Here is a 70,633-nt window from a genome sequence, read left to right on the forward strand (position 1 = left end):
GTTATTTTTGAAAACATAAATAATGTTGTCTTGAAAAAATGAAAAATCGTGAATTTTTGAGAGCTTTTGCCCTCGTTTCACGCGGGCCTTATTCCTATTTTTTAAAATATTATCATTTCCTGAAAACTAAAAATTTGAAGCCATAAAAATCAACATTTGCATCCAATGATGTTGTTTTGTACTTCGAATACCTAATCAATTTTTCACAGTTTTTACCCGAGAGAAGCGACAACTAATATTTATTCTACGGTGCAAATTTTCAAAAATTTTCAAGAATATTGGTATAAAAATTAACTTTCAACTTTCCTTACAAAGTTTATCAAAACCACACCTGACCAATTAGCTGGGAAAATCTGAGGGGGGAGAGGGTGGTCGTCGATATTAGAAAATTGGCAACATTTCAGACACCCCCCCCCCCATTTATCATTTCGTCGGATCCTCGACTTCACTTTACATACCTATCACATTCAGTACCTACATATTTCAGGAGAAAAAGATGAATAAACAGGTTTTTGTGAACTGAATAGCGCATACCAACGTTCGCAATGTACACTTTAGTGTACACAACTCTTCAATAGTAAGTTTCAGCATCGTGCGCAGTGTACACTATAGTGTACATTCCATAAAATCTGTCCTATGGGCCCGAAATTTTTTTTTTGGTTTTTTGTTATTTCTTAGACTCTTGGAACACAGTTAATCACAAAAAAAAAACAATTTTCACAACTTTTTCCTAGGAGCGTGCTTTTAAGGGTTAAGCCCATTTTCAACCCGAACACAAATATGCAGTTGCCTAGTGTTATTGAATCACAATTAATTCAGTTCAATTCCATTAAAATTTATTTCTCTTCATTTTACTACTTATGGTATAACATGAACAATCAGGCTCGAAAATCAGCCTTGATATCCATCTATTGCTCTTCTAATAACTAGGCATATCCTCTGCTCTATTAAATATGCTCCAAAGCGTGTTAAAGATGAATAGAAGGAACTTTCCTAAAATGTAATATCTTAATACGAGCACGATTTTGTCCAGAGCGTACATTCTGAAAAAGGAATGAACAGAAGACATCAGTAATATCAGTATGAAAAGTGCTATTTATTTTTTAAATTTCAGTTAATGTTGTGGACCTTTATGACCTCAAAAATTACCCTTAGTAAGCACAGCTTTTTATGCTGAATTGCTGATCAACATACAAACAAAACAAAAAATGGATTTGCGATTTTACGATTCCTAATTTTAAAAATTCCAAAAACTTGGTGATGAAAATAATTTTTGTAAAAAGTGAAAAATAATGTTTTTTTTTCTTCTCAAAAGCAACTTTTCCATTGAGGAGTGAAATAGAGTAAACATATACCTACTTGTTTTTTGTCTTATTAAACCGAGAGATTGAACATCATTTATGATAGGCCCTTCTTTCAAAACGATTTTTGCAAAATTGCAAAGATATCTAATCTTATTGGCGTAAAAAATATGTATTCAAGGTCGAACTTACATATTCATTATTATTTTTGATCGTTTTCGATGTTTCAAATCTTCTCTAAAAATATGAAATTTAGCTGATAGCATGCAATCGTCAGTATAACTTTGAACATCTTGCATTTCTTTTGTGTTTACAGGAAATATCTGTCTATCAATCGGATTCATAAGTTGCTCCAGTTGAAGTATTTTATCGTGCTTGAAAAGCCATTCTTTCTGAGTAAATAATCGCAACATTTTTTCACCTTGTCTGAGTTTATCGTGAGCACGAACCAGGCTGAAATAAATTACCAAGGTGTATGATTCGAAAATTAAAGGTCAAACTGCAATCCATTCATCAACTTACAACTGCTTCTGACCAGCCAAGAGCAAAATGAAATCGATCACGTATGCTGGTAAGTAATGCAGAAAAATGCATTTAATCGTATAAACGAACATACTTTTGGTGGCCGGATCGGTATTCGGATACCATAACATTATATCGAGCGGATATTTTGCTAAAGCGCGCATACAAGTATGTAATAATTCTCGCCAGGTTACATTTTCGAAAGAATTTTGTGAGATATTGTACACACCAACTTCTTTCAGTCTATAAAAAAAAAAAAAACACGTTTTGGTTGGATCGTGATAAATAGATACATATGTCTATATAGAATGTGACGTTTTTAAAAATTTACAATTGTTCTCGTGAATTTGCCCATGGTAAAATTATAATACTATTGATGGAAATATCAGCGGGTATCATGTTGGCTTTACTATCTAGATTCATTGTAGTTGTACGCATTACTCCTCTTCCTCCAGCAACATAAAATCCCATCGGTCCATTTATGGAATCACTCCATCCTGGGAATGGTTCTTTGAAACATGGTCCAACTGTAAATAGAATTTTTATTTTACACGATAGAATGTACGCGGTTCGGCACGTTTTTCCATTTCAATCTTCGAAAATTGCATTTGATTTTTGTTTGATGACTTCACAACTTACCTATACTTGGTCGAGCCACAATAATCGGAACTTTGGATACATAATCATGCAGCATAGATTCTGTTAGTCGTTTACTATATGTATACGTATTTGGCAGAGGGTGAATTAGTCTGTAAAAACATACCTATATTATAAATGTTAATGGTTCATAATATGTAACTAAGGAATTTTAAACAGGAAGAAAAATTTCTATTTACAATCGAGCCATATTCTTGAGCTTCCAGCGCGATTTTAGATTTCTCCAGAAGATGTGAAAATTAATTTAGACAGCTAAAAGTCGAGCTGTGGCTCATGCTCTATTCGCTAAATTAGATGCAGAATAACCCACGACGTGATTTTTCCCTACCCAAATTAATATCCGCACGTCTTCTGGTGAAATTTCAAAGCTGCGGAGAAATCGAAAATCGCACTAGTGGCTTCAGAATCAGCAGGAATGGTGAAATTCGATTGGAGGCAGTTTATATTACTCACAAGGGAGCTATCCATGGTCTGACACGCCAATCGAAAAATTTTTTTCACAGGCGGATAGAGCATCAAAAAATATGTTATGAGCCAAAATTTTAGCTGCTGAAGTTGACAGGGGAAGAAGTCACGGGGGTTTGAATATCGAAAAATCACAAAAATACACAAAAATAATATGCTGAAAAAAGTATAAAAATTGAAATCATTCGGCACCCTGTTCGCTTCAGCAGCTAATTTTTTGGCCACGATCTACCATCGATGTATGACGACTTATGGTGGACAAGTCGCCGCGATCTGCGTGTCAGACCTTGGGTAGCTCCCTTGTCAGTTTCAGGACCAATTTCCATCATTTTTACTGAATAAGTTATATTTTTCTGGAAAAAACATAGCTAAATCGCTGAAAATAGTCAATTTTGAATTATTTTTCAAAAATGTTGTGGTGGTTTCAGACCATGCTCTTTCTAATCGCGGCCCCGTTCAAAACGGGAACGAACTCCTCGAGAGGTTCTCTGGTAAGTTGAAAAGCTGGAATTTTCGTTAGTATGAAGTATGAACCTTCTGAAACCCTTTCTAGAGTTTCCAGCGCAAAATTAGTTTTCTCCAAAAATTTGAATTGATCTTCAAAATGGCTGGCTGTCAATTTGAGAACCTAAAATTTTGGCTCGCTTCTACTTTCGACCAGTTTGGTTGAAAAATGCGCACTTCCGACGAATTCCAAGTAGGGGGCTCGTGTGTTTTTCGGCCAATTTCATTATTTATGTTCTGATAGAAACATTTTGAACATTAGATAATGTACTTGCATAAAGCAAGTTGTAAGTTGTAGGTATTCTTCCAAAGAAACTGAAACTTCGCTTTCTATACCTACATAATTGACTGGCTGATCTCATTTCCAACAATTTCCGGATGTTTAGTCTTTTTAAAAAAAGATAGGTAGTAGGTACTCGTACATTGAAAATTATTAAAATTTGCAGCTCGAAAAACACTCACAAATGGGCCTGATATTTGATAAAAGTGTGTTTCTTGCGGTTGGCTTAGTTGAAAGTACATACCGTTTTGAAGATGTTTCCGCAGAAATTTCAAATCCCTCTGAAGGGTCCAAAAATGGGCTTTAGTACGTAGGCCTATAACTTTGGTCGATGCTTATTAGACATCTTCCCGACGTTTTAGGCGAGTAGGTAAGTACCGCGAAATTTCAGGAGTGCGAGTTCAACAGTGAATTTTTGATCAATTTGAAAATTCGAAATTTCTGGAGAAATTTTTAAACTCGCTAGAGGCTTTAAAAAAGTCAATTTGCGATCATTTCGGAGTCCTATGATCTTGTTGAGACGCCAGACGAAATATTGCTGAAAAAGTCGCTCTTGATATACTTTCTTTGAAAATTTGATTTTTTCGCACCTTTTTTGGGATTTTTAAATAGGTGAAAAATTCACTTTTGAACTCGCACTCCTAGAATTTCGTGATTACCACCTAAAACGGTCGAGAGAGTGTCCACTGTCCAATCAAACGCCTCATCCAATGAGCACCGAACAAAGTTATACGCTCCAAAGTTCTTTTCTGAACCTTTCAGAGATATTTGAAATTTCTGCAGAAACGTCAAAACTCGCTACAAGCTCAAAAAGGATGGTTTATTCATGTTAGTTCATTTTTCTCAAAAAAAAAAAAAAAAACTTGCTTACATTTTACGAGAAAGTTAAAAAATCGCCTTTAAAACAGCTTTTTTGAGTTTTTTTTTTCAATTTTCAAAAATTCGCCAGAGGTCTAAAAATAAACTTTGGAACCTTAAATTTTGATGACGGGGGTTTTAAAACACACTCTTTCGATTTATCTTAGTTTCGTTCAAATCGAAGAGTGCCAGTTCGAGAGGTTGCCTCGTTAAAATTAGTCGAATCCGAAGCAAAAGAATGGAGTAGTTCTCTCCCATTTTTAACTGAAAGAGGAGGATCCGAATTCTTGCCAGGAATATCTTTCCGACATAAAAATTGCAGATTTGGCTATAGATTCTACCATCGAAAAAATTTAATTGGTTTAAACAATATTAAAAATTCAGTTGCACTTACCCGGGTGTAATTTTTTCCAACAGTTTGGGTTCTATCCATTTAATCAAATCAATTATATTGTTCGGATTATGATTCGAAGGATACATTCTCTCTTCTACCGTCGGATTCTCGCAACAACAATACGCAGTGGATAAGTAAACAAATGACTGTAAATTTCAAGAAAATTGATTTTCGGCGGCAGTGTCATCTAGCTAAGATTTTCTCAAAACGGCAAAACTGGGCAAAATGAAAAAAAAAAACGGGAAAAACATGTTTTCCCTTCAAGTTTTCACGGTAGCTTAGCTGTATCTCTATGAACACGAATAGGTAATTCTATTTTACTAATCTGATCTCTACCAACTCCCCTCTTCATTTCTTCATTTCAGTGACTTGAAAAAGTGAAATTTGCTTACCTACTGGCTACGTTTATAATTTCCTCACCTCGAGTTTCTTCATCTGCTGTGCCAATTCGAGCATTCTCGCGGTTCCGACGGTGTTCACATTCAAAACTGTGCGTAAATCCATGTTCATTTTTATTATGGCAGCACTATGGAACACAACGGATACTTCGTCGATCAATATACCTCGGTCTAAGTCCGATAATCCTATTCCATCTTCCCCTACATCTCCAGAAATAAGTACTACTTTTTCGAATACTTTTGGATTATCTTTTTTCAAATTCTCAAATGCCTGTACATCATTCCGAGATTAGATATACGTTGAATGGAAAAAATTGAACGAATAATCTTGTAGAGGGCTAGTAGTTTTTGCTTACCGGTGAGTTAAAAAATTCTGTATTTCGAGACATCGAGCTTTTGCCATGTTTTGATCTCATCAACACAAAAATCGTGTCCAGTTGAGAGCAGCTGTGTAGTAACTTCCATAGTAACACCTTACCCATAAACCCGGTTGCTCCTGTGATTAAGATTTTTTTCTGGGCGTAAAACTGAGATATTTGCGATTCTTCAGTCATGTTTTCAAAAAATGAAAACGCCACGATTAAAAAGAAAGCTAAACAATGGTAACAAACACAATAGAAACACCTTTCAGTTAAGAAAAAAACAGTGCGCTTTAGTTTTATGGAACTTTGTAATTTGTGTTATTGCATAGGTGTATGAGAATTCGAGCGATGGTGAATTATTATGCTTATAGGATGAATAAATTTCGCGGAAGGAAGGTTAAAAATGTTCTTGTATGCGATTTTTTAAAATAAAATTTGAATTAATTATCCTTTATTTGTATGTACATACGATATGGCGAAAGTATAACCTGGGAAAACATTAATTTCCTCATGCTGTGGACTTGAAATTTGTGTATAATTGTAAGGACATAATTCGCACTCTCGTACACATTACTCATACATAGCTCATCTACCTACTTAATTCAAAGTAGTGAGATGTACCTAGCTTTCTACTAGCTTCATAAGTACTCAACGACTTACCTCCTCAGTACCCATTTTTTGGATACTAAAACACAATTACGTAACACATAACATGTAGGACAAATGCCTTAATAATAAAAGCGCCTTCGATTATTCTGTTATGTACTGTTTATTTGTAAATATCACATGTACATATAGAATAATTTACTTTAGTTACATGAACCAGTATAGTATTACAAAAAGAATGACTCTGAGAGTTGTTGTAAAAGGAGTGTAAGATGCACATCACCTCAGGGAGGGACCATCAAATTGATGAGGGAAGGTCCATCTGCGATACTCCTGGGCCTGAGTATACCATAACGACACATCTGACATCAGGAACTGTAGTATTACGAAATAGATCACACGATCATTGAATCCTTGACAGGAACACTGGAATTAGTTCATATTTACAGAATACTGGAACAGATTTACTCCAACAGATCTCCTGATCATGTCTTACGTAAATAATAGAATAGGTATAACCTATCTATTCTCCGGAACACAGATACCTATGCAATGCATAGGGAGTCGTATAAGGACTGGTTTCTCATTCGTTTCCTTCTTAACTCGTTGGTTGATATGAACTAAAGCTGCAGAGAAGGTTGTTACGTAACTATTTAGTACATTGACTAAACACATAACGAATTTCTTTCACCTAAGTCATAAGTGATAAAAATTGCTGCATAGTCTGTTGTTACATAATTTATCTCAAAAAGTTTCAACAAAAGAAAATATGCAAAAGCCAAAAAAAAAAAAAAAAATTCCAAAAAATACCGAAATGAAAAAAGTGGAAGGTAATGATATGATGATTTTGTAAATTACCTACTTATGTGCAGAAATCACTTTTGCCAGAAAAAAATCACCCCCAAAATCGTTACTTGCTGACCATTCTTGATTCAACTTGAGCATTTCTTTGGGAGAGAATTTTTTTTAAGTAACCATGTTATATGTTGCACGGTTTTCGAATAACTAAAGTGCAGCGAATTATTTTTTCTTTCGATATTTTGAGATGGAAACTTTTTTGAAGATTCCCCTTACCCAATTTTCCAAAAGAGATTTCGAATAAATTTCGGTAATAATAATTACTTACTTGGGTGCGCAATTCCTGTCATTAATATGAAAATAGTGAACTTCTTGCGTTAGACTATTCTGGAGGTCCCACAGGGTTAAAAACCAGTAATTAGAAATTGTAATTTCTTGTTCAGACTTTTGACCAAAATGTTTAAAATGAAGAAATATGCGAAAATATGCATTTTAGACTGAAGTTTGAAAAATATAGTCGATGGTCTGATAAGGGCGGGGCGGTAAAAGGTGTTATGCGCAAATCACAACTTGCGGAATGGCAGATTTTCTTGCAGTACGTTGGACTTTTTGCGACAGGCCAGTTTCTCTTCAGAATTCACATCTGTGTAGATACATTCATGAGATGGTGTAACAGAGCTCGTACTCAGTTACTTTTCAAATTTCAATACCTACTTGTTCAAAATTTCAGTCACTACAGTTATTTACCTATTTTTAAAAAAAAATACTCAACAATTTTTTTTAAAAACTGTCGTTTTGGCAAAAAAATTCCTAAAATTCTCATTGTTTTGTCAAAAACTGCTACAAAAAAAGTTGTGAAAAAGTGGTACTTCGACAATAATTGCGAAAAATATCATTTTTTGTCAATAGGTAATTGCCAAAAAATCCAGCTTTTTACGGAAAATTGGGAGAATTCTTGCTTATTTTTACCAAAATTGCTAAAAAGTCTCGTTCTTAACCGGAAGTTACGAAAAAATTGTATTTTCATTCATAAATCGACAAAGTTTCACCAATTGCTAAAAATGGCTGAATGTTTCGCTATTTTGTCAAAAATGTCTAAAAAGCCTTGCCTTTTGCTGAAATCGTCATAGTCTCGCATTTAGTTAAAAAACAGCAAAAGGTCTCGCCATTCGTCAAAAGTGCCTTAAAGTCTCGTTTTTTGCTTTAAAAAATTGCTTAGAATTGTTTCTTTTTGCAAAAAGTACAAAAAAGTTTGACTTCGTTTCCCTCAACACTAAAAAGTTTCGCCTGTCGAAAGGTAGCGAAATAATCGCATTAGGATTTTGACCAAATTCGATGGAGACTTTCATTTTGAGAAGGAAAGTCACTAAGAAAAAATTCTAGCTCCAAAGGTGCTTCTAAAAGGAAGATATGGTCCTCAAAAAAAAAAAACATCTTCGAAGAAATCGTGGCTATTTCGCTTTGGCACCTACTCAACCCGTTTTGGTGGAAATACATAGCCCAGTTAAAAAGGTTGGTATTTCAGATTCTGCGTCGAGCTTTGCCATTGCCACAATAATCCAATACCACTTTTATAAGGTTCTTTTGAGCAGTTCAAAATTTTCATATCGCTCATTGTGGGTTTTTTCACTTTCCAGTTTTTTTTAAAAAAATTGGCAGCAATGATAAAAAAAATTAGCACCACTGTATTCCAAAATATTTCCTCGGTTTCAGACATGTTGCAATTGGTCCACACTGACAATTAGTATTCGTTCAAAGTCTTTTTATTTATCAGCATTTTAACAAAAAATGAATTCTGCCTCATTAATTTCATTTGAATCGAAATTAATTCGCTCTGTAGCAGAAAAAGTATTGAAAAGCTTTTGAAACAATGCTAACAAAAGATTTATTTCAAACAGTGCAAAAAATGTATCAATTATCAACTTGAAGTAAAAATCATGTGTAATGTGTAGGTATAGTAATGTAATGGTTCAGTCCTTTTTCCATGCAGAAGATTTCATTATAATTTCAGTTGTCTTCGGATGCAGCAGAATCGAAAAATGATCCACCTCGTCGATTTTATGAACTTCTATTGGGTTTTCAAAGTTCTGTAAAATAAGATTTAAATGATTAGAATGTCTTCAAATTAATATTATTTATGTACATGTTTTAAATCGTAAAAAGCACTTATTCAATCTGTCAATCATTATGTATACGTCTAGGGTTCGGAGATAGGTAGAGTTACCTGCGTTAAACCATATGCATCATCTAAAGGCAAATCTAATTCATTTTTGACACATCTTATCAAAACGCCTGGTGATTGCAACCGATAATGAGATTTTTCATAGCCGGGTATTGATTTAAGAATGCTGTACGATTTATCTAATAAGTAATGCATGGATTTTTCGTTTTTCTCTCCACCAGGCAACATTGAAAAACATGTTTTTTTCTTGGATTCCCAGTTGGGCGAAGCTTCTAAATACTTCAGGTACTAAAAAAATCATATCATGGAGTTCGTGATTATTTTTTGTATCTGAATTCTGAAATCATGATGTGACATCATTATAGTCACCTTTTCTTTTGGCAATCCCGGCATAAATGTCTGTATAACTCTTATGCAAACTTGATTTTGTATCATTTCATCGTTTAAAAGAGCATGTTCTTCGATTTTTTGCGTGATACCCATTTTCACTACTGTAGGTGAACTATCCAGTAGCCAGATGTGACCTGTTCTTCCGTTTTTTTCCAATATTTCGGCTACCTCCATGGCAATTGCTGTTCCAAAACTATGCCCAATAATGTTGAATTTCTGTTCGGAGGGAAGTTTCTCCAAAATGTACTGAAAATAGTGGAACATAGTGGAATTGAGACATAAAATTTTACGACTCGGAATTGTGTAAAATGAAAAATTTAATGGCTCCAGTCAGAACACACGTTGTCTCACAAGGGTAGTACCCCTCACTAGCAAAACACCTTGGAACCAAATTATCGAAAGATCAGAAGTGCATTCAAAAATACACCACCAGATTATAGGAAATGGGTACCTATTTTGAAAAATAGTTTTTTCTTACTTCATGTGATCAAATTTTTAAATTATTAGGTGCGTACGAATTTTGAATTGACAAAATTGAAAAAATTGAATTCCGTACTGGAAATTTAGTCCAGTGGTTTATTTTTAATGCTTTTTTAAATTTATTCGTCTGTTTCAAAAAATCTTCTGCTGGTAAACTTCCTTTGCCAGATTTGTTCTCGTTGTTGTAACAAATTCTTGTCACTTACAGATGAAAAATGATTGCTTAATTCGCGAATAAAATCTTTCGCTTCAACGAAGTGGTACTGAAAGCATAACACCTGCACAGGTAAATTTTTAGCCAATGGTTCCATTGTCAATGCTAAACCTGCGAAAGAAATTGGTAGAAATAATTGTAAACCATGATTTAGGAGTTGCTTGTAAGCCGTGTAGAACAAACCCTCGATTCCTGGGAATACAAAAACAGTTGGATTTTCATCTATGGAAATGGGCTGTTGCATTTTTCCATCAAGGAATGGTATTCTAAGAACAAGTTGATCACTGATTTCTTTATTGAGGAAGAATTGTAGTTGTGTAGAAGTCCTATTTGCTGTACCTACGAGTATAAGTGTATACTTTGTCAAATCAAAATATTCATCAGTCATTATCTATAGTACCTAGGTAAGTACTTACAATCTAACACCAAATTTTCAGCTGCTGAAGTCGTCATTTTGATTTTTTATGGTGATTTTTCGATTTTCACTGGGGTAATAATTTTTAAAAATACACATTTTGGCGAAACAAATTTTTGTCGTCCTTTTCAGTCGAAGATTAGGTGGTTCGAAGTTTTCTTCTGTAAATTTTACCCTCACTATTGCGATAACAAATTCTGAAAAAAATCGTGTTTGAAAGGCCCACCCTTCCTCTACACATTTCGTATGATACATAAATTTTATCTCCAATAGATACTCATTGATGTGGATTTTTTTCTCGCAGAAATTGTTTTAGAGGTATCCAATAATTTCTCAAATGTTGGAACGGCGACATTTCACCTATCTTACCAAGAAATTCCCAATCTACGTGAAAACCGAAAAATCACAATAAATAATCAAAATATCGACTTGAGCTGCAGCCGAAAATATCATCCAATTTGCTCTATCCAATGATGTAAAAGTTGACAAAATCGATGAATGTCAACTGGGGCATCTTCCTTGCCGTAAGTACTACTGCTTTTTGTGATTTACTTATATGAAGTAATACATACCAGAGTCCAATACGTTTTTATCTCCCTCTTTTAACTTGTATAATTTTGCAAAGGTCATGGTTCTCAAGTCTTCAGGTGTGAGAAAAATGTTGAATTCTGCTTCTAGTATCTGTTTCAATTCCATTCCCAGAATCGAATCCATTCCAAGTTCGGGCAAAGTCCACGATAGGCTTATAGTTTTTAAATCTTTAATTCCTATATTTAGAAGAAAAAAGATGATAAAATTCATTTGCAGATTGTCTACTTAATTAGCCTGTATAGATGCCTAGTTTGTGATTTATACCTAGTGCGTTTGCTACTGTGGTTATAATATCAGAATCAGTTTTACGTTTTTCAGCTATAATCCTACTACAAACGACAGGATTTTTTTGTTTCATGAAATAATTAATGGTTTCCAAGCAAGATTTCACTTTTTGTTGAGCATATCCTCCTGAAATATGTTGAAGAAGTTTATGTAAGAAATACCCAACTATTTAAACTTTAGGTACTCCTGAAGTAATTTTTAAACTACCCATCGGCAATTTTTCAAAAGTGGAGAAATTAATATAAAATGTGCGAGATTACCTATAGTGACAGATGTATTATGCTTAAGGAATTCAGAAACTATTCCAACTTCTCCTATTGCTCCCCATTGAATAGCTAAAGCTGGTAAATTATCAGCTTGTCTAGCTTCACATATTCTTTCAGTAATAGAGTTTGCAAAACCATAGTTTGTTTGCTCTACATTTCCATAATTGGCTATTACACTAGAAAATACCACAAAGTATTCTAAATGTGGGCACATTTTTCTGCTCAACTGATCAAGATGATCAGTCGCAATTGCTTTTGGATCCAGCACAGTACTAAATGTCTCGACAGTTTGCTTGTAAAATATGTGATCTTCGAGAACCTGAAAATTATTAGAATAGTTATGAGATAATGTGCAATGGTCTGTTGAATTGATTTACCTAATTGTAGATTAATTTACCACTGCAAGGTTGAATATTCCAGCTACAGAACCTAAGGCGTTGCCCATCTCTAGTAAATTCTTTACTTCTGATTTTTTAGTAATATCTGCTGTTGAAATAACTATTTTGGCTCCGTATGATCGCCAAATTTTTATTCTGTATGATTGGTAACCATTTTGTATACCAGTTCGAGAAGTTATTACAACATTTCTCGCTCCACGGGTAATCAGCCAGTCAATCAACTCTAGTCCAAATCCGCCCAATCCTCCTGAAATTTTATATTTAGTCAGTGTGAAAATTAGGTACTTGGTGATTGTAGAATGATAGGTACCTAACTAACAAAGCTCATTCTACATACCTACAACTACGTATGATTTATTTTCTTGGCAAAGTACTCGGGGTTTTGCTTTCAGACGAATTAATGTTGGTTTGGCTTTCGAATTGCTCTCCTCGTCTCGAATTTTGATCACTATCTTCCCTACATGTTTTCCAGATGCCATGAATCTAAAATAATTTCACAAGGTAGGAAATGTTTCAAATTTTCATTTTTTTTTTTTACTGTGCAACAAAATTTTTTATCATAAACCTGAAAGCAGATTCTACTTCATTGGTTTGAAACACTGTTCTTTGAATTGGTTTTATGATTCCTTGATCAAGCATTTCTTTTAGTTTGTTGAAAATCCCAACAGTGATCTCAGATTGGCTATTCAGTGCCGCAACATCCAATTGTACACTATAGAATACGATGTCGTTTAAGAAATGCCCTAGTTCTGGAAAAAAGAATTATGAATTTGAGTTAGGGAAAGCCATCAGTGTTACTCATTTTACGAGTACCTACATTTTATGCGATGTTTATGAAAATACATAAATGCTTTGGTGTGTTGATTTAATACCTAATAAATTATTCTTGACCATGTCAAATTTTCCTATTTCCAGGAAATGTCCACCTTTTGCCACACATCGCACTGATGCTCGGAGTTTATCTTCTGCTAAACTGTTTAATACGACGTCGACTCCTCTACCTTGTGTTTCCTCCATTATCATGGTTCTGAATGAAGTATCTCTAGAATTGCCGATATGACTTTCTGGAATCTGAACATTATGTTTCGTGGTGTGTTGTGCTAGCATAATCTATTTATAGTTGGGGGGGGGGAGTTCCAAGATCGGCAGGGTGTTCAACAACTTCGCTTCTACTGTTTTTCCTACTTTTTGTCTACATACATTGTCAAAACATTTTTTTTTTTTAGTTTTCAATCAAAATTTGAAGTGTCCATCTTTTCTCCCTTTAATGTTTTGAAATTTAAAGCATTGACATGAAATAAGTTTGACCCCCTTCACTACATTCGACATTTCCCTGTTTAAAAATGGTTGAGATTCTTGATAAAGATATGTTCTGCAACAATCCAACAAATCTCATGTTGTCAAACTTGTTAAACACCTTGTCAAAAAATCAATTTCAGTTGTAGAAAATGTACACATTCGGGAAGTTTTCAAGTTCTCTTGATCCGAGTTCACTTTCAGTGATCAACAACTTACTTGAGGAAATGTTTTTCTAATGAATTCCACTTTTTCTCGAGTACCAACAGTTGTAAATATATTGCATTTGTAATGAAGGCAAATGTTAATGGCCGCTTGCCCTATTCCTCCACTACCAGCGTGTATAAGAATTGAAGATCCTTCTTTCAAGTTCATTTTGAAGAAGAAGGCATAAATGACCTGCAAATGAAATGAAATTGTAATTTTGTTTGATGGCAATTTCAAGAAGCGAGTCCAGGTCTGTGAAATAATGATTTTAATAATTACTGTGGCGTATACAACTGGAATACTGGCTGCTTCTTCTAAGGTTATACTATCTGGTACTGGCCAAGTCAAATATGGTAATGATTCGACCACTGTTGTAATTCCTTTACCACGCACTATCCCCATTAAACGATCTCCGTTTTCATTTTTACCAGAAAATTCACATCCTAAGTAACTCTAGAATAAACAAAAAAAATCAGCGGTAAATTCATTTGAAAAGGCCAAATTTACTTGGAAAATTTGAAGTTCACCTCTACTAAGCGACTGAATGAAAATGAATCATTTAAAGAAATTCGAGCAACTGACAACATTACATCTTTGAAATTTAGACTGCTATAATACACGTTGACCATCGATTCTGTGTGTGTGTTGGTATTCCTATGTCCGAAATCAGATAATGTCATAGTAATTTCGGAGAAATGTCATCTACCTACATACATCTACACATCATACATGAAGGAAATTATGAATTACATTGAAGGATCCAATGAGTCTTGAACCCATTTAAAGGATGAAAGATTTCCACGTTCTTCCAATGTGCAAAATGCATGAGCACATTTCACATCACTTATTGGGTCCATTTCCAAATTCCAATAACCACCCCATTTTCCCTCTTTATAAATATTATAGTTGAGATTCTTATCGAACTGAGATTTGTAGAATTCATCATCGAATGAAAAAGTAGGAGCATCTGGATCCAGAATGAAGAAACACCTTGGATGCAATATCAAAGCATGAAATTTCCTAAACAAATACATTGTTCAATCTACGGCTGTGAAAGCAATACCATACCTCACATTTGTCCCATTTTCTTCTTTCTTTAAGCAATTGAAAAATCCTAATATTCCACTGGTTGGTTCTTTTTCAGCATACACAATTAGTTTTTCTTGTTTCTCAGGGTCAAGATTGCGTAACACATTTTGGATTTCGGATATCCAGGAATATGACGAATTTTTTACTCGAATGGCTTGTTTGATTGGTCCAGATTTTGTTTTCTACATATTATGCAAAATAGAACATTATAATTGTACTCGTAATAAGAGATGAAAATGATCATTTGATCATCTTTATCGCACCTTTGGCTCTTTCAAAAAATGAGGATCAAGTGTAGAGGGGCCTATATTGCTTACTTACTTTGTTAAGAAGGATGATTTTTTCCAAGTCGTTTATTTTTCGGCTGAAACAAACATTGAATCCCAAATGTTCAAATGATACATTTTCAGTTGTCGATTCTCTTGTGATAATGAAACCGTCATCTCTGAGTGTATCTAAAATTGATTTCATGATCTGGAATCGATTACTCATATGTTAGGGAAAATATTCGAGTATCCTTACACAGAATCTGATTATAAATACCGACATTAGTTTGATTACGGATGTTCGATAACGTGATCAATATTGCACTTTTATCTTGTGGTAATTTTTCATTTGATACCGTAATTCCATCCTGTGCATTGCTTTCTTCTACTGTTTCTGAATTGATTATCAAGTTGACATTTGGCTGAATAAATCAGAGAATTTTTATTATTATCGTGGGATTTTGTGAAGGCAAAATTTATAAAGGGGGTCTGGTTTCTTATGTGTAGGTCATGACTCTATGTTGAAATGTTGAAGTTTGATTTGGATCGCAAGAAAAAATAATTAATTCTGGGGAATTTAACAAAATTCTAAGAAGACCTTAATTTTAAGTTGAAACGCACAGAGAAAAAACTCCAGCTTCGGAGATTGCCGTCGACGATGGCAGATAAGGGTCCTCATATGTAGATGGGACACTTTTGATAAAATTGTGGTTTTTTAGTTTTATCCCCTACTCAACCTGTTTTGGGAAAACCCGCCCAGTCTCAAAAGATCGCATTTGATCGCCATCAAAATCCAAAGACCACTTTTATTCGCAAGTTTTCATAAAATTTGTAAATTGCTTGTTTTTGATAAATTCGTTGTTTGAAAATTTCTTCTTTTGAAATATTTTCCGCTGTTTCAGCCAAAACATCTAAAAATATAATTTTTGAACCAGGGAAGCGTTTCGAAATGCAGTGGTGTCAATTTTTTGGTCATTATTGCGGATTTCATAAAACCAAATACCTATGTCGGATTTTCAAGTCAAAATAAAGGTTTCACTGAATTTGGTCAGAATCCTCCAATTTTTCTTTTTCACTATCCACCGTAATGTTGATAGATTGTTAAATTTGTTGTCAATGCATTCATTTGTCAACTTACTTATCTAGAAATAGGTTATAATAATACATATAGGTAGATACCTCGATTAATGGCGAATCACTCAGGGCATCTGCAATTTCTGCAGAGATATACTTCACCTCTGGATCGTAGTCTTGATGTAGTAATTCGTAGGTAATTGCTTTCATTACGTTTGCATTTTTCAATGCTATTTGAACGCAAATTCTGATCGTTTCACGTAAATTCATTTGCTAAAAAATATTAAAAGCTGATTTATTCATTATTTCATACAGAAATGTTGAGTATGTATCGATTTACTTCTTCGGTTATGTAAGGTACAAACTGATTTTTTTCTAGAACAGGACTAGCTCGATTTTTTTGACGAGCAATTTCACTGCCTTTCCAGCCACTCATTTGAATGCCTCCAGAAGATAGCAAGTTGTGATAAGGATGAAAATGAACAGGAAATTCTGTGAAATATTGATATGTAGGTACAATTGAAAAAGATCAGATATTTAGGTATGACTACCTCAGAATTAATCAAATAATGAATTTACGAACATCACAAAAATACACCTACTTTGATTTTCTTTATCTAATGACTCCAGTGCATTGTAATGTTTTGCAAAATCAATAACTACTTTGCTTATGAATGTAGGAATCAGGAGATCTCGTGTGTCTACTTGTAAAAGAGTAATCTGTGCCATTCCGTCCATAAAACAAACAAAATTATTGTTCCAGGAAACTTCTCCATACTTTCCTGTGGAAAAACGATTTGTCTAATTTGGGGCAAATTTAGCATTTTTGCGCCACTAAGCAGAAAAAATGCTGCCCTTTCCCTTTGCTAAAAAAACATGCATAAAGTTTTTTCAGTTCAGAATGGACTTTAAGAACTTTCGAAAAATACTTCGTATGTATGTACCTACCTATACCTACTGATGCGAAAATATTTGAATTTTTTATTTTTTAAATATTTTTTTGTCATTTCAACTTGACAAGATCATATAAACAGCGATTTTTCACTGTTGCTTTCTTATTTTTGAATTTTGATGGATAAGAAAATAAATAGGTACCTAGCTACCTACTTTCGAATCAAATATAGACACTGGACCTGCGTATAAGACAACCAACTGGCAGCCATCTTGGCAAAATATCCTGTGTAACGCCAATTTATCCCGCTGGGTGCTCTTTGCAGCGCTGTACTCGATTTTGCAGGCAACAGGGAAAAGGGAGGGTTGTGTAGTCGGCGAGGAACTCTTGGCTGCGCGCGCAGTCAGGAGTTCCTCGCGGACTACACAACCCTCCCTTTTCCCTGTTGCCTGCAAAATCGAGTACAGCGCTACAAAGAGCACCCAGCGGGATAAATTTGCGTTACACAAGTTTTCATTACCGTTCCCATTCCCCTCGGCCTGCAGTTGGTTGTCTTATACGCAGGTCCAGTGTCTATATATAGAATCAAACATGAAAGAGACGAAATCGACCTCCCTTGAGAACTACATACCGATTTATTGTATGTAAGTCATTGACTTTTTAGATATGGACTGCTAGCGGCCCATAAGCGTAACATACGGCTATTGTCTTGAACATAGTAAGTCGCGGTTTTGCTTCTGCGCATGCGCCAGCTGTGTTATGACGTTATGCTACCCACGTACGGCTACACGGAGGTGCGGGAGGTAAAACAGTCTCCTCGTCGTCGCTTGGTATGCGACGTTATTTATTTTCAGATTCCGGCATGCGCAGAAGCCAAACCGCGACTTACTGATAAACTATGTTCAAGACCATTGGCTTATGTACCGCTAGCAGTCCATATCTAAAAAGTCAATGATGTAAGTACCTTCTACCTACTACCTACCTATGTAAGTGCGCCTCTGCGTTTGATAAATTGAAAAGCTAAAAGTAGAAGAAACTTATTCATAGCAGAATGAATTGTAGGTACTACGAATTTGTGATGTACTTGGATAGGTATTATTTTGATAAAACAGTGCAGGTACAATTACCATCATAATCCACGTATTCGACGTTCTTGAATAATCCTTTATAATTATATCCTCTTAATCGAAGTTCTTTATAGAAATCATCTTTATTCATTGGTAAGGAATTAGAATCTGAGGTGCATGTTTTGCATGGTGTTACATCAATCATTTCCTTGTTAGCGTTTTCGTACGTACGCACTTTTCCTGTTGCTACAATGGCGCTATTGCCTCTCACTTCAAAATATTGGGTGCGTTCATGAATAGAAATGAGGAAGCGGATGGCACCTGAACCATTTTAAAACATAATTCAGTACAGTATGTTAACTTTTAGACTTGAAATCAGCGAAATACTGAGTGAAGCTGTTTTTACTTTTGGTGGGAACAGTCAATGCATGTTCAAAATACACATTTTCAAAAACAACAGAAAGTTCCGATATGCTCTTGTTTTTCATCATGGAAAGAGTTTCCACAACTAACCACTAGAATTAAAAACCATTATTATTCGTTTATTCTTGAATTTCGTAGTGATTTGCTGTTTACTTTGGTGATAGGTAGAGATACTAACCAAGTATCCAAAAGCTGGGTATAAATTCCGACCATCGACTATGTGACCCTGTATGTATGCGGTATCTTCATTTTTTGGCGCGTACACAAATTTCCTTTCTGTAGATTGCGAAGTGTCTGTATGCATTTCACCTCTGGTCCATTGCTCTGTATGTTGCCATTTAATTAAAGGAGAAATCATTGGAGTAGATCTTCTGACTGGGAACTCAACTCGAGGATATAGTGTGCTAAGTTTCATTGCGCATCCACTTTCGTACAACCTAAACATAACGATTCATGAAATCAATTACATATAGGCGTTCATTTATAGGAGCTTTGATCTACTGATAACTACCTTTAAGATACACTTATATGCAGAGATTTTTTGTGGGGGGGATGCCGGGGGACGCATCCCCCAAAAAAGTTTTAAAATATCAAACAAATTGCTTAAACTAGTAGTGCATTCAGCCAAAGTAAGTGTATACGTTCGTGTACGGTTGTACGCTTACGACACATTAATATTTTATCAGTATCCTAGGCTGACTTGGAATCTCAAATATTGTATTTTCAGACTAAACTATTTTTTCAAAAAATTAAAAAAAATCAAAAAAAAAGTTGGGTGAGGGCTAGAGCGAAGAAATCATTTTTTTTTTCGAAAACGCCCTCCCTCCCGATTCGTAATGTCAAAAAAACTATTTTTTTGCCATTTGTTCACTTTTTGTCAATCTCGTCAGGTTTCGTCGCTCATTGGCTGAAATTTTTGCCATTGTGGCAATTTAACAGGCAAAATTCAAGTGCTCGTCGCTCATTGGCTGGAACTTTGCCATTTCACTATGTAGTAGTTTTTTTGCCATTTGTTCACCTTTTGCCATGGCAAAATAAATTGACACTTGCGCGAATCGGGTATCTCTCCTCTAGTGCAACCCCAGAGTTAAAATTTCTTCTATCATGACTTTGAACACAAAGTGAAGGTCTTTACTGAATTTGGTCGAAATCCTTTGATATTTTTTTTCACAATCGACCAATGTTGCGGTTTCATTGATTGGTTGGGTATTATTGTTGTTGTTTACCTACATTTATCTAATGCCTAGCTGACTTGTACTGAATATAATACTTACTCGTATTTTGAAAGTCAATTTTCATTTATATGTACTAGAGTATAAAATATCTTTAATTTTAGGTCCTGGTAAGTACAAATAGTGAATCTTTGGATTATTCCAGGATATTACATGCGGTTGATTACTTACCTTCCGAGAGCGTTCAATAAACACAGGACGCTATTTTCATGATTTCTCATCGTTAATGGAATATTATCGACGGTTGCTGGTAATGAGCGTTTCAATATCGCGTTTAGTAGGCTGTGAGGTGCTATTTCAATGGTTACAGCATTGTTGGGAACATGATGGTAACTTTCTTCGAAATATACAGTATTGAGCAGATTATTCGTGTAATACACAGCGGAAGCGTATTTCACTTTATCGCTATCCCATTCATGTTCGGGGGCAGATGTGCATATCCACTTTTTTGAACGAATTTTTTTATCTGGAATAATCTGAAGAAGAAAGCGTTATAAGTAATCTTAATATCAGCTGTAGTAGATGTGGCGTTTGTGTTTATGCTGCAATGGTGAAATACTGAAATACATAGTAGCTAATATTATTAATATTGAAGTTTTAACCGTTTTCAAGTAGGACATAAGCTTATGTTCTGCTGGAGCAATATAACGACTATGATATGCAATATTTGAAGTGTTGACTGCCTGAACGAATATTTTCTTTTCTTGTAGAGTCTTTATGAAATCCTGCATAATTTCTGTAGGCCCGGATATAGTGCAGCTGGTGGGGCCATTGTGGCATGCAATGTCAATCTCAGGAGGTAAAATATCTTTCACGTGATTGTAACTTTCACCTGTTACAAATGTGTGAACTTTGCAGTAAATACCTATGCGATGCGACGAATATTGTAGGGTGTTTTTGTGCGTCATGCTTATTACTCACCAACGGCTGCCATAGTACCATGAATGAATACAGTTTCTAATGAAACCAGACCACGATAATAGGCTGCCAAAAGCATTTGTTCGGCAGTTAAGCATCCATCCGCGTATGCACATCCCAGTTCCCCAACAGAATGACCTACAATTCCATCTGGTTGTACGTTCAATTTTCTTAATACATCTACCAAAGCTATCTGTTAAATAATAATTCGTGTATTAGAAATCAATCTGTGATAAATCGCTTTATATGTATGTACTTATCTGAATTCAATCTAAATATAGTGCAAGGTGCTTACTTGAATGGCTGCTATTCCTACGAACGAGTTTAAAATATTATCAAACATTTTTGGGTCATCATCTGTAATAATTTTTATCAAATCGATCTTTTTAGATAGCAGAACATCGTGACTTCTTTGAATAGATTCAGCGAAGATGGGTATTTCCATCAAGGATTTTCCCATAGTAGGCCATTGTGATCCCATTCCGCTGAAAACAAACCAAATTGGTCGTTTTTCGCCGCTGAAGAACTGAAAATATTTTTTATTGGCCATCGTTTCCACAATTATTTACTATAGATTGGTACATATTAAAAATTTTGTATTAGATATACGTACTTTTTTAGAAGATATATTATTTTCTTTATTCTTTTGTAAAAGTACGTATCCTCGATAAAGGTGACCATTTATATCATTTTTAAAAATTTCGTGGAACAGTGCCATGTATTCTGCATTATCATGATTCTTATCCACCTGCAAAACGAAGAATTCATTCTTAAACCATGATTTTTGAATCACTCACTTTGTTAGTTTTTGAGCTTTTAGGTATAGTTTTACATTATCCAAGATGCAATCAACAGCTTCCTCAGTTCTTCCAGATGCTGTAATTAACAGCGGTATTGTTTTACTCGGCAAATCACCTTCTTTTTTCACCTTAGTGTGCGGTGACAACACAATGTGACCATTCGATCCTCCAATTCCAAAAGAGTTCAACGCAAAATACTCTCCTTCTAATGGCGTTGGTTTTGATACAATCTTTGATATAAATTTATCAAAAGTATTATATGTATAAATTCTCGCAATGAATATTTAATAAGTACGTATAGGCACTTGCTGTGAATGAATAATTCGAGTACCTACAAATTTTGAGAATGCTACGTTACCTGGAGATTTCCATTTAATAATCCCTTAATGTTCGGATTCGGTGTATTAAATCTGAGATTTGGAGGAATAATTCCCGATTCAAAAGCTACGATCATTTTAGTTATACCACACAGTGCTGCAGATGCTTCACCATGACCCATATTGGACTTGATTGCTCCCACTTTCAAGGGTGTATTGCGATCAGCGCAGAAAAATTGTTCTATTGATGTTCCTTCTACAACATCTCCTACCTATAATACGTAGGTATCATTGATAATTAAAATTGATTTTTCACATGTCTCATAATACAAGTAATGTAGGTATACATAATTACATACAGATATATTTTTTTAAACCGAACTATAAGGTCATCTCAGCTGGATACATTTCAACAAAATTCATTCAAATCTGGTATTTGGGCTTGCTTTAGTGTTGGGTTAAAGAGTGTTGTGTGAGAATGACTTTGACTCAAAATTTGGGAATCTTCAAATTTTCAGGAAGGGGTGTGCTGTAAGTTTTTTCTTCACAAATATTTCACTGGAGGAGAAAAAGGTTTGCTCGGCGGTGTTTTTGGATGTTGCAAATGCATTTGATACAGTCTGGCACAAAGGACTGATTTACAAGTTATCAAAAACTCTTCCAGGCAACCTTTGTTGACTGATTGAGTCATACTTGAAGGAGAAGCGATTTAGAGTCAGTCATGAAGAGGCCTTGTCACAATTTGAATTTGGCAAGATCCAGAAGGGAGTACCACAAGGTAGTGCATAGCCCCCTCTCATACCTGCTATATACTCAAGATCTCCCTACTGATGATACTACATATGTACTACCACAGCAATGTTTGCAGACAATACTGCAGTCTTGGCTGTGAGCAGAGACCAGAGCAGTGCCAACAGCTTACTGCAAAAGTCACTGGAAAAAATTTACAATTGGACAAGAAAGTGGAGGATTGCCCTGAATCATCAAAAGTTGAGGCACGTGCTCTTCACACTTTGTCATGCCAACAGCTTTATGAGGGCTGATCTTGCAGGCAAGCCAATACCACAGACTGACTCAGCTAAACACCTGGGAATGCACTTGGACTCCAGATTATCATGGTAGGTCCATGTGAAAATGAAGTCCAACCAGATGAAGAAAAAGATGTGGCAACTATATTGGCTAATTGGAAGGCACTCAAAACTGGACCTGAGCTGCAAAATCCTGGTCTATAAACAGATTATCCGACCTACCTAGACATATGGTCTGGTGCTATGGGGCTGAGCAAAAAGGTCTAATCGCCAGGTCATACAGAGAAGGCAAAATTTCATACTAAGAATGATTGTGAATGCACACAGATTCTCACGTAATGACGATACCCATGCAGATTTGAGTATTCCCTATGTGGATGAAGTTCGTGAATGTTATGCGGATGCCCATGAGAAGCGCCTACACAGCCACATCAACAATGAAGCAATCCAGCTGATGCACCCTCATGGGCATCGAAGGCTTTGGAGAAGCAAGCCTTTGGATTATAGTTAGAACTACTTATATTAAGGATCCAAACTAGTACAGTCGGCCCCGCTTATTATGGATCCGCTTAATAAAATCACCCGTTTAATGTAATCAAATGGCTTGGTCCCAATTTTTTGTACCTAATTACACAGGAAATCACTCCTTTAATGTAATCAAGTTCCCCGCTTAGTAAAATCAATTTGTGAGACATTTCTCCTTTCATGACTCGTTATCTTCGCTATTTTCATCAAAATGTGTCATAATTCATCAAAAAATCTCCATTTTTTGTAAAAATTGCCAAAAAGCACCTGTTTTTTTGCCAAAATGTTCAAAAAATCTTATTGCTAAAACAATGAAAAATTATCAAAAAAGTCAAATTTTTGCCAAAATTGTAGGTACAGAAGTTTCTTTTTTGAAAAAATTATTTAAAAATCCCAACTTTTGTTGAAATTGTCAAAAAAAGTCATGTTTTTAGCCAAAATTATCAAAAAATACATTTTATGTGAAGATTGTGTTTTTTTCAAAAGTTCGCTTTATAAAATCACCCGCTTAATAAAATCAAATTGCCTCGGACAAACGCGACCATAATAAGCGGGGCCGACTGTACTAATTTATGATTAATCATGTAAGATTGTACTCTTTTTGTTGTTGAAAAAAAATGCATTAATTTAGCAAAAATATTGAAAGATATCATTCCAGCCTGAATTCTACAATGAAAACTGGGGAAATATTTTTGAACGCGGTGGTGCCGATTTTTCAGCCACTGGGTACTGCCAATTTCAAAACTTTGAAAAAAAATAGCCAAAAATTTATGAATTTTTTTTTATTTTTTGATATTGGCAATAATGACTAATAAATTGGCACCATTGCGTTCCATAATATTTCCTTAGTATGTATCAGAAATTATATTTTTCAAGATTTTAGCATGATTAATGTGAAAAAAAATTTCAAAACACGAACTTAGGTATTCAAAAATAATTGATTTGCAAATTTTCAAACGCTCTGTAGAACCCCAAAAGTGGTCTTGGATTTTTACAGCAATAGCCATAGATCAACGCAGAATCTCAAATACTTTGATTCAAGTAGGACTGGACTGTTGTTCCCCCCAAAAAATATTGAACGGCGACAAGAGCGAAAAAACCACAATTTTTCTTTCACCTCTATCTTCCCAAATTGCGTCCCTAGCCCAAAAAGAGGGTTCATGAAAATTGTTCTACGTCAAATTTCCGATCAGATGACCTATGAACCAACTTCATAATACTTAAGGTGTGGAGCTACAGTCAATCAATCGCACATTTGGAGGACCAAAGCCCACGATTGGGGGAAAGCTTACTAGGGACAGGTGGGGACACCAAGGATTCGTGTTCACTGTTCAGGGTATAAAAATTGGCCAGTATACCAATTCAGCTTGCCCTCAAGCTTTTCCCTATGATCTCCCTTTTTTTTTGTGCTAATTTTCTTAGGCTATTCCTCCTCTCCTGTTGATCCTATGAAAAAAATCTTCTGGCAAAAGTTGTAGATAATTTAATGTAGAACTTAAGTACATTTAACTATTTTTTCGATAAAATCAGACCCTGGAAAGATAACGAGCAAAAACCCATTTTGGGGGGTTCAGCCCCCCCATAAAAAATTTAGCTAGGGATCTGTGGGGTGGTAGTTCTCAGGGACCACTCTTGACAATTTTTAATCATAAAAGCTTGGGTGGCCAAAAATGTTTTTATTTTCGAAATATGATGCTAATGTGCCCCCACTATAATTTCTCATCATTTATTTTTTTCAAATAAGTATGTACCTATGATTTTTTGAAAAAAAATTATTTATTTTGTAAGAATGTTGAAAAATAACCTTGAAACTAATATTAACTCTTCCGAACCGACTCGAGATGTCCACCCGAACATTTCGAGTGATTCTTTTGTATGACACAATTTTAAAAAAATCATTTTTTTTCATTAAAAAAGATAATTGTCAATGCGTTTAATGGGGGATCATTAGGACGCTTCTGTATCTACCTTTGTTCCTGTCCCATGAGCTTCGATGTACGCGATTTTTCGCGGATCCATGTTTATTTCTTCGTAAAATTGTTTGTATAATTTCACTTGCGACTCAACTGAAGGAAATGCGAATCCTTCTTCTTTGAAACCATCGCTATTTGTTGTCGAGTGAATCACATTAGCATAAATTCTTCGTGCATCTTTTCTTCTTTGGAGAAAAAATGCAACCACTGCTTCGGCTCTCACGTAACCGCCAGCTGAAAAATTCAGCGTGAAATTAACAGATTGGGTTAGCGATTAAAAATAAATAACCAAATCAGGGCCCCTGAGCGTTAAAATTGAGTAGTGAGTGGCATACCATCAGCATCGAACGGCGCACTGTTTCCTTTACTGGTAAGAAGGGGATTATGTTTAAAAAGCTCGACCATTGATAAACATAAATTAGTTGAACACACAATTGCTCCTTCGCATTGTCCTCTTTGAATGGCTTTAATGGCATGGTCAATGGCATACAGAGACGATGAACAAGCTGTGTTCACAGGATAACTGGGGCCTATCAAGTGTTATAGGTAGGTACGTAGAACACATTAAGTGATTGAGGTGAAGATTTAAGCGAATGTTGAAAAATAGGTATGTAATCCATGAAAAATACGTCATTACCATGCACATCCAACCAATTGGAAATCCTATTGGATAGCATGAACCTCATCCTGCCAAAGATGTCGATATAATTATCCGGCTTCTGGTCCCATGCTGGGTCTCCTTCATCGTTGGTATCCCATACTCCGCAGATGACCGCGATATTTTTCCCTTTTATTTCTTCAGGATTATAACCTTAGTGTTGTAATATGTACAAATAAGTAAAGTAAACACATTCTGTTGGGGGAAAAAAAACTAATAAGTGCAAACCTGCATCCAGAATGGCTTCGAAGGTTTTCTCCAATAACATCCTCGCACCAATGGTCATACATTTAGCTTGATTGTGAGTGATCCGAAAAAAAGAGTAATCAAAACGATCGATGGTTTTCACCAAGCCAACTTTTATACCTGTATAACGTGTAAATAAAACTTGGATATTTGGTAGATGTGTGTACTTTTTAGCTTCAACAATCATACTTATTTTGAATTATGAGTATACATATGTAGGCAAGGCATAAGGCATTAGTGTGCTGGAACAGAATAGCCGAATAGGAAATAATATTATCTATAAGTAATTGATCTCAGTTTTCTTTGTATTGAGAATGCCCTCTTCATTTTTTCTTGTTTTCCTTTTGTAAAATTTTCAAAAGATTTCGAGGACCAACCTCAACAAATTCAAGGATTCTCGAAGTTAAACGGTTTTGATATCATTCTTTTCTTCTTTTAAACCGAAGTGAGTACGATGAATGATGAATACAAACTTGCAAATCGACGCGATTAAACATTTTTTTTAAAATATGAAATGACGCTACCTTTAAATTTCAAAAAAAAATTTCTGCCCAATGATGGCAAAACTTCTGGTCCTCACAGACCTCAAACAAACTTTTTCAGCACAAAAAAAAACGATCTACCCCTGGAAGAACAGAATAGAAGAAATAATTATAACTCGGGTCTACGAATAGGTCACTCTAAAACCACACATGCACAACCATCTCTATCAAAAAACTCTTAAAACCCCCTGTCAATGTCAATTCTGCGAAAATGAGCCTACATCCACCCAAAATTTACTATTCACCTGCCCTAAATTACAGCCAACAAGACTACCTATCTCTTCAAATAGACCCAAATTCAATAACCATCCCAGACAACCCTTCTGAAATCCGAAAATTCATAACCCTACTAAAAAACATCAATCTAAGAAACCAAATCTAACCCCCTTTTTTCGCGGGTGTAGGTAATAATCTTGCAATTAATATAAACACCCTAAAAAAAATTGAAAAAAAATTAGTATCTTTATACAGATATCGTAAGTGATATGCCTTGACTAAAAAATTTTCATGCTGTTTTGAACTGATGAACCCCATTCACATAATTTCTTTGTTGGGTTCTTTCAAACATTTACCAATTAAGTCAGCGGACAAATATGAATTTTCAAAATTATATTTTATCGGAGTAGCTATTTTGAATTCCTGTGCATCAATCAGACTTTTTGAATATTAGAATATATTTCTGAAAACCTGTCAGTGGCGGACTGGCTTATGATGTTGACTGGTGATCTCCAGGGGCCCCGAAATACCAATACTATTTTCACTTGCTTTACCTAAACATGAGTTTTCGCAAACTCTTGCCCTCGCTTCGCTCGGACTGTTTGCTTTTCTTTAATTTCATAAATAAAATTTTTAATTACCCAATAGGTATTCAAATTTTAAAATTGTGGAGCCACAAAATAGGTGGACTCATCATAAAAAATATCATTTTTTATCTCTCAAAATGGGTATAATAATTATGAATTTTTGAAAGCTTTTGTATTGTTTTTCAACTGGCCACATCGCCACGACAATGCAAAATAGTCAAAATCTTCCTTTCCGCGAAAAATAGCTAAGAGTCTCACTTTTTGTCAAAATTTCAAAATAGCCTCGTTTCTTGCCAAAAATTGTAACTTTTTCATAAAAAAATTCAAGAAGTATCCATTCCCTTCCTAAAAATCACCTAAAAATCCCATTTTTTTGCCTGAAAAAAAATGTCAATGACCAAAACATTTCTCCCATTTTGAACAAATGCGTAGGTAGGTATGTACTTTGTTGCCAAAACATTGTCAAAAAGCCTCGATTTTTCATCAGAAAGTTTCGAAATACATCAATAACTTTACAAAATGAAATTTGAAATATATTTCAATTCGTAATACATAGGTACTACTTATTCTTTTTTTTGCAATTTTTCGGAGATTGGACCGAAATAACTGAAAGCTGGGGATGGTCTTAAAAGTTAGTATACATACCCCTATTTTGAAAACACTCAGTCTGCTGATCCGCAGCTGCTGCTCTAAAGCTCAATGAAAGCTCGAAAGTTCACAATTTTTTTGAACTTTCAGCTGAGAAAACTGATGGCTAAAATTGGTGCCTAATTATAGCATTTTTTGCGCTGAATCCGAATATATGTATAGGTGAGGAAGGGCGTAAAAGTTTGAGGGCCCCATTCGGTGCCTCTGCCAAGGGCCTCCAACCGACCCAGTTCGCGCCTTAAACCAGTTCATAGCCATATCTTTTTCAATTTACGAGTTGGATAAAGAGATTTTGTTAGTTTTTTGATGTTTTATTAGGTCAACCCCCGTGTAGTCAAAAATATACTGAATTTTCCCCTTCAATTTCGAAAATGAGCTACCATTTTTACCTTTTATACTAAAATAGAGATATCGGTACTTCTTTAATTACGTACCTTCTGCTTTGCTTCTCGTCAACGAAGAAATCATGTCATTTCCAGCTAATAAATTTTCTTTGAATTCCTCTACATTTTCACTATTTGGAAACGCGCCGGATATTCCAGAAATTACGACTCCGTTTGGATCTTCTTCTTGGTTGTTCATTTTTACAGACGTTTTTTCGCGAATTAAGTAAAAAATTGCAGTTGATTTTTGTGTGGTTTACTCGTCACCTCGAATGAATGAATTAATGATCATAGGTTTGTGTGTGAACATCTAACGACACCTAGTTATCTTGTAATTATGTACTCCTAAATTGAACTTTTCAAAATTCATACGTATAAATAATTAAAAACATGTAAATTGAATGCATTACTACGATGTAGGTAATGATGATTTTCCTCCGAAAATCGCCCGCTATCGATTCACGAATTTTTCAGTACATATTTTTGCATATTTCAACATAAATGCATACGAATATGTATGCGTCGAGAAAATTAGTAAAACGCATAGTTCTGAAAGATCTAGATAGTCACAGGGTATCCTACTTGAATTTAGAGAAAATTATTTTTAGGATGGTAAAATTGAATGAATTGTAGGAAAAAATTACTTAAAATATCATGTGCCTTTTGAAAACAGTCCTCGAATCGATGGCGACCACTTTTGATTCGATCTGGAGTCTTTAGCAAATGCCAAGTTGATTATTATGCCTTCTGAAGAGATTTCAATGTACGAATAGGTAGAGGTACGAGTATACATGTTTTGCTGGTTGTAAAAGCCTCAGATTAACTCGAAAGTATGCGGAATTTAGATTTGTTTTACTATGCAGTGCAAAAATAAGCAAATTCTGCTGTGCCTAGTGCCTATGCAAATTAACTTTTGAGTTTGAATCGGTGAGGTATGGCAATTGAGTTCCGGGAATGCATTTGGTGAGGGTGATGTGGTAACACTGGAGTGTTCGCAAACACGTTGTTGTGTAGGGTAGACCTAAAGCTCTTTAACACAAGTATGGAAAAAGATTATGCTCTTAAGAAAGTTATAGCATTTTACGTATGTGATACGTACTGCGCATGGCAGGTTGGTGTCATCACGCGGTGAAGCAACCAATGGGGTGCAACGTTGTAAAGTGTGACAGATTTGATGCGTGCGCAGTACCTAAAACTTACGTAAAATCCTAAGACTTTCTTAAGAGCATAATCTATTTCCATACTTGTATTAAAGAGCTTTAGGTAGACCTTCCTCTAATACTTTGCAAAATTTCAAGTTGGTTGGGGTTGAGGTAAATGTCTCAAAAGGTCAAACGTAGTATTAAAAAAAATTAAGGAAATGTTTGAGCAAGATCAGGTGATCAAAACCTCACAAAAAGTAGGCCATGAGATTCTTGTTGCCAAGTGGCTGTGAGGAAATGTCCTCTGAGGTGAGTAAAAACCTCATAAGTCATTAGTGTAGTCTTCCTTCAACTCAGTGCATTGTATTTTTACTCAATGCTCCCATTTAAAAAACAATTTTGAGTCTCTCAGAGGTGAATTTCTCAAAATTTTAGTGGAGGTTTTTGAGTCCTCCTCAAAAATGGAATGGGTGTTGATTCTCAGGTGAAAACCAACTGAGAATGAAGTAAAGGTCCCTAGGAATCAAATCTGGGGTATAGAAATAGTGAGGAGACACTAAGATGTCTTGAGGAGGTGACCATTCCTCCAAGAAGTAATTTGCAAAACTCATTTTCACGACGTCGTACCAAAAGTTACATTCAAAAAATACGCACAAAAAAACGGAACAACCTACGGCTTTGAAACTTTGAACATTACTAAAGGAAGGTCCAGGCTACTGGACAATGTGTTCGCGAACATTCCAGTGTTGCGTCTTCCCCCTCTCAGGAGGGCTTCCCGGAACTTAATTGCCACACCTCGTATATATACAGGTTCACAACAACACACTTATGAACCCATGTGTGGGTTAATCTTGCATAAGAAGTGAACCAGTAGGTTTACCAGCCTGGCTCACTTTGTAAAGGCTACAGTTACATAACAAGTGAACCACGCGTTTCAAACTAGTTTTGTCAATGTTAGCTACGCTCAGTAATTGTTTCTCAGAGATGTTCGCTAGATGTAGTACTAACGCGAGGTCTATATGTAGAATAGGAAGCACATGGTCGGCATACACAAAGCCCTGTTAAAATTGGGTATGCATGATGATAAATTTGACAAATGATTTTTTTGAATTTTATTGCTCTATGGGAATACTGTTGATACCAAAAATTTGAATGCGGTTCAGACTTTTTTGCAATAAAACAATTTTCACAAAATGCAATTTAGTTCAAAAAATTTTAAAATTTTTTTGACAAAATTTTCTCCAAAAATTTTTTATTCTTTTGCTTGGTAGAGATAAATTATATATTTCAATGACTGTGCAATTAGAATTGTAATTAGTTAATCAGAACAGATATTGAAAATGATTTTCAAAATTTTGAAATTTTTAAAAATTGGCTCGTAAGCCTGCCGCGATGCCTATATATACATATGTATGCAGTTTTATAATATTCGAGTCTAGATATGAGTAATATGTAGTATAGTACACCTTCCTACAAAATAAAAATTTTTTTGTTCAAGGGCCATAGGCAGTTAGGCACTATAGAGGGGTAAAATGACGCCGGAAAGCTTTCAGATTGATATTTGCATGGAAGGTGGGTACCATTAAGAAATTTCTCTGTGAAAAGTTTTAGACTCCTGCCCCACAGTGGGCCACAGACTTCCCCCAAAAACGGCGATAATTCGGATTCAACCCTCAACGATGTACAATATGTCGATTAATATGTTTTCAAGTTTGTAGCATTCGAATCTGCACTCATTTTTTTGTAGGGGTGAGGGGTGAGGCGTGGGGAGCGAGAAAATGTCAAATTTTTACATTTATTATTGTGTAATATATCGATTAATATGTTTTCAAAAACGTAGAGTTCGAATGTGGAGTTATTTTTTTGGTAGGGGGGGTGATGCGTGGGGAGGGAGGAATTTCAAATTTTGGGTATATTATTGTGTGATATGTCGATTGACATGTTTTCGAGGTCATAAAATTCGAATCTGCACTTATTTTTGTGTAGAGGTGGGGGGTGAGCCGTGGGGAGCGAGGAAATGTCAAATTTTGCTTATATTATTGTGTAATATATCGATTAATCAGGCCGGGCGGTAGCACGGCGAGGGGGTTGGGAAAAAGAACGTCGCCGCTACCGCAACGCCTACTCTTCTGAGACCAACAAACGCGAAAATGAGTACTTTTCGATCTCAAAAACGATCGCACCAATTTTCAAGTTGAATATGTCATTTTGAAGATCTTGACGAGCTTATCAACATACCAAAATTTGAACGTTGTGCGTTTAATACCAAAAGTGCACGAGATCTTCAAACATGTCGTTTTTCACCGTTTTTTTTTCTCAAGTTTCTTCAATACACTTCTCAGAAAATCTGCTGGGTGAAATTCGATGAAATTTTGCATGATGGTGTATTTATACACAATTCAGGTCGCTACGAAGGGATTTTTTGAAAAACGAATTCTAACCACTTTTTTACCCAATTTGAAATTTTCAAACACTCATTATTCAGAAAGTATTTTTGCAAGTGAGCTAAAACGTACAAAAGGCACTTCTCTATAGCTTTAGTAATCTATATGCCGAATTTCATTATAAATGATTGAGTTTAAAAGTCTGTAGCTTCGTTCAATTAACTTAAACCAACGTCAACTTATATGTATCAATCAGAATGGCCCTTATATTCGAAACATACGTTGCATTCGGTGTTGTATGGAGTTGAAATGCGCGGTCATCAACGCAGCCTCAGTGGCTGCGTAACTTAAGCTTCCGCTTACTACGCAGGAGGTCCTCGGTTCGAATCCCGCCTGTACCTAGGTGAAAATTTTTTTTCAAGTTGATTTTTTTTCAAGTAATTATTTTTTTTTAATTGATAAATTGTTATCATTGCGTTTTATATTCTTGAATTTTAACCTAGAAAATTGGTTCTGCTTTTTTTTTTTTTAATCTAAAAAAAAATAATTTAAAAAATGAAAAAAATTAAAATTTTACCATGTTATGTTAGAAAGTTGAAATTTTGTGTGTAAATTCATTTCAGACAATTCAAATCAATTGGAAATAGTTTCATACCATTTTGAGTAGTTCTGGAGCCTCCAACAGGTTTTTGAATGTTGGAATTTTGACAAATAAATTAATGAATAACATGCACTAGAAAAAAAATCTTCAGAAGAGAATATTGAACCCCCGCCTCCACAAGTTTCTTAAGGAAACCATGTTTGAGTAAAAGTGAATGCAAATCTAACCCAATATTTTGTTCATAAAGACTTCAGAAAAAATTGGTGATATCCCCCAAAAAAGTACCTCACGGTAAAAAAAAGGGGGTTTGAAAAAGAACGTGCGAGGAAGGTTCATCGCCATTGCAAAAAAAACTTCAAAAAAATCTCCATAATACAACTGGAAAATATCCAAAAAAAAATAACCCAAAACAAAAAATTACTGATATCTACATTGCAGGGAGTTGGAGAATGATTGGTGGTACCTACTTACCTGCCTACGTACCTACTTCAGAGTTCGCAAATAAATAATGAACAAAAATTTCCCAACTTCCGCCCACTTCTTTAGACAACTAGGTAGCTTCCATTTCCAGTATCCATGATCAAATTTGATTTGATTAGACTTCGTTAGAAAGTGAGCGGAAGTTGGCAAATTTTTGTTCATTATTTATTTGCGAACTCTGAAGTAGGTACGTAGGCAGGTAAGTAGGTACCACCAATCATTCTTCAACTCCCTGCAATGTAGATATCAGTAATTTTTTGTTTTGGGTTATTTTTTTTTGGATATTTTCCAGTTGTATTATGGAGATTTTTTTGAAGTTTTTTTTGCAATGGCGATGAACCTTCCTCGCGCGTTCTTTTTCAAACCCCCTTTTTTTTACCGTGAGGTACTTTTTTGGGGGTATGTTTTCGAGGACGTAGAGTTCGAACCCGGAGTTATTTTTTTGGTAGGGGTTGGAACTGAGGCGTGGAGAGGAAAAAAATTCCAAATTTTGCTCATAATATTACTTATAGTTTAATATGCCGTTTGTCATGTTTTTCAGACTGTTAATATTGTTGATTTGAAAAAATCATTTTATATCTCAAATAGTGTATTTCAATCAAAGTTGAATCGAATATATCATGTTTCGATCTTAAAATTGCGATATTTCCGCAATTGTGAAGAAAATTTATGTATTTCCAATAGAAGGATGAACCTGCAAAGCAAATGTGCAATTATGTGCAAAAAATCGCTGAAACATAATATACGCCACTCCTAAATACACAAACACATCACTATGCAGAAGAGAACCCGTGATATTGCGCGATTATATGAGTGTTGCTCCAAAATGTGTTCTGATTTTGTATAAAAAGCTGTAAACTTTAAAAATCGGTGGTATGAGAAAACATCAAAAAGTAAATTTGGAACTGTTCACTTCCCCACCCCTCACCCCCACCCGTTACCAAAAAACTAACTCCAGATTCGAATTCTACAACCTCGAAAACACATCAATCGGCATATTACACAATAATATATGGAAAATTTGAAAAAACCCCTCCCCGTGTCTCACCCCCATCCCTACTAAAAAAATAACTCCATATTTGAACTCTACGACCTCGAAAACATATTAATTGATATATTACACGACGCAATGAAAGCAAAATTTGAAACTTTCCCGCTCCCCACGCCTCACCCCCCACCCCTACAAAAAATAAGTACAGATTCGAATTCTACGACCTCGAAAACATATTAATCGACACATTGCACATCGATGAGGGTTAAATCCGAATTATCGTCATTTTTGGGGGGTCTGTGGCCCACTGCGTGCCCCCCTTTTTTTTTAAAAAAAACCTTTGTGAAATTATAATAAAAAATTTTTTATCAACCCCATGTGAATCGATTTTTATAATTCATCCATGTACCATCTGCACCCCAGCCTCCTTTCAGTAAGCTCTAATGGAATGATACCGATTACCTAATTATCGACGAAGTGACCCAGATTTAAAAACTAGTTTACAACGAAGTGGAAGTGGGTTAAATGGAATGAAGTATACTAAATGCCCTTGTTTGGCGGCAAGTCATTGGTAATGAATAAATGCATTATGCGTACAACGGTAGGTATAGATAGGTCTAGGTAATCAAAAATGTAATTATGCATCGATATAATGTATTACACAATAGGTAAGTACTTATACATATGCAATGTGGTTCGAATAACTATGTTCAAGAACAGAATATGTAATCCGAAAAAATCTCTGATAAAGAATTCACACCCTCGCTGTTTACCGCAGTGACTGTTACAAGTAGGTAGTAGGTACCTTAACGTGGGGTTTTATGGGGAAAAAGAGCCTTTCAGAATAAGATAGTGAAATCGGTAATTTCTCCAATTTGGTCAAAACTCGCCCAAAAAGTTAGTTTGGATGCAAAACCACCCCTAAAAAATTTTTGAGCCGAACCCCCCTCCTCATCCCAACCCGAAAAATGTGCCCATACGTGCTCAAAATTCAAAATTCCCATTCTCCGGAGGGGTTGGTCCCAAAATTTTGAAACTTTCTCAAAAAATAATCATTAGGTAGATGCGAGTGTGAATTTTTTTAAAAAATTTCATATTGTTTTTTTGGAGGGGGGGAGGGTACAAAATTTTGAAAATTCGTAGAAAAAAATCGAGGAGGGTATCCTCTGCGAAATTTTTTCAGAAATTTAGTTACTTACACCCAAAGGTACCTATAACATATGAATATTTTTTGTGAAGCTTAAAAATCGGTGCAACATGCTCAAAAAAATTAAAATCTTGCAAAAAACGTGATTTATCGTCAATTTTCGGCGTGTTTGGACTTTCAAGGTTAAATTTTTTGGAAAAAATGACATTTCAAGCACCGTACGTAAAAATACATGAAAATGGTAATTTTCCATTTTTGAGCCTCAAACGTAGGTAGGTAAAAACATAATTTACGAGTATCTACTTATTGTTAGTCCAGTGGCAAACAACGATTAAAGTGCATTTTATGATGAAAGCATGAAATATTGCTTGATGCACAAGTACTCTAGAACAAAATTTTCAAGCAAGACGGGATATTCGCTCAACTCCATATAAGAGTGGTGCAGTGGGTGGTGGGGGCCAGCCCCTCCCGTTTTTTCACAATTTTGTTATCTGGCCATTTTTGGGATCATGAGATTGGCTGAATCCTCGAAAATTGAGATTATTATAGCCGGAGGCACTTCTTGGGGCTTTTTTCCGAAGGGGAAAGAAGGTGACATTTGAGTAATACGATTTTAATTTCGTAATTTGAAAATTACAATCAAGTATCACCTCTTTTTGTAGAATAATCGGACGATGCTTATACTGAATTACAAATTCCAATATCCTTGAATTTTAATCCAGCATGAATTTTTTCTGTAAATTTTAAAGGGATGAGATGGAAATGGAGATGGAGGTGAAATTTTGAAGTGAAATCGAAATTCCGGTTTTCGAGGACGCCGGTTTTGAATGTGTGGTCAAATTTTACGATTGAGCAAATCGAGAGGAGGGAGGTTTTTCATCACGATTTCACCCCTCCTTATATTCCCCTCTACCACTCATCCCCGCGATCAGGTTGAAATATGTTGTCAATTTTACGATTTGAGCAAGCGGCGAGGACTCTAACTCCTGTTTGGCACATGCGAGTCTTTTTTCAAGTTCGAGTCTCAATTTGAGTTTTTTACACTCAAAAAATTGAAAGAAAATTGATAACAGTCATTTTTCTCAAATTATTTTTTTAATTTTTGCATCAGATTTCTTCAAAATACGTAATTTCATCTTCATGAAATATGCCTTCGCCGATCCCTTAAAGTACTACTCCCCCCTAAAAAGAATACTGATCCCCCTGTGTGGAGACACCTTCCTTCCCTTCTTTCGCCCCACACAAATTTCTTAATAAAAAAAACTGAAGTGAGTAAAATTTTTTTTGAAAGTTGTTCATTTCTGATCAGAATAATTTTCTTAAAAATTTCGAATTTCAGCACCTCTCCCAGGGGCCGGATTTGAGGTAAGAAATAATTAAAACGACTCAAAATTATGGATTTTAGCCCACTTCACATCATATTATCTTCTTCAGCGTACGAAGCGAGCATGTCATTGGTCATGGCATCGCGACATAGCGTATGTTGAAGGGGGAGGGGGGGGTCCAACAATTTTCGAGTAGAGAAATCAAAAGTAGATTTCTTTGCATCATCATTTTTATTGTTGTATTTATTAAATTTACATTTCATTTAAAACAAAACAGTCAATCACAATTTTTTAAAGGGAGCATAACTACGTAGGTGGTAAAAATACTGCGTTAGTATACAAAATTTCTGCAGGGGGTATCCAGCAGTAGTTTAGCTTTTCCATACCGGAGATTTCATAATAATTTCAGCCGTTTTTGGATGCGATGGAATTGAAGAATGATCTACTTCATCAATTCTATAAACCTCTACAGGATTTATAAAGTGCTAAAGGAAATAAAAATGAAAACAGAAACTGTTAGGTATACTGTTATGAAATACGTAGGTAGGTACTTAATTACAAGTTTAAATACTTATTCTCTGAGCTATAAAATATTCAATTAATTGTGTAGGTAAGTATATAGTGCTAGATAACTTGCCTCTGCCAAGCTGTACGATTCATTGAAAGGTAAACCGTATAAATTCTTGACACATCTTATCAAAACGCAGGATGAATTCAAGGAAACTGGAGATATTTCATAAGTGTGTGTCGCTTTTATTATATTAAATAGCTTGTCTAAAAATCGATGCATAAGATTTTCATTTTCCATCATGCTTGAGAACATCGACGAAGTTATTTTCTTTTTGGATTCCCAATCGACTGATTTTTCTATATTTTTGGAATACTGATAAAAAAGAAAAGAAATTGATCTAGAATATTTCAATTTGTTGTTGCAATTATACCTAATTCACGAAATTTAACACGTCTTACTTTTTCCTTGGGTAGTTTTGGTAATAATGTTGTTATGAATATGAAGCAAATTCGATTCTGTATTTCATCATCTTCTAAGGGGACATTTTCTTCCAATTTATCTCTGTTCAGACCCAACATTTTGACAGTTTTAGGCGAACCATCGATTAGCCAAATGTGTCCTTTTCTTCCTCGATTTTCTAATATTTTGGCTGTTTCTACGGCGATTAATGCACCCAAACTGTAGCCAATGAAATGAAACTCTTGTTCAGGACGAAGTTTTTCCAAAATGATCTAAAAAATATTATTTTTTTTTTACTAATAAAATAGGTACGATATTTATTCATAAAAATGCTACTTACAGATGAAAAATATTCACACATAGATTGAATAACATTTTGTCTTTCATCAGTATCAAAATAATATTGGAAGCATAGCACTTGGAAATGTAAATTTTTAGCTAGTGATTCCATAGCTAGAGCTAACCCTGAAATCGTGGACATTTAATTAGTTGAGATTTTATTCATTTTTACGTCCGTCAAATGAGATGAGCTGGTACCTATTGCTTAAATTACCAACTGACCTTCTATTCCAGGGAATACAAAAACAGTGGGAGTTTCATCAACTGAGGTTGGCTCTTGAATTTCTCCATCGATGAATGGTATTCGCAAAATCGGCTGAACCCACATTTCTTCACTATTGAGATGATGCAATTGTATTGGCTGTTCATGAACTGCATAAAATCAAAAATTCAGTTTTTTAAAGCTTTATTTACCTACACATTGTTAGATAATTTCCATGCATTGTCATTACCTGCAATCGAAGCGTTGTTTTTGTTTTCTTTTAAACGAATCAATTTTGCGAAGGTCATGGATTGTAGTTCTTCTGATGTAAAGAAAGTATTAAATTCCGTTTCAAAGATTTGTTTTATTTCTAGCCCTAAAATCGAATCCATTCCTAGTTCTGGTAAAGTCCACGTTAAACATATAGCCTCAAGATCTTTAATACCTATTCAAAAAATAAAAAGACAACCAAAGTAGTGAGATTTTGTTTACCTAGGTCTATTGTTCAAGTCGAATTCTTATTATTTGCCATAATTTTTACCCATTGCATTAGATATTTTAGTTACTATGTCAGAATCAGTTGTTTGTTTTTCACCTACAATTATGCTGCTAATAATAGAATAATGGTGTTTCATTAAACAGTCTAATGTTTCCAAACATGATTTGATTTCTTGAAAACCGCATCCTCCTGAAACATTAGTCGAGGAAAAGAATGGGGAAATTACTATCAATGTGGAAATGTGGAGATGAATATTTGAAAATCGTTTTATGTTCTCTCTAAATCTGAAACAGTCAAATTTCACTGTTTCAAGAAGGCAAAAAGTCGTCATTGAAGGTAACAGTGTAAAAGTACCTACTGCTAAAATTAGTGAAATTTGACTGTTTCAAATTTATAAAGTTCTAAAGTTGACCTTCCCTCCTCCATTTTCGAGCCTATCTTAAGCCCCCAGCAAGTCCAAATCGGCTAAAATTTAATGCTGTCACAAATTCCAAACATTCTGAATCAAATACTTGAGTTTTTCTGCTAAAAACTTTTTATTGAATCAAGAAATTGAAAATTTTTCTCTGAATAACGTTAGCTGTATGTCGAATTAATGTTGAGTTGATACATTATGAGAAATTGAAGCACATAATTTTATAAAAACTAATCCGTAATTTTGTATTTTTCTCTGTTTTAGGTGAGTGCTAGTTTTCATCATTGGATCATTTGATTTTCAAATAAGAATTAGTAAGTGATTTTATAATGAAAAAATTGCATAAAATAAACTTACCTATAGATATTTGCATGTAAATTTTAAAAAGAAAAGAATTTTACTTCCTTGAAATTGAGCAAACTTCCAATTTATTCTGCTATTTCAAAATTAAAAGTAAGTAAGAATCCCTTTAATATTATTTTCAAAAAATTCGTTCAAATTTCCCATTTTGAATTTTAAAAATGGTAAAAATATCATTGAAAATTACCTATAACAGCGGATGGGTTACTCTCAAATACATCAGAAAGTACACCAACTCCGCCTACAGGTCCCCATTGTATGGCTAACGCTGGTAAACCATCCGAACGTCTGTTTTCGCATATTCTTTCCATAACAGAATTGGCAAAACCGTAGTTGGTTTGATCTATATTTCCATAAGCGCAAATTATGCTGGAAAATACCACAAAATATTCCAAATTTGGGCACATTTTTCTGCTCAGTTGGTCAACATGCCAAGTTGCAATCGCTTTTGAATCACCAACGATGTTGAATTTTTCTTCGGTTTGTTTTGAAAATGGATCGTCCATATAAGTCTATATAAATGAGAGGAATGTTAGGTATTTTTTTTTTTGTTGGCATTGGGATGGTGTGTGCCCTGAGTTGTTTTTGCTTTTGTTATTACCACTGCGAGGTTAAATATTCCAGCCACTGGACCTAAACAATTTGCAGTTTGAATTAAATTCTCGATGCCTGATTCTTTGGAGATATCAGCAGTGGAGATGATGATACGAGCTCCGTAAGAACGCCATAAATTTATTCTGTATGATTGGTAGCCATTTTTGATGCCTGTTCGTGAGCTTAGCACGATGTTACGAGCTCCTCTTATTATCAGCCAGTCCGTCAGTTCTAACCCAAATCCTCCCAATCCTCCTGTAAGAAGAACATGCAATAATCACCTTTGAACTTCATTATTAGGTACTTGCTCATTTAAAATCCAAAACTATAAGTGCTTTCCTAAAATTATGTACGATTTATTTTCTCGACAAGTTACTCTTGGTTTCACTTTCATTTGCATCGGTCTTGGTATTGATTTGATATTTTCTTCTTCGTCTCTAATTTTGATGATCAGCTTACCGATATGTTTTCCAGATGCCATTAATCTGCATTAATATTTTTTTTTTTACAAAATTAAAGGTGTCGTGAAATATCATTATTTAGACAACAATAGTCCAGCATTTACGTAAGCAACCTATTTATTACCTAAAAGCGGATTCCACTTCATCGATTTGAAAAATTGTTCTGTCGATAGGTTTTATAATTCCCTGCTCGAGCATTTTTTGAATTTTCTCGAATATGCCAAAAACTATCGGATTTTTGTGATTCAATAGTAGAACATCTAATTGCACACTGTAGAATGTGATATCATTCAAGAAATGTCCCAATTCTAAATAAAAATTTGACGAATTAATCAGCAAGGAGAAGGAAAAATGATTGAACTGTTACATCCGACATTCTTCAAATTTGGGTATAATCGATACCAAAATATGCCTACTCATTGCCATTACTTACCCAATGGATTATTTTTAACCATATCAAATTTTCCTATCTCCAAGAAGTGTCCACCTTTTGCAACACAGCGAACTGAAGCTCGAAGCTTTTCTTCAGCTAAGCTATTCAATACTACATCAACTCCTCTGCCCTTTGTTTGTTTCATTATCATGCTTTCAAATGAAATGTCCCTGGTATTACCGATATGGTTTTCTGGGATCTAGTCATTCAAAAAGTTATAAAATTAACATTTTGTAGAATCGGTCCTGTAAGTGGGTGACTCATCAGGGTGTAGGTACCTTAATAATTTTGGCTAGTGTAGCTCATCCAAAACTTTCTTTCAACAAATCAAATTATTTTTGGAAACTTAGGCAAAGACCAATTTCCACTTTTCCATCGTGGAGGAGAGGGAGGGGCAAATCGGAAACATTAAATAAGTACCTAGTGCTTTTCTGATGAAGATGGACCAAATCTAAGGATTAAAAGGTAAAAAAAAAACGGAGGTAGAAATGTCAATTTTTTGGTTTTCTGGTTTATTTTTAGAATGGGGGGGGATGGGAGGGAAGGGGACTTCTTGGCACGATTTGTTTTCACCAACAGGGTTGAAGAAATTTTCCTCCATCTCTAGAGCGTTTCAAATATTTTTTTTTTTCACAAATAAGTATGATTAAGAGATCTATTTTATCCAAGTAAGGGACTTGACTGAGATGTTGGAACTGAAAAGTTCACAATTTTTCAAATTTTGTCTGTTACTTCAATTTTTTATGTTTTGTTAAGTGGGGGGGGGGTCTCACTGGAACCATTTGTTTTACACCGAGTGAACACTTTAGGAAGGTGGGAGCGGAAAAAAAACGAAAAAAAATGTTCTCAAGGTACACCCTAGCCCTAGAGATACATGTCAAGCATCAGCTTCCTATTTAGATTTTGAACCAAGGGATTAATTGGAAAACTCACTTGAGGAAATGCTTTTCTAATAAATTCCCTTTTCTCTGCAGTTCCAACAGTTGTGAAAATATTACATTTGTAATGCAGGCAAATATTTATGGCTGCTTGACCAATTCCACCGCTACCAGAATGTATGAGGACTGAAAGTCCTTCTTTCAGTGTCATTTTGAAAAAGAAGGCAAATACAACCTGCAAATAATATTATAATTAAACTTAATGAAATAATACCTGCCTATTTATCAAAATCTGAGAATGTCAATAATACATTGATACCAGTGGCGTAGCCAAGAGGGGGGGCGAAGAGTGCCATGGCCCCCCCTTGTGAGCGAAAATTTAAAAGAAAACATGCAAAAATGGACGTTTTTCGTTGTTTGGATCCATTTTTTCTAAAAATTTTCGCTCTCACTTCGCTCGAGCAGTAATTTTGCCTTCGTTTTCTTGAAATCACCACACATCACAATAGATTTCCAGAAAATTACCCCTGATTTCAATTTTTCATGCCTAAAAATCGGGTTTTGCCCCCTCCTTGAGAAAATCCTGGCTGCGCCACTGATTGATACGTGAATTTAACACTCACTGTAGCATATACAAGAGGAATACTAGCTGCTTCCTCTAATGTCATACTGTCTGGTACATTCCATGTAATGATTGGTAATGCTTCGACCATTGTAGAAATTCCCTTACCAGGCACAATTCCCATTAATCTTACTCCAACTCTATCTTTACCAGAAAATTCGCCTCCAATGCAACACTTGAATGATTTTGATCATTGTAATAATGAGATTGTGTAACTTATAATGAAACTTTAGGGTCTATGCCCCCTCCTCGTCACAATATTACGTTTTCGATAAAAACTAACCTCTGATAAGCGACTATAAGAAAACGAGTCTGTTGGAGAAATTCTTCCAATTGATAGCATAACGTCTTTGAAATTGATTCCACTGTAATAAACATGAACTAGAAATTTTTCATTGCAAATTCCTCCATATCTGAAATCAGTTTTTCAAAAAATATAAATTTTGAGAAATTGTAAGTAATATGAGCCGAGGAATTTAAAGATTACGTTAAAGGATCCAACGAGCCTTCAATCCATTTGAAAGAGGAAAGATTGCCACGTTCTTCCAACGTACAGAATGCATGACTGGATTCTATATCAGTCAATGAGTTGAGTGATGAGTGCCAGTAACCGCCCCATTTTCCATCCTTATATACATTATGAGAGAGATCTTTATCTAATTGAGATTTATAAAATGGATCATCCAGGGAGAAAGAAGGAGCTTTGTCATCCATGATGAAAAAACACCTTGAACATGACGTATGTTGGTAAAATTGACACCAAATGAGTATATTGATGAGAGGAAAGGAGATCGTACCTGATATGTTTTCCTTTGTCTTCCTTCCTCAAACAGTTGAAAAAGCCCAGTATTCCGTTATTTGGTTGTTTTTCCGCGTACAATATCAATTTTTCATCTTTCTCGGGGTCGAGATTTGAAATAGCAGTTTGGGCTTCAGGTACCCAAGAATACGAACTATCTTTTATTTGGATTGTTTGCTTGATTGGTTTGCTTTTTGTCAACTGTGCAATGGAGATATGTACTTATATTGATTGTTGTTATACTTACACTTTTTATTATTGGATCAAAGAATCGAGTCGGACTTTTTAACAATTATTTCGGAGAGCTTACTTTATTAAGGAGCATAATTTTTTCAGTATCATTAATAATTCGACTAAAGCAGACATTAAAGCCCAATTTTTCAAATGGAACATTTTCAGCGATTGATTCCCTCGTGAGGATAAAGCCATCATCTCTCAGTGCTTCCAAAATTGATTCGATGCCCTAAAATCAATTGAATTTGATCAAGAAGCATAGTCTTGGATTATTATTGTCATGAGCTGAAATGTTTTACCAACCTCGTTTTGTTTTTGTATGTGTGACAAGATCACCATTAAAACAGTTTTGTTGTTTGGTAATTTTCCATTCGAAACTGTTATTTCGCTTGATGCCTCTGTTTCCTCTGCTTTAATTGAATTCGTTAAAATGTTAACGTTTGCCTGAATAATTGAATGGTTTAGTTATTGATTAGTAGGTGCTGCATTGGTCAGACGATTTATCGTGCTAATGAGTCTCATAGTCTTATACATAGGTACCTTGTATGTTGGTCTATCATGCAAGGCTTTTAAAACTGCTTTTGATATGGAAGGCCCAGTTCGACTGTAATCTTGATCAATTATTTCATAGGTGATTGCGTTGATAATTAGAGTATTCTGTGTAGCTATTTCAGTGCAAATGTCGACTGTTGTATTCAAGTCCATTTTCTGGGAACATTTTTTTTTTTGTGAATTTCTCTTCCAATAACTGAAGTATATTTTTGGAGAAAATCATTAGCTTACTTCATTGCTGATATTTGGAACAAAGTTATATCGTTGAAGTACGTGATCTGCTCGTTTTCTTTGACGATTAATCTCAGCACATCTCAATCCACTCATCTGAATCCCTCCGGCACTCAATAAATTGTGATAGGAGTGGTAATGAACAGGGAATTCTATGGAATTGGTATATTTACGATGGAGGTATCCAAACCAGCAGAAAAATTTTCAACCAGACAAAAGCTAAATTGGAAGAACATGCAAAAACACATCACATCCCTGGTGAAAATATTAGGTGCTCAGGTACATTTTCCGATTTTTTGTGAATTTTTGGATATCAAATTTGGACATTTTTGATAACCCGAATCGATTGGAAACGGATTAGAAACATTTTCAGCGGTTCTGAAGCCTTCAGCATCCTCTTGAAAGTTGAAATTTCTTCAAAATTGTATTCAATAAAGCTGGAGTGGTAAAATATACTTTATACACTAATATTTTAAAACACTGAGCCGATTAGATGTGGTTTCAAGCCGTTCTGGAGTCTCCAGTTATAGTTAGAAAATTCCAACAATTTTTGCTAAGCCAAACTTCAGCGCTAAAATGTTGTAAAATTTTGATTTTTTTGAGAGCACCTTAAATTTTGATTGCTGATGTCTTTATTTTTGTATGCTCTTTTGATTCAGCCTTCTCCGGTTCAAAAATTTTTTCTGCCAAGTGAAAGTACCTTTCTTGTTATATTTGAATTGAAATCACGTATCAATAGGTATAATTCGTCATTTTAAAAATATGGGTCACAAAACAATAATGTAAGATACTAACTAGGATTTTCTTCATCCAAAGATTCTAGCATTTCAAAATGTTTCTGAAAGTCTACCACAACTTTGCGTATGAATGTAGGAACAAGAGTTGCTCTACTGTCCACATGCAATAAGGTGATTTGCAACATCGTATCGATAAAAGTTACAAAATTTCTGCTCCAGGATACTTCTCCATATGTACCTTTTGAAAAAAAGTGGATAAAAATAAGACTCGTGAGTTCTTAACTAAACTCTAAACCAGTGAAAAACTAAAACCAAGAAAATGTGAACTTTAAAAATTACCATTGCAATTGACATACTGAACGTTTTTAAATAATCCATTGTATTGGTAACCTCTTAATCGCAGTTCTTTGTAGAAATCGTTGATATTCAATGGTAAAATACCTGAATTGGATATTTCATCTTTGAATGGTTCTACGTTGGTCACATCCTTACGAGTATTTTCCAAAATTCGAACTTTCCCTTGTGCTACCACAGCTTCGTCGCATTTCACTTCAAATTGATTGTTGTGATCTTGAATAACGATGTGAAAATACAAACTACCTAAAATTTATGAATTAGTAAATTTATTTTGTTTTATTTTCGAAGTGAAATGTTTGTTTCTACGTATACCTTTGGTTGGGATGGTTACTGCTTGTTCAAAATGAATATTTTCAAAAACGATGGAAAAATGCGTCAGTGGCTTTCTCTTTATCATAGAAATGGCTTCAGCGACCAGCCACTGAAAAAAATCATAAAATTTGAAATTCATGAGTTTGTTGTACAGGCTGCTGGATAAGGATGTAAATGCTTGAGTGCAAGATTTGGGTACTATCAGCTGTAGTTTTTAGGGGGGGAAGTGGTTTATGTTTAAGTCCTTACCAAATAACCACTGCCAGGATACAAATTCCTATCTCCAATGATGTGACCCCAAAGATAATTATATTCTTCACTATTCGGATCAACCGTGTAATATCTCTCATTTGATTGATTTGTATTCGCACTCATGTTATAAGGCTTTTGCTGTTCTTCGTATTTCCACTTAATTAATGGAGAAATCATCGGAGTTGATCTGCTTACTGGGAACTCGATTTCCGGATAAAGGTGGCTCAGCTCCATCTCACCACCGGCTTCGTAGAATCTACGATTATTTTCAATTCATTATTTTTGTGTATGACTACTTATGCAGTTTTGAACTTTGACAATAGGAATAATTGCAACCTTCTCCCGTGATCCTCTGCAACCACTTTTTTCTCAAAGGGGGCATCCTAAGGAACATTTTGAAGCAAACTAGCCAAAAAAAGCTGGCCTCACTACATAATAAAAGGGCGGCCATTTTGAATAACAGGTCTGCCGAAATTGTAGATTTTGCTTTCCAATATGGACAGTGGACACGTACGAAATTTTTTGAATCTGGACATTGTTAGGTTAAAAAGCATGCAAAAATTCATCACCAGCCAAAATTTCAAACTGAAGTGCATTTTTCAATTTTTGATGAATTTTTGACAATCAAATTTAAGCCAAAAATCAGAAAAAAAATCAAAATTTTACCAAACTCACTAAAAAAGCTTTTTGGAATGTACCTTATTCGACTTGCCAAATTAATTTAAAACGGGTTCAAACCGTTTTGAGCAGTTCTGAAGCCTCCAACAAATTGTTGAAACTTGAAATTTCCACAAAATTTCATATAATGAAGTTAGAAATCCGACTGCTGGTAAGTTTGAATTATTTTGGAGCCTCCAGCGACTTTTTGAAAATTCCTAAAGTCTCCGGTAGATGTTTTAAACCTGAAATTTTCCACAAAATTTCTTCATGTGGAAATTTCAAGTTTCAAAAATCCGCTAGAGGCTCCAGAAATGCTCAAAACGGGTTGAAACCGTTTCCAATCGATTTGACAGTTCAAAAATAGGGTACATCCAAAATTTCAGCTTTCTAGGCCCATTTGGTAAAATTTTGATTTTTTCTTATTTTTGGGTTGAAATGTTATTTTCAAAAATTCACTAAAAATCGAGAAATGCACATTAGCTGTTGGAATTTCAGCTGGTGATGAATTTTTGCATGTTCTTTCGGTCTAGTTATGTCCAGTTCAAAGAATTTCGTGCAAGTCTTATGTTGGAGAGTGTTTGCGATTTTGGTTGTCTTGTCAATCAAAATAGCTGCCATTTTGTTAGTAAAGCCAGCCTTTTCTTTCGCAAGTTTGCTTTGAAGTGTTCCTTAGAATGTCTCCTTTAAGAAAAAAATGTGCCAGAGGATCGGCAGCGTGTCGTGGGGGTGGAAGTATTCCTTTTGTCCTTATACCGGACTATTAGGTAATGCTTACTGGCCTAAGGCACTTAGTAGATATTCTACGCTGTTTTCACTATTTTTCCAAGTTAATGGAATATTGTGTACAGTTTTCGGTAAAGAACGTTTTAAAATGGCGTTCAGGAGACCATGAGGTGCTATTTCAATAGTTATCGCATTATCAGGTATATGGTGGCAGCCTTCTTCGAAGTATACCGGATTTACGAAATTATTCGATTGATATTCGGCAGAACAATATTTGACTTCTTCGTTATCCCAATTGTGCTCTAGTGCAGATGTGCTTATCCATTTTTTTGAACGAATTTTCGGCTCCGGAATAACCTGAAGGGAAAGATGAAACAGTTCTTAAGCCTATAGCATTTCACTGGTCATTTTTCAGGAGGCGGGCTTACTTTTTTGAGGTAGGATAAAAATGGCAATTTCCGTGAAGCGATGTAACGACTATGGGATGGAATGTTTGCAGAATTCACTTTGCGTGCAAATATATTTTTTTCTTGTAATGTCTCGATGAAATTCTGCATAATATCCGTTGGTCCTGATAAGGTACAGCTGTTGGGACCATTATGACATGCGATATCGATTTCTTGGGGTATGAGATTTTTCATCGTTTCGTAGCTTTCACCTGAGTGAATAATAATTGAATTTTTTAATGGCAGAGGTCTTTATCTAATTTTTTTATTTCTTCTACATACACTGAAAAGTGGATGAAAGATGTTATGTGAAAAGAAGAGAATGAAGATTGTCTCTGTTTCAACATTTTCAATGACACATTTTTACAATTTCACTTACCAACAGCTGCCATAGTTCCGTTGATGGAACCACTTTCCATTAAAACCAAACCCCTGTAATAAGCTGCCATAATCGTTTGTTCGGCTGTCAAGCAACCGTCAGCATATCCACATGCTATTTCTCCTACTGAATGACCGATGATTCCATCTGGTCTAATATTTATTATGCTCAATACATCCACTAAACCAATCTGTTGGAAAGGTGAATTTTCATTCGAAAAATTCTTTGCTCCAAATTCATACCGATAAAGGTTACCTGAATGGCTGTTATTCCTACAAATATGTTTAGAATATTGTCGAGTATTTGAGGATCGTCCTTTGAAATGATTTTTATTACATCAAGACCCTTTGATCGTAGCGCATCGTGGCTTTTACGTACAGACTGAGCGAAAATTGGAATTTCCATTAACAATTTTCCCATTGCAGGCCATTGCGATCCTAGACCACTAAAAACAAACCATATTGGCCGTTTTTCACCAGAAAAGAACTGAAAAAACATTTTTTTTTTCGATTTTATTGGGCTGTTTTTAGAATGAATATTCGCATCTTCTGCGATAGTTTAGCTTACTTTTTTAGACACTTTGGGTGAATTATTTTTTTGTAGAATTATGTATCCTCTATAAGGATGACCTTGAATTCCGTATTTGAAAATTTCATGCAATAATCGAATATACTCGGCATTCCTATTTTTTTCAACCTATCAAGTATGCGACGAATTAGTTAAAATGTCAACATTTTTTTGTTGCGTGAGTAAAATTGAACCAGTTTTACAGAATTCAAAATGCAGTCAACTGCTTCCTCTGTTCTTCCAGATGCTGTAACTAGCCAATGCATATTTTCATCGATCGAATGTTGTTCATCTTGGACTTTTCTATGAGGTTTTAGGACAATGTGACCATTAGATCCACCAACTCCGAACGAACTTAATGCAAAGTAATCCCCTTCCAAGGGAATTGATTTTGTAACGATCTTTAAAATGAAAATTGAATTCAGTTTCTGTGACACAAAATCACGATGGTAGCTGAAACATGATTTCCATGTTATAAAATAACCTCGAGATGTCCATTAATCAAACCCTTAATGTCGGGATTTGGTTTATTGTATCGTAGATTGGCAGGAATCGTTCCAGTTTCGAAAGCTATGATTAATTTGATTATGCTACATAAAGCTGCTGCCGCCTCAGCGTGTCCCATGTTCGATTTGACTGATCCCACCTTTAATGGAGTTGCACGATTCGCGCAGAAAAAATTATCGATGGATGTTCCTTCCGCAGTATCTCCTGCCTATGACAGAAAAAACGATATTTTTTTTCACATTCAATACCTACATTTATGTTGGCTGTAATTTTGCATATTTTTATTGGTGATTGAATTTTTACGCCTACCCGAGTTCCAGTACCATGAGCTTCGATATAAGAAATCCTTCGGGGATCCAGGCTAATTTCTTGGTAAAATTGTTGATATAGATTTATTTGTGCTTTGATCGATGGAAAACCTGATCCATTTTCTTGAAATCCATCGGAATTGGTTGACGAATGAATGATGGTTGAGTAAATCCGTCTCGCGTGTTTTCTTTTTTGCAAAAAAACTACGACTACTGCTTCAGATCTCACATAACCGTTTGCTGAAGGGGAAAAAATACATTTGAGTAAATTTTCGGTAATTTGCTTCAAGTATTGACAGAATTTTTTTATTTTTTCTGTCTTTCAAATTTTCCAATATATTTTTGATTTCCATTGAAAATTGATTGAATAGGTAAATAAATACGTACCATCTACATCAAATGGTGCACTTGTCCCATCTGGGCTGAGAAATGGTGTAGAGGGTGAGTATTCTGTGGGGGTTAAGCAAAAATTTGAGCTGCACACGATTGCTCCTTCGCATTGTCCTCGTTGAATAGTTTTAATTGCGTGATCAATGGCGTACATTGAGGATGAGCAAGCTGTATTCACGGAATAGCTTGGTCCTGAGGCAGTAATCAAAGTGTATATTAGTATTGCAGTCAACTGAGAGTGTACAATAAAGGATGTTGATTAAAACAATTGCTCCGTATTATTTTTTTTTTTCATATGTTAAAAAAATTTTCAACCGTTTTTTTTTCGAATTACGTACCTATTTCATCAATCAACTGTTGAGAACTAATCGGACTTCTGAGTAGGATTTGGCTCCATTTCCAGGGATGAAACTACATTGAGGTTTCTTGAGAGGGTGTATAAGGGGAGGTGGTTTGGCCGAAATTTTGCTGACTGATATTGGGGGAAAATGCCAATTTTTCTGATTGATATCATATTCATAATATGACTTGTAAAAATTTTCATTTTCTGTTTGGGATTTGTGAGGGTCCGGATATGAATTTTTAAATTGTAAAACATCAAAAAAATTGGCTCGAGCGAAGCAAGGGCGAGAGTTTTTGAAAATTTAATTTTGAGAGGCCTAAAAACAATTTTTTAGGAAGTTGATTTTAATAAAGAAGACATGCCTGAGCGAAGTGAGGGCGAGAGCTTTTGAAAATTTGAATATTTTGAGAGAACTTAAAAGGATACTTTTTTCTGCGAAGAGTTTATTTTTTGGCTTTTAGGATGTTAATTTAAAAAAAAAAGAAATGAGAATAGGTTCAAGAGAGGGCGAAAGCTGTTGAAAATTTGTATTTCGAGAGGCATAAAGATGATACTTTTTATGTGAGGAGTTCATTTTTTCACTCTAAAACTTTATAAGTTGAAAGGTATTTTTTTTGAAATTTCAATTTTGAATTGGAAAAGAATCAATCCCGAGCGAAGTGAGGGAAACAGCTTTTGAAAATGTGTTTTTTGAGATGTAAGAAACAAGGTTTTCTTTGATTACAGGCCCTCTAGAATGTGCGAGCCCAGGGCAAACTGTCCCCTTTGCTTCCCCTATCGATGGACCTGCTTCTGAGGGGTGACTTTCAAGGAGCGAGGTAACTCAACGATCTTATTCTCTACAGGCGAATACGTACAAAATACGTTAGACTGTCATTGTCAGTTTATAGGTATTACCATGAACATCCAACCATTGCGAAATTCTGTTCGTCAACATGAATGCCATTTTGCCTGCGAATCCTAAATACGTTTCAGTTTTCTTATACTTTGCTGGATCGCCTTCATCATTGAGATCCCATACGCCACCAATAACAGCGATGTTTTCCCCTTTTATTTCTTGAGGATTGTAACCTTCAAAATTTTAAAAATAAAATTCTCAAGTATCGTTTTCATACCTAGATGTCGTATCCATAAAGTAAATTCCATGGTATCGTACATACCTGCGTCGAGAATCGCTTCGAAGGTTTTTTCCAGCAATATTTTCGCCGAATATGTCATACTTTGGGCATGATTATTATTTATGCGAAAAAAAGAATAATCAAAATGATCGATTGTTTTTAATAATCCAGCGTTCAAGCCTGCGCATTGAAAAAAAAAGTTTTGTCATGATTTGTGAAAGACTGTAGGATGGTCTGTCGTAGAAGGTACCTCGCACTTACCTTTTTTGTTGTGTCTCTCAGATGATGATGAAATCATATCATTTCCAGCCAATAAATTATTCTTGAATTCTTCCACATTTTCACTTTTTGGAAACACGCCAGAAATGCCAGAAATAACGATATCGTCCGAATTACTCATTTTTTCCCGTTTTCTTTTTTTTTCACAACTTGGGTAAAAATAATTTCACTAACGAAGATTTCGCGATTTTTACTTTCACCTTGCAACGCCAAGTCGCGGAAAGCACTGTTGAATTTTGACTGTACCTACTTTTCGTTCTTCAATGTCTGACTGCAATTAAAATTATAAATTGCCTCGCTCGTTAGTGGGTAGGTAGGTACCTAATTTTGACTACAGTTTAATAATTATCGCGAATTTCGCGAACCAAAAATCCTTTGTGGGTGAAATGTAACGATATGGAATTTTCCTGTAGCTACAGTGTTTATAGTCTACTTTTGTACTCGTATGTAATGTTTATGCGTACACCACACGGGTAGTATATTAATAAACGAAGGTGAATCTTCATTTAAATCATTCAGTATCATAAGTGTCAAATTTGTTTGACGATAATTAATGTTCATCGTTACATCGAGGATAATTAAGTTTTCATACTTACATACTACATAGTAGAAACCGACTGACGTAAACTCTTTTATTTGGGATACTTACTATCTGAATACTTTGTCATTTTTTCAAGGTCTGTTTGTTTATTGTTAAATCGGTTCAGTGCGCGTGGCACTAGCAAAGTCTTTATAATTATTGCCATTTTAGGGGGGGAGGGGGGTCTGTGGCCCACTGTGGGGGATTGAATTGAGGCCAACACTAGAAAAGGGCCATGGGACACAGATAGAAATGAATCCCACTTGAAATTTTCCAAAAAAATGATTTTTGTTTTTCAAAATAATGCATATCAAAATTTACCTTTTTTTGGGGGAATTACCCACGCCCACCTACCTTCTAAGAAGACTCGATCCCCCTCCAAAAATTGACCAAGTAGGTTAAATCCCAAATTTTAATCGAGAATAAAAAATATCAAAATGGGGAAAAAATTCGAAAAAATTAAAAATATTATTCGAAAATGTTTTTTAAGCATTTCATAAGAATTTTAAGCTCAAAATTGAGTCAGTATTTTTGAAAATTGTTGAAAAAGTGTCATACGTGCAACCTATAAAAATGGGTTTAAAACTTGCAGAAAAATTTGAATAATTCAAAGAAAAAGTTCTTTGAGTAAATAAAATGAAGTCATAATTTTCTGGATTTGAGAAAAAGTGTCAATTGCACTCATCGAAATAGGTGAAAAATCGGAAATTATCTCTATTAAATTTGTTTTGAGTAATCATTTTCGAAGATTTTTGATTTCAAAGTTAAGTCAGTATCAATTTGTCCTAATAAAAATTCTCATGTAGTAAAATTCTATACAATTCTTCTGTGAAAAATGAAGTTGAAACAAAGAGGCCTTGAAATTAACCAGGTGGTATTATTTAATCGTTGCCTCTCTTTTCCTCTCTGCCCAACGAAATTCCGGGTAGATAAATCAAAAGTCGATTTCTTCGCATCATAATTTTTTATTGTTATATTAAGTTTACATTTCATTTAAAACAAAAAACAGTCAATCGCCACTTTTTAAAGGGAGCATAGGTGGTAAAAATATTGCGTTAGTACGTACAAAATTTGGGCAGGAGTATCCACCAGTAGTTTAGCTTTTCCATACCAGAGATTTCATAATAATTTCAGCTGTCTTTGGATGTGATGGAATTGAAGAATGCTCTACTTCATCAATTTTGAAGCGTGCCGAAAATTCCTTTTCATGCAACGCATCATCCCAAGAACCAAAAAAAAATAATGAAACCCCTGGGAAATGACCTAGCTAATTAAAGCACACCCACGTCTGGCGATTTACCGCCTCGCCATGGGTTATTCGGACATAATAAATAAAAATGAAAAAATAAAGCATAGAATCCTGGACCTAATTCAAATTAAAATGTTGAGTCTGAATGGATCAATATCCGCATGGCGTAATATTGATCATGAAACGAATGTATCTCGAAGATTTACCATAAAGACTCATACATAGAAATAATGTATCCGGAAAAATAATTAAAATCAGGGTCTTTCACCATTAAATAATTAAAATCGGAGACGAAAAATAGGTATACCAAGAATAATATGAAGGGATAAAAGGGCACCCCTAACCCATCGAACTTGAAGAAAGTAACAAGCACACTGCTTTGAGACTTTTATTGAGCAACAAAAATGAAAACAAAGATAAAGAAAATCGTGCAGCTTATAATTAAATAAAAAAAAATCAAATTGCATACCTTGGTCAGAGAAATCAATCGAAAGAGGTGGCAGCTACCCTATAACGACCGGATGAATTTATTTCACCTATTCTCGAAGAATAAAAACAGAAAATAAGACGATGGAAGGAAAAGAGATAGTGTGTTTGTGGATAATTAAAAGTTTAGTTTTAATTATGATGTTGAATAAATGAATTGTCTCATCTGAGATTCGTGTAACGTGTATGATATTTCATGATAATTAACACCGGTTCAACTTTTCACTACATCGAATGAGCAGGCCGAGGTGCTCGGACCTACTGAAGATTCATGCAAAAGTTTCGACCGTAGGAAGCTTAGATAAAAGTTCCTCGAAACGCCGCTAGTCGTACTCTAGATTAGTAATATAACCGGTACAATTCTAATATGGCCGGTGCAATGATAATAATTAATATCGAGAATGTTATAGGTAGGAGGCAAAATAAATGAGTTTTCGTTTAAGGAAATATTTACCCAGCAAATGATGTGAGGAAAGAGGGAAAAACCTCCCACTACATTGCCCCTTGAATTAACAAATTCTTTAAGAATAAAAAATTTATTAATTCAACAAGACAACTAATGCGAGAGGTTTTCCAAGAAGGAAAGGATAGAAAGGGTAAATATTAACAACGGAATAGACTGCCCCTTGAATTAAAAATTTTGCAATTCTGACCAAGATATTTAATAACGACATACAGAAACGAATTTTACTGAAGTAGTTGTCGAAAAATGATTACTGACAAAACAAAAAATATAATAACAGAGACCGGAAGATAATAATATCGTAATATCTAAGATTATATATGTTAGGTACCAAGTCCGAAATTGTACAATTCGGGGTTGGTACAGCCAATTTTGTACCATCTCCGAAGTGTCCGGACCAAGCTTGAATATTACTTTTTCATCGGACTTGGTTTGTACAATGCCCGGAGGGTCCGGACAAAGTGTTCGACTTGGTACAATTTGTGTTGTGCAAAGTTCGAAATATAGTTTTATAATGAATGAATTCGAATTTTACATCTCTTTATTCCATAAATATTGAACCAAATTAAAGGAAATTTAAAGATGACTCTAAAATACACACCACCAGCAGAATTTTCAGGTGCTGAAATTCATTTGTTGATTTTTGGGGAAATTTTTAAAGATTCAAATATTGCTATGCTCACTTCTCACAAAAAAAAATAAAAAGATCAAATTGAGATACTTACTAACTAAAATTCTGAAATTTGGTTTTTACTCTCTATTTTCAACTTTTCTAGTCGTGAAATTCTCGTGCCTTACTCATTTGAAAACTACGCACTAATACTTAGTCATAAAGATCGATGGCTAATCCAGGTTTATGCTAAATTTTAATTTTGCTCTAAATACTTATATACAATTTAGAAAAAAATTGAGATGAAAACGCTTCAAAATTTACTGCCTCCGAAAATTTGCAGCCCTAGGCAGATGCCTAAGTTGCCTGTGCATAAATACCGCCCAAAAAAAAATCAAAACCACCACCAAACGACTCGAGAAGTTGAAAATAGAGAGTCAAAACCAAGTTTCAGCATTTTAGTTAGTAAGTACCTCAATTTGATCTTTTTATTTTTATTTTTTTTTTTGAGAAGTGAGCATAGCAATATTTGAATCTTTAAAAATTTCCCCAAAAATCAACAAATGAATTTCAGCACCAGAAAATTCTGCTGGTGGTGTGTATTTTAGAGTCATCTTTAAATTTCCTTTAATTTGGTTCAATATTTATGGAATAAAGGGATGTAAAATTCGAATTCATTCATTATAAAACTACATTTCGGGTTTTGCACAACACAAATTGTACCAAGTCGAGCACTTTGTCCGGACCCTCCGGGCATTGTACAAACCAAGTCCGATGAAAAAGTAATATTCAAGCTTGGTCCGGACACTTCGGAGATGGTACAAAATTGGCTGTACCAACCCCGAATTGTACAATTTCGGACTTGGTACCTAACATATATAAATAAAAAAAAAATAAAAAACAAAGCAAATTCTAATAAAAACGAAAAAATACCAGATATAAAAGTTATATAAGAAAAAAAAAAACTTGAAAAATCGGAACTAGATAATCTAGTACATATATATATAAAAAAAAATACAGTTAACTATCGAGAACCTCGCGTACCTAAACGGTGAATAAAAACAAATTACCTCTTGATTACTAATGTAAAAAATGGAAAATGTTATAATAAAATAAAAAAAAAATTTACAAAAATGAATTAACGAATAATAACAAGCAAATAAACAAACAAAAAAAAAAATTGTCATTTTCTAAACAGCTTAATATGTTAAAATCTATATGTAGATGAGAAAGAACAAAAAAACAAAGTTACTTTTAAAAATAACATATGAACACTTGTTATAATCATAAAAGTAATTAGGAACAAACTAAAAAATGTCTCCTGAAAATGACTTAAAATTATGATGAAACAATCTCAAACAAAAAAAAAATATAAACCATCATAAGAAAAAAAAATGTTTTTGATAAGATTAACCGGTAAATTTATAATTTAAAAAGATCCAATATATAAAAAAAAAATTAAAATTATTGGTAATAACCGAATCGAGCGTGATTTATTCGCCTGCATAAGTGTAAGCACTGATTTACTGCTATCATTTTGACCAGTAAGTATTTTTTATCAATCATCGTTAATTACGTTTTCGGGTGTGAACACACCGACATTAGTCTGATTTTCAACTCAAAGATTGTTTGCTTTAATAGGACCGGTATATTGCCACGGATATCTTCCGGTTCGCATCTATCAATTACGGATTCTATATAGCTTAAATATCGAAATTTCGTAGAAAATTCTTGTGAGTTACAAGTTTGTTCGAACCATCTTCTTAGTTGTATCCGTTCATCGTAGTTATGCATATTTGCAATCGGAGGGATGATCAATATACGTTTAACTGGTAAGGCATTCATTAATCGCATTTCTCTGATTAATTTCTTTTCTCTAGTAGACCGGTCGTGGTGGCGGAGTTCAGACTCACCCATCGACACCATTATGAATTTCGGCATGATGATAAATTTCTGATCTAAAGCAATATGTATAAAACTTGTGTTGGTAAATTTTCCTACGAACGTGCATTTTTTTAACATATTCATTTCAGCGTCATTTTTTGGTTTTTCGATAGCATTGGTAATTAACTGGTATACAATCGAATCGCCGATCAACAAATAATTTTGGAAAAAATAAGCAATTCCGGATTTGCCTCCTTTGAATATTAGTTTTGCAGCGATGATGTTGTAATGTAAAACCTGATCGATGTATGACCCTTTGAGGTAGGCCGGTAATTTTGTTTCTAACTTGTCCGGTAATACTCGCATCATATCCCAGTAGTTTGACTTGTCTACTAATACATATTCCCTGACCGTTTTGCCTTGTATTGTTAAATTGGACTTTCCTATTAATCTTTTTTTAAAAGCTTCATCGTCTAACTTGTAAGTAGGTTCGAAAATAAATTCTTCTTCGATCTTTTGGCATTGACTTTTGTTACGATTCCACTTTGTTTTTGAAGTTTCAGGTGAACGTATAGGATCATACCGGTTTTTATGACTTGCTCTAATTTTTGATACGTAATCATATTTACTTCGACGATGATTCCGACAGCTGCTTTCAGATGAAGTTGATACAACTGGGTTTGTTTTACGTGAGGAGGAGTTACGCCAATTGTACAATGAATCAGATGAACTGGAATTTATCTCATTAGATTCGCGGTATGTTGTAATTGTGTCTTCTTTTTGTTGGTTAATTTTTTGTTTCACCGGTGATTCATATTTAATATTATTTTCAGAGGTATCAATCGAGATTATATCATCATCTTCTAGTGTTGAGCACGCCATTCGCTTAAATGCGTCGTAATCGAATTCAGGTGATTTTTCTGTAACATTTTTAATAAAATCCGAATTAATTGATTTTTTTCCCGAATTATTTTTGATAAATGGTTTTTTATTTGTTTCAGATTTACCTTCATCACTCGAAATATCAGAGATGTCTTCAAATCCATTTTGGTACGAGCTCGCGGATGTCGATTGATTTTTTGATTCAAGATTCAGTTTATTGACCGGTGAGGATAATTCTTGCATAATTGATGAGTATTCACGTTCTTCTTCTGGCGAAAGATTCATTTTCATCTGAATAACAGAAAACATTTCATCATCGGTATAATTTTCGATTTCAACGATAGCATCCCATAAGTCTTGGGAATTTTCGATCTTAATACCGGCTCTTTTAATTAAGTTATTTTTTACCTGTGTTGCTGCGTTCTTCACTTTGCTGGATACATTTTTCCATTTCATGACTTCTTTTTGGAGGTCAGTAATTTGTTGCACTTGGTTCTTGATTTGCTGATCAAATATCCGGTTGAGGTTGGTTAGGTTCAATTTTTCCTTTTTTAATTTTTCGATCTGTTTATCAGTGTCGGAGATGTAGTTTTCGTCAAAAATTGTAATTTGTTTATAGGCCGGTTTGAATTTTTTGTACTGAGCAATATCTATTTTATTTTTGCATCCATTTACTTTACAGTACGGTCAACTTCCTTCGCGAATGGGCTCGATTTTGTCCAAACATATGTTATGATAAGTATGACCGCAATCTAAGAGGGTAGTTAATTGGATTTCGTCTAGCTCTCCCTTGTGGTTGAGTGCAATAGACATATCGCACTCCGAGCATATAGCCATCAGCATTCGTTTATCCATTTATGAATTTTTATTTACCGTTCGTTTCAGATGATTAATTTAATCGAAGCACTTCACTTTTTCGATGGCACGAGTAAATGATTTCGGTGAGAATGAAGAATCACACGCGAAACGACACCACTTAAAAAAAAATGAATAATTTTCAAACCGGTTCGTAATATTTAACACTTTGAAAAATTTGCACTTGCAATATGTTTGTATAAATTAATGCACAATTCAGTAGGTGTTGTAACTAGAGCTGTAAAATTACTTATGAAGTAAGGTAAAATTTTTGCTGTATTGTTAACTGGCTTTTAGATATTATCGCTTTATAACTGGTGGGAGTGACATTTATAGCGGCCATTTTTGCAAATAGGCCTTTCAATAGGTTGTCAATCTTATCTTTGTATTTGTAGATATCTTTAGTTGCCTTATCTTGCTAATATTTTTATCCCGTTCAAATAAAATCTTGTTTTTTGGTTGCACCTTATTATAGCTTTGTTATCATATGCCTATTTTTATTCTAACGATTGTAGATGAGAATTGGAATCAAAACTTATCATAGAAATCCCAATAGAAGATGAATTTTCATGATTTCTCGTTATCTTGGTGGAGTTATAAATATCAAGAGTTTTGAATGTACCGAATGTATATTTGAAATTACGTATTATCTTGATATTTAGGCCTTTTTGCATGATAATATGGAGATTGTGTTCGAATATTTCAACTTTTGTCTTTTATTCGATTTTCATGATTTGACCGGTTCCATAGCAAGTTTGATTGTATGGGTTTTATCCCTATCATCAGAAATGTAAATGGATTCGATATGTTAGTCTATTATTTCCCATAAAATTTTTTAAATAAATTCTTCAAAATCTATCGTTTTTAAATTAAGGCATAGATGAATTCATGGTTTATTTCGGATATAATTGATTATTATATAATTATAACTACTAAATAAATTCACATAGGTTTCAAGTGATAAAAAACATCACGTATGAACAAAAATATCAAGAAATAATATATCGCACATTATATACCGATATCTGTGATTAAACAAACAACAAAAACAAAACAATAAAACGGGGTAATTTTGACTGTAAATTAATTATTAAACTTAATCATTCTTTAGGGGTACGTAAACTAAGCGAAATTACATTAATTCGAGATATCCATCTTAAGTTTACTGGTAAAAAAAAAAATATCATCGTCATGAAATGAGATTTTGAATTGGTAAATATTCTATGACATTAATTTTCGTGATTGACTTATGAATATGACCGGTGAACGTTAAATTCCATAAGATTTCATGTTAAATTTTGGGATGAGGTCTACGACATATTCCAGACATAATTGGTAGTGATAGGTAGGTGAGTGTTCTTTGTCTTCGCGATATGGAGGAATCATGTCAAATAAACTTTCTGCATCGGTATCATAGTACGTACGGCCAGGGTAATCTATGTTCAATGCTGCGACCATCTTTTTGAGGTATTCGCGATATTTCAATCGTTTTTCGTAATTATTCATCTTTTTGTTAGCTGGTACCGGCGCAATGTGTACATAAACTGCGCCACGATATAGTAGTTCCTCTATTATTCTGGTGGAATATTCTTCTAATTTTTTTATGGGTTCCTTCTCAATATCGTGGTCGCTTAGATTTATGAAAATGTTCGGAGGGATTTTCCAAAAATACCGGTCGATGTTCCCCATTATTTTACTATTTGATACAAAGCTCCCTCCAAAGTCATTACTGACCCAATCATCCGTGTAATCTTTGTCCGTACGGGTAGCTTGCTTGACAATATCATTTACGATTCCTGTGCCAACGCACATAAATCCACTTAAGAAGAAGACCGGTGTTAAATTTCCTCGCTTTTTTGAGGGTTTAGTATACACCGATACGTAACCGATATCTTTTTCGTGTGTCAATGATATTGTATTGTTGACTGGTAATTCATAATGAGGCAACGAATTGTTCATACGGAGTGCTTCGTAGAAATTACTCCGATTGACCGGTAAAACGATTTCGATTTCTTCATCATCACTAATATAAGTCCTTGATCTTTTTATTGACTCGTTCTCACTATCATCTCCCTCGCTAGTTCTTTTCCTTTTTGTCGTTGGTTTATTGATTATTAGTTGTTCAAGCTGTTTCTTCAATTCGATAATTTCTTCATTTTTTGTCTTAATTGTCTCATTTAGCTGTTGAACTTCTAGTTGGTTACCGGTTATCATTTCACTTGAATCCGTTTGTGTTTCCACAGATGTTCGTTCGATGTTATCCTTCATCGCATTTGTTTTAAGTTCGTTAATTACTTCGTTTAACCTTTTAATTTCGAGTGAGCTAGCGACATATGTTTTGAAAGGAAACGTCGTCAGGCCAAGAGTAACTGATGCCGATATCTTTTTTCCACAATTCCTGGATGGACATGCTTTTGTTCTATTCTCGTTGAAACATTCCCAATGGAATAAATGGCCACATCCATGGTTAGCGACAATCCCAGCTGATTTTTTCAATGTTAAACCGGCGCTACATTCGGTACAGATGATTAAATTTATCGTTATATCTCCGGTCTTCGAAATCGTGTATGCTTTTTCATTTTCCTCCGGTGGCTCATTTTCTGGAATCTCATCGAAATTTATAAATCGTCCGTCGTCTTGGTTGTTTTCGTCTTCCATTGTTTTGAATATTCAACCGGTTCAAATGCTGTATTATGATAAATACAAAATGTAACTAAATGTTCGATCCGATGGTTGTTTATAAAATGAAAATACAAACCTTTATATTGCGTATTTCAAATTATTTTTCCTAATTAAATGATGTTACCGGTTCAATTAATACGGATTCTTGTTGCTGTAATAATTTTATTGATATTTTAATTAGTCATCATATATTGTTTGGTTATTATACGTGATAATTTGAATTACCTACCAGTTAATTAGCTTTATGATTTCTCCGAGAGAAAAAAGAAAAATGCAAGAACCTCACAATCGATTAATGATATGAACATTAATCGGCTAATCGTATGATAATTAATCAGAGTCTAAGCCAAAACGAAATTGAAATTTATCATTCAACGCAAACAGTAATTAGCACTATTGAAAATGTCGAATGTTGGGCTGATATCACTTATCATTTGAGATTAAAATTCCGGCTAATTTGTCTTTGGAAGGAGGTTGAGGGAAATTTTTATTAATTCGGGTGTTTTAGTACTCATTTTACCGGTGATATTTATATTTTTAGTAACTCCTAATTTCAGTGATTAATCGGAGAAATTGCTTTTCTCTTGATGATGATTTTTCTTTCGAATGATGATTAAATCCATGTTCGAAATTAACTAATGTGGATCGAACTATTATATGGGGTTGAGAATGAGACATTCGTTCAAAATGATATATTTTCCCATCATATAAAGTCATTTTTGGTATATTGGGAGGTTCTAGCTTAATATTATTGAAACTAGATTTCCTATCGACGAATGACAATGTTGAATATTCGTTCGGATTTGAATGTATGGTTATTATTTCCTTGAGATTCATTATATTTACTGGTTTATGATAATGTAAGTGCTCGCGAAGCGTTAAGGACCAAACAGCGGCGTTGAAGAATATAAACTGTATGGTTTAGAATGTTTTATCAATGATGATGATGATTTTCTAATAAAACCGGTTATATGTAAGAGTGAAGAGTAATGATGAGTAGGAGTTTTAACGTGTCTTGTGGGTTACAAAAAATGAAAATAGCTATCTCACCATAGTGTCTTACCAAAAGTTTAATGAGTACAAAACGAATATCAAAATATAAACAAAATTAGGCTCAATGAAAATAGCATGCATACATAATTAAGGTTACGATGATGACTTTTTATCAAGAACAAACGTAAAAAAAATACAATAAAGGCTATTAATAACACACGACAAAGGAATATTGAAATTGTTATATACTTAGAGCATAAAATCTCCCTACGTATGAGAACCGGTTGATCAAAAATTGTGTTCGTAATTAACCATTTTTTTGTTCTTGAGTCGTATCCTCTTGTTTCTTTTCTTCATCACTTCTTGCTTCTTTATTGACTTTATCTTTATCATCGTTCGGATCTTTCGATTTTACTTCTTTCTCTCTTGATTCTTCGGTATCTCTGATCTTATTCTTTTCATCAAAAGTTAAAATCAAATGAAGAAGTCCTTCGTATATTATGTGATAATCAGGGATGACTACATTTTTGACCGGTACGATTTTGTATGGGGGAATTCTGTCAAATAATTCTTCAAAGTTTTGTAAATATATTATTTCCATCGGTTCGTATTCTTTTTCTGTAGACATCGCTGCTAAGAACTTACGAATTTCACGTCTTTTATCGTTAGATCGGTATCCCGGTAGTAAGAATGGTGGAGATATAAACACTGTCTTTACTTCGTTTTGCTTGGACTGATACATCAGTAATTTGATATCTCGCTTAATATCTTCCTTTTCGACGCGTTCATAATCTTGATCACTTGTTGAAAAGAATATAAATGGAGGTATTTTTTTTAGAGCGATCATGTTCTGAAAGAGTTTTTTCGTAGTCATATAAGGACCGGTATGTTCGCTGGCTCCGGCATGGTTAAGTGCCTGTTTATCCTTTCGTATTAGTTGTTTCATTAGTTGGAATGTGTACAAACCGCCGATTATCCAAAATCTTTGCAAGAAGTACAGGTTCATGAATTTGTTGTCTCTCATGTCGATAGATATAAAGCGAGTTATAAAGTCGAAGCTTTGAAATGGCTGAAAAGGCAGTGGCGGAATAGATCGGTCGACCTGTATATCTTTTCTGATCAAGATTTCGTCCAATGTATCGAGATCGATAGGTAGATATCCCGTAAACTCTCCACAATATAGTTTTACCTTTTTAGAGAAAATTCGTATATTGTTGAAATATTCAGGATGCGGTTGGATTTTCAGATGGTTCGGCATTTGAGTCGGGATTAGATGGAAATAATTGGTGTCTAACACGTCATCCTTCAACAATTCTTCTATTTGTTTTTCAAGCGTTTCAATCTCTTCGTATAATTGATCAACTAAACCGATTTCTTGATTTCTTTCATCAATTTCTTTACGTAGAGTTTGATTTTGATCTCGTAGTTCGATAACTTCTTTTTCCAAGTCGGTGATTTTAGCGATAATGACCGGATCATTGATGACAGCGATTAATTGATATTCTACGATGACAATGGTACATAAGTTACACGCGATCAATTGTCGGCGGCCGGCAGGAGTCTTTGACGATACGATGTCGATGATGCATTTTTCATGGAAAATATGTCCACATCGTACACTCTTGGCGAGCTGTACGTTTTTATTCGGGTAATCAATCTCAATTTCGCAATGCGGGCACACCAAATTATTCGTTTCGTTCGAAGGTCCGTTGTTGGTTTTGTTGGGATTGTCGGTAACGTTTACATTACTTCTGTTTCATGAATCATTCATTTTGAAGTAATATGCTTATTTCTATTAATGCTGGAGAGTATACCGGTTTCAATCTGTAAATCAAATAGAACAATTGTTGATTAATTTGATCGGTAGTAGTACTTATCATTGTTTGTGATTGCAGTTTGCATAAAATAATACCTCGATTATATTATATATCTTGTTTACTAATTATTCTATGATATGTAGTTTGATTGATCGTGTAGTTGAATCAATTAGTTTCGGTTCAAATTTAGGTGAATTGTCGATATATTTCATCATGTATATAACCGGTTCTCAATAATTAATGTAGTAACTAATGGTTTTATCATTAGGCAAGCGATAAATTGTAATGATGTTCGCTCGGAAAAATGCAATGATATTATTATTTGAGTTACCTGTTTTAGATGGAAATTAGGAGTAATATGATCAAGATGGCTGCTAAATGTAAAATTTTGTCCTTTTATCTGATCGGTCGCGAATAATTATGGTGTTAATAACTCAATTCTCATTTCTAACTACGGCGCCAGTCTTTTAGTGATAATTATTTTTAAAAAAAAACGACACTTTAAAGTACAATTCTTTTTCACTCAATACGCACTATTAGAATGCCAATGCACTCGATGGTTATTATGACGTATAAGCACCTTCGTTGCTTATCACTTGGGGTGGAGGTGTTCAAAGAGAGAGAGGGGAAATGTTCGTGTATTTTTAATACGAAAAATTTCAAAATGAATGCATAAAATGCCGATATGTTTTAATCGTAGGTAAATTGTTTATTTATTAAATGTGAAGAATGATTTATTTGGTGACATCGGTATTTATTTTCCATTTTAAATTTCAAAATAGCTTCGATCAATATTTCTCTCCTTTTTTATTTGAATCCCATGATGTACCTTTAATCAGTTGACATTCTGCGAAGGGTTAAGTTGTAGCTTGAATATTACACTATTTCTGTTGTAGGCGATATAAAAAACAAATAAGCAAATAAAATAAAAATTTTATTCTCTGCTCTTCTTTTTTTTTTTTTTTTTTTTTTTAAAACTTATCAATAAATGAAGATGTAAAAAATCCATATTATCCTTTTCAGGCGAACAACAAAAAATAACGTAAGCTACGAAATAAATGACTCTTCTTAGGATAATTAAGAAATAAAAACGAAACGGAACAGTTTAAACTAAGACAACAAAACCAAACTTTTGACTTATATATATAAAAAAATATTGCGAATACTAACTAAATTATAATACATTCGTGTGAAAAATTGATATAGCTATGGTCATAGACTACTCATTTCCCATGTAAGCAAAAAAAAAATTAATGAAATAATTGACCGGTGTAAAACTATAGTAGATAACGATTACTTTCAAATGATGTTGCATTTGATTACGTATTATTCGTCTTTATCCTTATTCTCTTCCGAGTTTTCAGTTTTATTAATCGTTTCTGGTTTGTCATCGATTTTATTTTCGACCGGTGCTTCGGGTTGATCTTGTACATTCGCCGGTGGGTTTACAGTGATGGCATTTAAACGCCGGTTCTCGTCTGCATCCGCTTGGCGTATTTCTTCTTCAATGAGTAGGAATAGTCGTATTGTACCCTCGAAAATAGCTCTGGTATGAATATTTACTACTTGACGTGTATAATCAATCGAGTGGGGAGGCAACCGGTCAAATAACTCCTCCATTTCTTCCAAGTAGATTATCTCCATTGGAGAATAGTAAGAATCATTTGCGAACGATTTAAGGTACTTTCGAGCTTTGATGCGATTATTATGTGACCGGTAACCCGGCAATGGGAATGGCGGTATTAAATATAATACGTCAACACCATTATCAAATAACCGGTCAATTAGTAATTCAATATCTTTGACTATATTTTTCCAGGTTAGTCTTTCGAAATCGTGGTCGCTCGGCGTGTAGATGACATACTTGGGAATTTTTTTCAGTCCTTCTAAGTTTTGAAACAGTTTTTTCGTCGTCATATAGGGTGCAGTAAATTCCGACCTAGAACACCGGTCTGCCGAATCTTTGTTTTCTATCACGAGCAGTTTTATCATTTGGAACAAGAAGCATCCTCCCGTGATGAGAAATCTTTGAAGGAAATATAGATCGAGTATTTTTTCGTCCCGGATGTCTCGGCAAGTATATCAAGTAGCATACTGAAAATCTTCTGTTGGCGTAAATTCTTCTTTATTTTCAAATGGGGGTAGTCCCCGATCGACGCGAATACCAGTAGAACGCAGTGCAGCACCAATTGAGCTATGTATTATAGGAGCATATCCGTTGTAGTAGTTATTCATTAACTGCAAATTCACTACGTGACGATCAAATGGCAAATATAAGTTGGTCTGAGGAATTTCTGTTAGATACACCGGTAGATTTCGTGGACGAAGATGATAGTACGTGTCGTCGAGTGAGTCGGGTTGTTCTAAAATGGTGATCTTATTTTTTAATTCTGCAACTAATTGTTCCAAACTTTTGATTTTTTCTTCATATTTCTGTACCGTCTCGATTTCGTTTACAGTTTTTACTGGTTTGTCGATCGCTGTTTGTTTAGACTCATTTACTGTTCCTCTTTTCAGAGCATCATTGTCTAGTTTGAGGATCTGATTTTCCAGATTTAATCGTTTAAGTTTTTCTTCAATTTCAACGTTTTTTGGGTGGTGTATAAATACGACGTTTTCGTAATTAACAACGACGACAGCACAGATATTGCACGCGACCGGTTGCCTTTTACCTGCGGCCGTTTTTCGATTTAGCATATCAAGGATACATGACCGGTGATAAATATGACGGCATTGTTCGCTCTTGGCCAGGGGGATATCGTGATTATCGTAGAATATTCCGTTCTCGCAGTATGGGCATATCGTGTCCGCTTCGCGATTCGATGTAGTGCAAATCGGATCGATCTGGTTTGGCGGCGGGTTAATGTTGAATCCAGGCGGAATATTCATCTTAACAGAATAATATTCATGTGTTAGTAGATGTTGAATAGGAACACGGTTTAAATCGTAGTAAAAAAAAATTTATACCTTTGTTTTTGCGGTTTTTTCCTTTCAATATAGGAGCGCAACTTTTTAGTACAAGGTATGTTCCTGATGTTTGTTGGTTAAGAGTGACCGGTACGTTCGAATGATAATTCTTTTGAATTCAACACACGTAATTCAACCTAAATCATAATCAATTTTTTATATTATTACATTACCTCAAAAAGTTTCATGCATAACAATGGTGTAATTGGGATATTTTTTATGAAATTTCCAGAATCAATGTAGTAAATACCTTCAAATGATTGGATCTTAGGGCTTATAACCGGTGACATTTCAACAATCCTCGTGATTTTATGATATTTCTTATTCACTTGTCGAGATGTATTCCACCTAAATGACAACGAATACATATTAAGTCGTGTACACAAATATAATTTAGACATGATTTCTAAAAAAAAATAGCTTGTAGTGAATGTTCATATAATCAACCGGTTTTATGTCATGATATTTCATTATTATTTTTTTTTTTTTTTTTTTTTTTTTTAAATGGTCACATAACACATAGCAAGGAATAGAATTGAATGTTTCAAGGTTAAAAAGTAATTACTAGACATTTACCTTTATAAGATTAGACGTTTGATGCCGGGAAACAATAATGGCGGCTGAATCCGAACAAATCGAGCTTTCTTTGTTTTTCATTAACTGCAATTTTAAGTGAAAAATTATTTCCACTTATTATTTGGTAACATCATAAATCGTTAATTGCATGGTTGTAATAATATTTCTTTTAGTATTTACCTTTTAAAACTCCGGTAGAATTAGTTGATAACTTTACACCATAAGGAAGCATTCAACACTCGTGACAATGAAATGTTCTCAGAAACTGCCTCGTTGCTTGGTGTTGGAGGAGGGATTTTTAGAAATAAACCGGTGAATTTTTAGGAGTGCGGGGGGCGGCTAGAGATGGTTTCCTTCGACAACATACTGATACATCTCTCCCTTTAGTATCAGCTGTTGTCGAAGTGAATTGTTCTGTTTTCGCAACGCATTATTCTCTGCCTCTAATTCTGCTAATCGCATCATAAGGACCGGTGTGGGATTATTATTCATTCGAGACATTGCAATTAATTTATTGTTTAACTTTTGAATCGTATCTTGATAGTATTGTTGCGTCGGTAGCGGTGTTAGAATCGTAATTATGTAACCGGTCAATGGTTGAGTGCAGAATTTGTCTTTGCATATGTTTGGATCAAGCGGAGTGGAGATTCGCGCACTAAGTATTTTACGGTAACAGTCAATATGATAGATATGCTTGCAGGATTTGTTCTTCGCATATCTTAACACTTCGTTTACGACTAAATCTACGTTACAGGCTGGACACAACCATTTAGGCATTTTGCACTGGATTTATTAAAACTCTAACACCACACTACAACTTTAACTAATGTCTAGGAGGTAAAACGATAACTGTGAAGAAATTTTCAGTTTATTTCCTGTTTCACCGCTTCAGGTAGTAAATAGGTGTTTTCATTCGTTGAACCGATAATATGTTATTTTTGGACTATATTATCAGAATTAAGATATCGCTCCTTCCCAAAATGGGGATCATAGATAATACCGGTACCATTATTATTGAAATAGATCAGGGGGTGATAAATCTAGTTTACAAATTTGTAGTTGTAAATGATCAGTGGGATGTGTGATTATAATCCCATTGTTATTTTTCCAGTAAGGAAAACTTTCATAAAAACCGGTAAATTGAATTTGTTGAACCGGATTCAGGTGTTCCAGTGTAATTAAATTAAGATTTTTCTTTTTCTTAATCTTAGTTTTTATTTCATCATTTTCTGTATAATTTATTTTTCTATTTCGTTGGCGAAAATTGTACCGGTTTTCTATATCTTTATTAAACTCCTGGAATTTTTCTCTAGATATAGTTCTTTCTAACGAACGATCAAATTGATGTTGTTCATCGTCGGTGAGTTTCTTCTTGACCTTTTGTTTAATTTCTCTAAATTTCTTTACCTTTTCGATAATCTTATTTTTGTTTGTTATAGGTTGTTCTTTGGAGACTTCTTTTGGATTGATCGTTTGGAGAAAGTCTTCCAATAAATCTTTATGTTGTACGAATTCTTGAATTTTCTTCTTCAAGGTACGTTTATCAAATTTAGAGCATAATTTAGGTTCTTTACTCAGTTGTTCTAGTTGATATTTATTCAAATACGTAGTAACTTGTCTTGCATTAATCAAACGTTTATCATCCTGTTCCACTATGTGTTTGACTTCGTAACAATTTTTACCAGTTCTAGATACAATAACATATGGACCGTATCTTTTTGGGTATAATTTTGATATGGGAAGGATTGCCCTACACGCTCAGCTAGTGATTCGTAGCAGCCTTTCTTAGGAAAAAGCCGCGAGATATGTATACTAGCGAGGTGCACCTTAATAGTACACTTTTCTTACTCCCTAATACCAGAAGGTTTGGTAATGTGTTCACTGCTAGGATAGATACATGATCGTCTGTTAATTAGATCATCGTGTGTCTGTGTGAGTACCCACCCACACATACACACGCAAAGGCGATCATTTTATGTATTCTTTGATTGACGTATTAGTGTCACTAACACACAGACACGCAAAGACGATTCTTAAGTGTTTTGTAGGGGAAACGTCAATCAAGCTACCTGTCATGTATATTTGATGCGAGGGCGGCGATTGTTCACACACACAAACGATCGGTTTATGTAAATTATAGGGGAAATAGATAGGGTTGGATCGTCTATGTACGCATACCCGCACACAGACGATAGTCCGAGTGTATTTTATACAGATATAATCGATATTAATCGGTTATATCCGGAAGACCAACGCGCGCATCGTAAATAAGGGTTGTCTTTACCTAATTTCACCCCCGTCTACAACATCGTTAATAAATAGCGACGCACGCGAATAAATCTTGTTCTTTGGATGTTGGAAGTTTCCGTCTTTGATCTTACGAGTTCGCGATAGTGATTTCTCGTCCATACACGGAAGGGTAGTGCTTCGGCGTTATGCCTAATTTGATGATCGCTTGAACATTTTGTTCAAGTCATCCCTTTTTTGTCTAAACCACTTCTAGCGTGGAAATATCGGTTTACGCGATTGATTCTATCTTTTTCGTTTAACCCATTTTGGGATTAATCTCCGATATTCCGGACATTGGGGATAAATCCTGTTTAATATCGCGAATGTAGCTTAAATCAGTTTAATTTGTTGTACAAAATCACTTTCAAAAATAACTCTAAAAATAATGCTAAAAATGACACATTCAATGCCCACTATGAGTTCAACATACGCAAATGTAGTTTTCATAAATCGATTTGGTCATGTTGATATGAGTGACCGAAATACCTCCGGAGCCTGTAAGTAGTTTTC

General features: G+C 34.6%; 6 protein-coding genes across 6 annotated transcripts; all 6 read right to left on the minus strand.

The window, feature by feature from the left end:
- Positions 1-814: 814 nt before the first annotated feature.
- On the minus strand, positions 815-6,085 carry LOC135843306 (putative fatty acyl-CoA reductase CG5065). Its single transcript, XM_065361136.1, has 8 exons — positions 5,736-6,085; positions 5,402-5,650; positions 4,982-5,127; positions 2,463-2,572; positions 2,155-2,350; positions 1,824-2,066; positions 1,494-1,754; positions 815-1,043 (listed from the first exon to the last, which is right to left on the minus strand). Exons 1-8 carry the CDS (start codon positions 5,931-5,933, stop codon positions 920-922), a joined length of 1,527 nt encoding a protein of 508 aa, XP_065217208.1. The 5' UTR covers positions 5,934-6,085; the 3' UTR covers positions 815-919.
- A 2,983-nt stretch (positions 6,086-9,068) lies between these two features.
- LOC135842714 (fatty acid synthase-like) lies at positions 9,069-29,092 on the minus strand. The gene is made up of 37 exons (XM_065360304.1): positions 28,805-29,092; positions 26,360-26,497; positions 26,111-26,284; positions 25,809-26,003; positions 25,469-25,707; positions 21,989-22,219; positions 21,663-21,860; positions 21,444-21,578; positions 21,126-21,356; positions 20,834-21,023; positions 20,515-20,744; positions 20,084-20,388; positions 18,859-19,117; positions 18,664-18,772; positions 18,318-18,578; positions 16,901-17,080; positions 16,639-16,790; positions 16,404-16,571; positions 15,506-15,646; positions 15,280-15,432; positions 14,938-15,140; positions 14,620-14,859; positions 14,397-14,523; positions 14,149-14,322; positions 13,882-14,061; positions 13,239-13,437; positions 12,932-13,115; positions 12,704-12,849; positions 12,366-12,613; positions 11,963-12,287; positions 11,682-11,828; positions 11,399-11,593; positions 10,595-10,750; positions 10,404-10,522; positions 9,697-9,963; positions 9,370-9,615; positions 9,069-9,232 (listed from the first exon to the last, which is right to left on the minus strand). The coding sequence occupies exons 1-37, from the start codon at positions 28,950-28,952 to the stop codon at positions 9,116-9,118; spliced, it is 7,110 nt and encodes a 2,369-aa protein (XP_065216376.1). The 5' UTR covers positions 28,953-29,092; the 3' UTR covers positions 9,069-9,115.
- Positions 29,093-37,048: 7,956 nt separating this feature from the next.
- LOC135844119 (fatty acid synthase-like) lies at positions 37,049-40,468 on the minus strand. The gene is made up of 9 exons (XM_065362236.1): positions 40,210-40,468; positions 39,796-40,120; positions 38,876-39,022; positions 38,585-38,779; positions 38,355-38,504; positions 38,134-38,258; positions 37,793-38,065; positions 37,461-37,706; positions 37,049-37,308 (listed from the first exon to the last, which is right to left on the minus strand). Exons 2-9 carry the CDS (start codon positions 40,112-40,114, stop codon positions 37,195-37,197), a joined length of 1,569 nt encoding a protein of 522 aa, XP_065218308.1. The 5' UTR covers positions 40,115-40,120; positions 40,210-40,468; the 3' UTR covers positions 37,049-37,194.
- Positions 40,463-45,922, minus strand: LOC135844118 (fatty acid synthase-like). The gene is made up of 15 exons (XM_065362235.1): positions 45,819-45,922; positions 45,489-45,749; positions 45,208-45,387; positions 44,413-44,564; positions 44,170-44,337; positions 43,933-44,073; positions 43,706-43,858; positions 43,394-43,596; positions 43,084-43,323; positions 42,880-43,009; positions 42,598-42,771; positions 42,030-42,209; positions 41,097-41,295; positions 40,788-40,971; positions 40,463-40,687 (listed from the first exon to the last, which is right to left on the minus strand). Exons 1-15 carry the CDS (start codon positions 45,901-45,903, stop codon positions 40,528-40,530), a joined length of 2,610 nt encoding a protein of 869 aa, XP_065218307.1. The 5' UTR covers positions 45,904-45,922; the 3' UTR covers positions 40,463-40,527.
- Positions 45,923-46,055: 133 nt separating this feature from the next.
- Positions 46,056-50,257, minus strand: LOC135845135 (fatty acid synthase-like). The gene is made up of 9 exons (XM_065363598.1): positions 50,048-50,257; positions 49,662-49,900; positions 49,049-49,560; positions 48,846-48,974; positions 48,534-48,764; positions 48,279-48,468; positions 47,882-48,111; positions 47,506-47,810; positions 46,056-46,326 (listed from the first exon to the last, which is right to left on the minus strand). Exons 3-9 carry the CDS (start codon positions 49,109-49,111, stop codon positions 46,056-46,058), a joined length of 1,419 nt encoding a protein of 472 aa, XP_065219670.1. The 5' UTR covers positions 49,112-49,560; positions 49,662-49,900; positions 50,048-50,257.
- On the minus strand, positions 49,318-52,046 carry LOC135845136 (fatty acid synthase-like). The gene is made up of 6 exons (XM_065363600.1): positions 51,773-52,046; positions 51,554-51,691; positions 51,291-51,464; positions 50,048-50,242; positions 49,662-49,900; positions 49,318-49,560 (listed from the first exon to the last, which is right to left on the minus strand). Exons 1-6 carry the CDS (start codon positions 51,909-51,911, stop codon positions 49,318-49,320), a joined length of 1,128 nt encoding a protein of 375 aa, XP_065219672.1. The 5' UTR covers positions 51,912-52,046.
- Positions 52,047-70,633: the final 18,587 nt, after the last annotated feature.

Source organism: Planococcus citri, chromosome 4 (assembly GCF_950023065.1).
Source record: "Planococcus citri chromosome 4, ihPlaCitr1.1, whole genome shotgun sequence".
In the NCBI taxonomy this organism is placed as follows: domain Eukaryota; kingdom Metazoa; phylum Arthropoda; class Insecta; order Hemiptera; family Pseudococcidae; genus Planococcus; species Planococcus citri.

What these genes read in the sequence shown, in the direction of transcription:
- LOC135843306 (XM_065361136.1), bottom strand. Translation starts at nt 5,933, where the DNA reads ATGACTGAAGAATCGCAAATATCTCAGTTTTACGCCCAGAAAAAAATC. An exon ending in CAGAATTTTTTAACTCACCG is followed by an intron (nt 5,651 to 5,735) that starts GTAAGCAAAAAC and finishes AATGATGTACAG; the next exon opens with GCATTTGAGAATTTGAAAAA. An exon ending in GCAAATTCACGAGAACAATT is followed by an intron (nt 2,067 to 2,154) that starts GTAAATTTTTAA and finishes TTTTTTTTATAG; the next exon opens with ACTGAAAGAAGTTGGTGTGT.
- LOC135842714 (XM_065360304.1), bottom strand. Translation starts at nt 28,952, where the DNA reads ATGAACAACCAAGAAGAAGATCCAAACGGAGTCGTAATTTCTGGAATA. An exon ending in GTGATTCGCCATTAATCGAG is followed by an intron (nt 15,647 to 16,403) that starts GTATCTACCTAT and finishes TGATTTATTCAG; the next exon opens with CCAAATGTCAACTTGATAAT. An exon ending in ATGCATATGGTTTAACGCAG is followed by an intron (nt 9,233 to 9,369) that starts GTAACTCTACCT and finishes CTTATTTTACAG; the next exon opens with AACTTTGAAAACCCAATAGA.
- LOC135844119 (XM_065362236.1), bottom strand. Translation starts at nt 40,114, where the DNA reads ATGGACGATCCATTTTCAAAACAAACCGAAGAAAAATTCAACATCGTT. An exon ending in TAAAATATCTAATGCAATGG is followed by an intron (nt 38,780 to 38,875) that starts GTAAAAATTATG and finishes TTTTTTGAATAG; the next exon opens with GTATTAAAGATCTTGAGGCT. An exon ending in AAACAACGCTTCGATTGCAG is followed by an intron (nt 38,505 to 38,584) that starts GTAATGACAATG and finishes GATTTTATGCAG; the next exon opens with TTCATGAACAGCCAATACAA.
- LOC135844118 (XM_065362235.1), bottom strand. Translation starts at nt 45,903, where the DNA reads ATGATAAAGAGAAAGCCACTGACGCATTTTTCCATCGTTTTTGAAAAT. An exon ending in AGTAACCATCCCAACCAAAG is followed by an intron (nt 45,750 to 45,818) that starts GTATACGTAGAA and finishes CATAAATTTTAG; the next exon opens with GTAGTTTGTATTTTCACATC. An exon ending in TTCCAAATATCAGCAATGAA is followed by an intron (nt 44,338 to 44,412) that starts GTAAGCTAATGA and finishes AAATGTTCCCAG; the next exon opens with AAAATGGACTTGAATACAAC.
- LOC135845135 (XM_065363598.1), bottom strand. Translation starts at nt 49,111, where the DNA reads ATGCATTGGCTAGTTACAGCATCTGGAAGAACAGAGGAAGCAGTTGAC. An exon ending in TTGACTGCATTTTGAATTCT is followed by an intron (nt 48,975 to 49,048) that starts GTAAAACTGGTT and finishes CATACTTGATAG; the next exon opens with GTTGAAAAAAATAGGAATGC. An exon ending in CTACTAAGTGCCTTAGGCCA is followed by an intron (nt 46,327 to 47,505) that starts GTAAGCATTACC and finishes AAATAATCGTAG; the next exon opens with ATTCTACGAAGCCGGTGGTG.
- LOC135845136 (XM_065363600.1), bottom strand. Translation starts at nt 51,911, where the DNA reads ATGAGTAATTCGGACGATATCGTTATTTCTGGCATTTCTGGCGTGTTT. An exon ending in TGAGAGACACAACAAAAAAG is followed by an intron (nt 51,692 to 51,772) that starts GTAAGTGCGAGG and finishes TTCAATGCGCAG; the next exon opens with GCTTGAACGCTGGATTATTA. An exon ending in TGCACCATTTGATGTAGATG is followed by an intron (nt 49,901 to 50,047) that starts GTACGTATTTAT and finishes TTTCCCCTTCAG; the next exon opens with CAAACGGTTATGTGAGATCT.